This window comes from Lactuca serriola, chromosome 2 (genome assembly GCF_051521515.1).
Source record: "Lactuca serriola cultivar US96UC23 chromosome 2, Lser_US96UC23_V15, whole genome shotgun sequence".
Classification (NCBI taxonomy): domain Eukaryota; kingdom Viridiplantae; phylum Streptophyta; class Magnoliopsida; order Asterales; family Asteraceae; genus Lactuca; species Lactuca serriola.
Genome location: NC_136409.1, coordinates 221,790,321 through 221,862,409, shown reverse-complemented (window position 1 = coordinate 221,862,409; position 72,089 = coordinate 221,790,321). Strand labels below are relative to the sequence as shown.

Below are 72,089 nucleotides of genomic sequence, written 5' to 3'. Positions count from 1 at the left end.
GCAACCCAGTATAACCCAAGGATCCACCATACAGTTGAAAACATTGTATTTGTAATTTCATACAAAAAAATAACTTCAATGCTGGAACTAAGCCCTAAATCCAAAAGACAAAGGTTCAAAAAGAAACCAAAAAGAAACAAAATTTTAGATAGAAATCGAGATTCGTCATAAAAAATGAGAAATCCAAATTCAGCCACATTCATCATAATGAAATCAAGACATCAAGAAGGAAATGAGATATACATTACCAGATGAATCCCAATTGATCAAATCAACAACATCCTAAATTATCAAAAAGATGTAGGATAATTATCAAGAAATATATTACCTGAAGCAATTTTTGATAAAAAAAAAGGTCGTAACCCTAAAAAACGCACATGTAGGGGTTGTTTCAATACCAAAATCGGACCATTAATATTCATAGGAGGTGATTGCACAGGTTCGACGAATGATCTGATCATTATGATCATTAGGGATGGAGTAGCAGAGGCAGGGGGCGATCGACACACACCATTGATATTCAAGGGGTGATTTTTCCTTCTGGTTTCTTTCTTCCTAGGATCAAGGTGAATATGGCGAATGAGTGATTTAAGGGATAAAAATAATTGATCCCCTACTTAAGGCAAATATCCATAGTTTTGGATTTTATTTTGGGTTTCTAAAATAAATTTATGTAAAATTCCAAAATTACCCTTGAATGTTGATTGGTCAGGAATTAGTCACACATTCACATAATAATTAGAGTTTATATATGAACCTAACTCTCTCTCTCTCTCTCTCTCTCTATATATATATATATATATATATATATATATATATATATATATAGTATTAAATGTGGTGAGTTATAAGTGGAGCGAATCAATAATGATCCAAACCAAACCCACTTAATAAAAGGGTAAACGGGTAAACAAATCAAATTAAAATCAAAACCCATAAAATTCATATGGGTTTGGAGTGAATCAGGCTCAAAACCAGCCCCATTGATAGGTCTATTGTAACAACCCGTTATTTCAGGTCAATGTAATGACTAAAAGTTGAGTCTTGTAACCTCTTTGTAAAGTAATAAGAATTTCATCGAAAATGAAATGTTCAAACAGCTCTGTTTGGGTACACTATGTGGTGGATATCGTGATAAGGTTTCCAAAAATATAAAGAACGCTAAAATCCAAGTTATAACGAAGGAGTTATGACCAATCAAAGATTCGTAACACTACCGGTAAAGCGCTGTTAAGCATAAATCGAGAAATCTCAATAAAATACCTTTTAGCCTTAGGCATCTAAATGAAAGTTTAAAATATCTTTAAACCGCGAGAATACATAAAAAGAACGCCCCAATCTGACTTCGTATGAGGAAGTTATGATTTTTCGAAGTTTCTGACCTAGCAGTAGACATCTAAAAACTCGAAATAGAGATCGAGCAGTCTTTAGCTGACACAACCTAAACAAAAGTTGAAGACCCCGACAATAGGAGTACAACAGTCAAAAGTCTGACGAAAATGGACATCATATGAAGGAGTTATGGGATTTAAACGGACTTTTCCAGGTCCGGCCTGTTAAAAAAAATATAATAAAAATAAAGTCAAATTTAGCCGATGAAGTCTAAACGAGAGTCGTAGAGACTTTTCACACCTACGCGTGCATATAAAGAACGTTGAAATCGGAGCTCGTACGCAAAAGTTTCGGATTTTACAAGTTCGGGACACAAAATCCGATGCTAACTCAGCCTCACGACGTGAGCTCGTGATTGATGGGTTCCAGAGTGTCAGCCATATCAAATCATCGAAGAGGATCATGCTAACTAGGCCTCACGACATGAGGATCCAAAACTTACGACGTGAGACCCCAAATCAGCCCCTATAAATAGAAGCTTAAGGGTGCCGGGTTTGGTGCTCATTTCTTTACTTCTAAGTGATGTTACTCTGCGTGTTTACCTCGATAAGCCTTCCCGAAGCCACGGTTTTTCATACTCGAGTCCCGAAGGAAGTTCTACACTCCCGAGATCCCTGAGAATCCCGAGATTTCAACTCTCTCTAGTCGAAGTTCTGCTCGATTCTTCTCTCGACTACTTCAAAACAACCACTTCAATCAAGTGAGTTCATACCCCTACAAACACTATTTAAATACGTTTTTAACTGCTTTTAAACACTTTTAAGGGGGGAATACAAGTAAACACACGGCTAAAATCGTGTGAAACATCGATCTTTTGCTATACTTTTCATACTATTGTTTTAACTATCATATGAAGTTGTTATCATGCAAAACACCTCACAACACAACTTTACCCTCTTGGGATACAATATGTTTTATAAATAGAAATATGTTTTATTTATACGTTTGCATACTACATCATATCAAGGGTAACCATTTTCAACTATAACATGATGCTTTTACTAGAAAACTCAACTCATCATCACGCCTTTGTAACACGGTAGAAAAGGAAATCATTTCATACAAACGATTTTTCATCATATTACTCATGAACTTGTTGTTAGCCATCCTTGTTAAAACATTTTATGCATTCAAAGAACTTATGATTTATGCTTAGTCAAACATTGTTAAAGAGAATAAACATTGTATACAAAACTATCACCTTAATACAGACTTAGTTGAGAATCCGTGAGACATTTACATCTTCAACGCTACCTTTTTGCGAAAAGGTACAATTTAAAGTCCTGTCTATTATAACCAGAGTCTCCCGTTTGGAGAGCGTGTCAAATGTGTATAGATCTATACGGGAAGTCATGATCCCGCGCCCTGACTGTTAGCTACAGTCCTTTGGGTGACAGTTTGTCATAAACGTTTCGACGCCTGAAGACCGTCGCAACAGGCATATTATGTTTAGTATGGTTATAAAACTCACCGGATAGACAATTATTATGGTATTATGCTTTTATGAAAGGGTAGCTATTAAAACTATCCTTCATCTAACAAGTGCGATCTTCTTATAGCTTTATTATATAAAACTATGCCTCAACCTTTAAGCATGTTAGTTGCTTGCGATTTTCAGTCTTGGACATTAGAGACTGCCTTTTACTTTAGGAAAATAAGGGATTTTCCTGTATCTATAACAATCAACTAATAGGAAAATAAGGGATTTTCCTGGTACAACTACTTACAATTCACAAAATGAACATTTATATGCATTTCATACTTTTATAAGAAAATAAGGGATTTTCTTGGAAAACGCATGAACTTTGGAATGGCATACCTTTTCTCAAAAGCGCTTATGAACTCACCAACTTAAATGTTGACACTTTTTCTTTGAAATAACTTGTATTCTCAGGGAACCGCTAAGCAGGTTTGGAAACCAACTTTTGGGGATTAACGCTCCGACGTTAATTACTTCTTTTGAAAGATGTTTATGTAATTACCTTTTGAATATGTAACAAATACATTTATGTAAACATTTTGAAACCTTTATATTGAACATGATGTCCTCCGCCCCCAAACGTTTCCGTCGTTCTGGTTTGGGGGTGTGACATCTATCAGGAAGTCATCTGTTGATCATGACATCAGCATCAGGAAGTCATCCGCTTATCAACTTCAGCTTCAACTCAAACAGTTTCAGCTTCATCAGATAATATATAACCATCAGCGTATCACGTCATCATCATATCATATCATCAATGGTTCATCAGTGTAAGAACTTCAGTACGTGGACACTCTAATCAATCATTAATACCAACGAATCAGGTCTTACGTGGACACACTAATTAGTCATCAATGTGTCATCAGTGCCTTTCGTGTTGATAATGCCTTCAGTTGGTTCACATGCTGATAACCCCATCAAGGCCAAATATGTCATCAGGGGATATCTTCAGCACCACCAGAAACAAGATAACTTTAGAGATTAGTTCCAGATCTGATCAGCTAAGGCGGCTCAGAGTCTTCAACATCAGAACTTCAGTGTTTGGTATATCAATAACTGATATTGTCATATTTATACATATTTTTAGGCATCATTTTAATACGTTTAAAATATATATTTGGTTAAAAGCAAAGATATTTGGTACTTTTTGAGTTAAATTATATTTTGCAGCCAAAAAGGACATTCTTGAAAAAAAAGGACCAAACTTGAAGAAAGCTGGAAACTTGGAGGCCAAAGCTAGCAGCAACATAGACGAAGAGAAGAAGTTGTGCCATAAATTACATGCCATGACGTGGAAATCTAAAGGCCACGATGTGGTCACTTGTCCTAACATAGAAGCTCCCGGTGACTTGGGGCATACACATTTTAAGTGTTGACCACGACGTGGCAACCATAATTTTGGTATCTATATAAACCGAACATTAGGTCTAATTCTAGAGGTTGGGTTGAGGATTAAGCTAAGTATTACGACTAAAAACCCTTAGAAACCCTCAGAAATGAAGATTTCATTTTGCACTAGAGCTTTAAAGATAATTGAAAGAAGATCATCATTAAATCTTTTGGTTTGCTAGATTTTATCATGTCTTTTCTAGTGATAACTTATTTTATTTCCTTATTTTTATTAGTTTATTTTAGTTTTTTAGCTCTTTTTATTAGTATTGCATTGTATATTCTTTATTTTCTTTATCATGGATCGTATCGGCGACTTGTTATGTTGCATGAGGAATTTTGCAGGGTTTTGGAGCTTTTTGTGATTGTGGATTAGAGTGAAGACGGCTTAGTGGGCTCCCAAGGCATTGTTGGGCTTGGCAGAATCAAAGAAGAAGAATTAGGCTTTTAAAGTTGATGGCTTGGATTATTTGGGCTTGTGAAGATGGATCATAAATTTCTAATTTTGGGTTTGGATCATCCATTTTGTAGCTAAATGATGATTGGTGGATTCAAATTACATGGACAAGGGGGGACCAAAGGAATATTTGGTAGTGGAAGGGTGGAGTAGTGGAATGGTGCACCAATGGCAACACAGCAGCGTTTGCGCGGGTGGAATTTCAGCTGCGCGGGTACCCGCACAACTGCCCAGTTTTGGGCATTTTGGTCATTTGGCTCACCATAACTCTTGGGGGATCAGATCTAGAGGCACATTGACGATTTTTCACCATTGGAGACCTGCAAGAGGCGATTTTGGGAGATAGAAACCATTTCCTTTCATCTTTCCAAATCTTAGGTAGTTTCTTTATGCAATTAGATTATTGTTCTTGTTACTTTGTTGCCATGAGTGGCTAATACTCTTATTTGGTTGACTTTGGCTGAAAACCAATGAATGTTTGTGGGTTTTGAAGGATTTATGTTGATTATCAATTTATTCCATGTTTATGATTCTAGTTTGCAATTCTTATGCTTATTTGATGCTTTGATCATGAGCTTAGTAATTGAATGAGCAATTGTTGATTTGTTTCTTTGATTTTGCATTGGATCATTGAATTTATCTAGAACAAAAGCTTTATGATGGTAGAAATCATCTCTAGCTTATGAATCATAACTCCTTTATGGATGTGTAAGCATTTGACATCCTCTAGGAATTGGGGATTCCTTCATTCTTAAGGCTAATTGATTTCTTGGGATCAATTGCTTCAATTGACCCTTGATCTTAATTAAGAAGGTGTGTTGTGGGCTTCCCCAACCTCCATACTACCTATGAGGAATCTTGGCATCTCATGCTTCATGATTGCTATAGCCAATTTGGGATGAAGGATAAGCTTTGTATTAGATCCTAATGATAAGCACATAAATGTTCATTGTGTTGAATTGCCATAGTTAACCAATTATTCTCAACCTTTGAGCATCTCATCAACTTGCTTAATTGCAAGATTTTTAATTATTCAAGTTTTTTTAGTTTTCAAGGAATCAACCCCCCCCCCACCTTTTTAGTCTAATTATAGTTAATTAGTTTAATTACACTAGTTCTTTTGGATTGCATTGGTGATTGAATACAACCATTTCCCCGAGGATCGATACCCCTTTTTACCATTATATTACGTTTTATTAGCAAACTAAAGGGTGTAATTTGCTTGGTGGGCTTGACATCCCACCAAGTTTTGGCGCCGTTGCCGGGGAAATTGGTTATTGTTATTTGATTGTTTATGCCTAGGTCTACAAGAACCGGTGAACTAATCTACAATCCGGAAATTGTAAAAGAAGCAAAAAGGTTGAAAAAGTTAGCCAAACAAGCAAAGCAACAACAACTAGTTCAAGCTTCTTCCTCTTCTCCACTAATCAACATAGAAGATCAAGTTCATACTTCAAGTGATACCGACACCGAGCCGAGTTCTCCAATTGTTGGTCAATCCTTTGAAGACATTCCATTTGAAAACTACATAGCCATGAATCACACTCCACCTCATAATCCCAACCCAAACCCAAATAATCAAGATGCTAATACCCCACCCCCATCAACCAAGACAACAACAAGAACCTCTCATTGATATGCCACCTTGGAATCAAGCCCCTCCTCAAAACCAACCCAATTATCAACCACCACAACAACTAAAAAAACAACACTTCCACCAAAACAACCAACCTCAAAACAATGCTTTTCAAGTTCAACAAGTACATTACCCAAATCAACCCAATTACCAACACCCTCTAATGTACCAAAACCCAATGTACCCACAACAATAACCTCTCTACAACCAATATCACCAATCTACAATCCCCAACAATACCCATACCCACCTTACCAACAACCACCCAATTACTTGCAACATTATCCCAATCACCCCAACCCACCCAATCCCCCTCAAGAGTTGACAGTTAGACAAATGATGGAGACGGATGCTACTCACACACCTCTTGCTATTGTTTACCCCGCAAACCGCCGGGGAATTGAATTGAAGTCAAGTTTCATACATCAACTTACCAAGTTCCTTGGTTTGGATAGAGAAGACCCTCAAAAGCATTTGAAGTCATTTCATATGATATGTGTTAGCATGTTGCCCGAAAATGTGACATTGGATGATTTCAAGCTAACCGTCTTCCCACTCACCTTGGAAGATAAAGCTAGAGAATGGTTATTCAACTTGCCACCGAGATCTATTCACACATGGGAAGAGTTACTCAAGGCCTTCAATAGCAAGTTCTATCCCACCTCCCGGATATCAAGTCAAAGAAGCGACATTTTGGGGATTCGTCAAGGGGAGAACGAGACATTTTATGATTTTTGGGAGTGATTCAACAATTTGTGTACAAGTTGCCCTCAACACAACATTCCCGAACAACTACTTCTTCAAAAAAAATTATGAGGGAATGAATGACAAAGATAGGAGGATGATTGATGCTTCAAGTGGTGGTGACATCTTCAACAAGACACCCCAAGAGATAAGATCCCTTTTTGGAACCATTTCTCAAAATCAACGGAACTTTGGAGCCCAAAATGAAATGAAGAGAAATTCTCCACAAGTGGTTGGTGAAGTTAGCAACACTCAACACTTGGAATCAAAGCTCTTGGATTTGACTAATATTCTAAGTCAAATGGTGGTGGGAAGTCGTCAAAAATTGATGGTGTGTGGCATTTGTGCAATGACGGGGCATTATACTGATAAGTGTCCCTCACTTGGTAGTGAACCGGAGGATGTTAATGCAATGGGAGGATATCAAGGTCAACCAAGACCCATGGGCTTTCAAAATAACTACAACCCAAATTAGAGGAATAACACAAACAACCCATACCCACCAAAGCAAAATCCACCAAACATTTTGATGAGACCCCAACATCCGCAATATCCTTCCCAAAAACCTCCATATCCACAAACTTCTTTTCACCCTCCAAATCACCAACAACCTCCACAACAAGGCCAATCAAGTGGTAACCATGAAATGAGCCTTCAAGAACTCGTCACTTCTCTTGCTCAAAGCCAAACCCAGTTTCAAAAAGAGACCCATAACACTTTCTCCAACATTCAAGCACAAATTGGAGACTTGGCCAGCGCTCTCAACAAGATAGAAAAAAGGGGTAGACTTCCATCTCAAACTGAGAAGAACCCCAATGTGAGTGCAATAACTTTAAGAAGTGGGAAAACACTTGGAGAAAGCAACCCTAAAAGAGTTTCAAGAGAAGAAAAAGATGAAGTCATCATTGTTGAACCTTCAAAAGTTGTAGCTCCCCTAAAGGAACCGGTTGTGCCAAACGTTGATCAACCCGACTCTTCCAACAAACCCGTCAAACCATTGGTCATACCACCACTTTTTCCTTCCCGGATAGCCTTTTCCAAGAAGATAGAAGAAGAAAATGAATTATTTGAAACTTTCCGCAAGGTCCAAATCAACATTCCACTATCGAATGCTATTAAGCAAATTCCAAGTTGTGCAAATTTTCTCAAGGATTTGTGCACCAAGAAGAGGAAATTCAAGGCAAATGAAAAGATTCAAGTCAATGCAAACGTGTCTACAGTTATCCAAAAGAAGTTACCTCCCAAATGCAAGGATCCATGAATATTTGCTATCCCTTTGTGCACATTAAGTTTTTGGCGCCGTTGCTGAGCAGTGGCTTATTTGATTTCTTAATTACTTTTAGTTATTCGGTCCTTTTTGTGGGGTAGAAACCGTAAAAAGTTATTTTCTGCATTAATTTGATTTTTCTGTTTGTTCAGCAGCCACGTTGTGGGCGCCTTTGGCCACGTCGTGGTCACTAAACAGACAGTTTTTTAGTTTATTTATTTTTATTCATTTTACGCGTTTTCATTTTTGTTTTGTTTTCCGTTTTAGTGATTTATGACTTGAGGATCGAAAACTCCAATAGTGCCACCACTTAAAGATCCAGAATCGGCTTTTAACAAGAAGGAAGACAAGAAGGTCGACGAGTCAAGCAATACTTTTCAATCCAACAAATTCAAGCATTTTGAGAAGACTCCAAGAAAGAAAGAAGTATGATATATACCAATCATACAACTAGGCTTAACCATGGGGGTATAATCCAACCCAATAATATACACATATGGGCCCTGCCCTAGGGCCTCGCCCTGGGGTCTATTTCAACTCGAACAACACATATTGGCCTGACCATGGGGTATATTTCAACCCGAACATACCATAGTGGGCTCCGACCTAGGGTATATTTTAACCCATCATACAATCGCATATAAACCATATAGTAAGTATCATTCCAAGTAACACAATAATGGGCCAACATTAGTGCCTTCGACCCGTGGATATAGTGAGAAAACTCACCTCACAGACAGATGAGTAAACTGAATAGCATGTCGTTCCGAGATCAACTCTACCAATCACCTTAATAAATTTAGTGAGACTAACTCAACATAGAGATCAAAATACCTAAAGTATCCCTAGTTTGAACCCTAATCAAATCTAGGTCAAAGTCAACCTAGTTGACTCGGTGATTACGTTGAGCGTACTCTATTTGTACGTGGTGTGTACCACATGGTTGACCAAAAATCAGGGAGCAGACCTCGTACGCGCAACGTACCCCTTGGTATGCCCAACGTACGTAGCTGCTCACCACTTTAACCATTAAGTGCGTAATCCTTAAGCACTTACATCTAAAATCCAGATCTAGACCCCAAAAGATGTCCTTAACCATAAAGTTTCCAACATCATGGTTTAGCATGGCTATTACCTTAGCTCCAAAAACCATAACTTCTTTACCCGTTAAGACACTCTAGCTGTATGGAGCGAAACTAATGACCAAGAACACATTTTTATGACTTAACACACCCTAAAACTTCTGAAAGGACAACCCAAACATCTTGGAGTATCTCCTACTCACAAAGATCAAGTTTAGGACAAAAAGGTGACAACTTTGAGCTAAAACTAGATCCATAAGAAATATACATCAAGGTTGAAGTTTTTTTTCCTCCAAAAGATGCAAAATGAAGAGAAAATGTCGGATCCAAAGTCTTGAGAGCAAAGCCACTTCCTTGATGATCTTCCTTCATAACTAAGAAAGCCCACAATTCACTCCAAAAGCTCAAAATAGATTAGGGTTTGCAAAGAGGGTCGATTTTTGGATGAAGGCTGATAAGAGGAAGGGTTTTGAGACTATAGTGGTTCTTATATAATGCACAAACCCCTAACATTAGGGTTTGGTCCAAATTGTGTACACCATGCATATTAGTGTACGCTCAGCGTACAATGACGGGGCTAGGTACGCCCATCGTACCCATGTTGCGCCCACAAATACAAAAATGCCATTGGGAACCAATCTTGCAAACAAATCTTAACTCAAGGGTCAAAAGCAAATACTGAAAAATTAGATGTTACATGATAACTGTTATATTTGTCACTTTTTGGTCCCTTAAGCTTGTGTTTTGTGGATTGAGGCAACTCTAACACCTTTTAAGCTATATGGAACATTCTTGGGACTTGTTGGACTTGGAAATTTGTGCTTTGGTGCTTGTTCTTTAAGCCATGGATGTGGTGTTAGCATTTTTGGTCATTTTAGTGCATAAAGTTTAGATCTTGCTTGATGGGAGTGTCTTAATGGGTAAAGTTTGAAACTTTATCCATTAAGACATTGTTAAGGTCCATGTTGAAAGTTTGAGGGACTACCTTTATGTATTAAGAGCTTAATGAAAATTTTGGCAATCATGCTGCTACGCAGGGCGTAAATCCCCATACGTTAAGTGTAGCTTAGTTTTGGCTCGTCTCCATCTATAGCTCTACGCCATGTGTAGAACAGCTTGTACGCAGGGCATAGGAAGGTTGATTGTTGACTTTTGACCTTTGACCTTTGACTTTCGGCATGGGTTGAATTTTGGTCAATTTAAGGGTTTTGGAGTGTATGCTGAGAGGGTACTCTTTATTGTTGTTAGGTGCCATGTAGGATCAGTCTTTAGTGGATGAGAGATGTGGTGTTTAGCTGCTACTTGCGAGGTAAGTCTTCTCACTATACTTGCATGTGTAGTAGTATATACTTGTTGACCATATGGGTCTTATTTTGTTGATTGTTGTTATATGTGACTCAAGTTGTTGATAACTTCTAGACAGTTGTGAGTCTATGGGACTGTTGATAGTTCACAGGGTTGCTGATAACCCGTGAGGTGTGCTGTTAATCCCCAAGACTTGTTGTTAGTCCATTGGGACCGCTGATAGTCCCAGGGTTGCCGGTAACCTGCAGTTGATTGTTATGTTATGTTGTATGCGATATTTGAGGAACTTACTGAACTTTGTGCTTACAGTTGTGGGCTAAATATTTTTGTAGGTACTTATCGAATTGCGAAGGCGGGACTGTACACACACATCAACAGATTTATGATTGAGATTCCGTATTGTTTTCTTATTAACTTTGATTTCAGAATAATGGTTTATGAACAAATGGTTTATCATGAATGTAACTTTACTAAAAATTGATGTTATATTATTTTAAAAATGAAAAATCTAGCGTGAGAATTTGGGATGTTATAATCCGATTCAAAAGTATGAGTTATGCAATTTCTAAAAGTTTCACATATTACACATTAAAGCTGAAAAACTGAAAAACTTTCAACTTTGATATCCCAACTCCGGAGGACTGTAACTCATTTAATGAATATTACACATTAAAACTGAAAAACTGAAAAACTTTCAACTTTGATATCCCAACTCCGGAGGACTGTAACTCATTTAATGAATATGCAAAAGTCCTAAAACTTGTATCAACTTACAAGATTTTCTATAACATATTCTAAGATATGGAGTGGGGATTTTCCGCCACTCTCATATTTAGAAAGTTTGTTATTTGCAAGGTTACATTATCATTAATCTCAAACCCATATAAGAGTAGTATATTACAATATATCCTGTAGGATTTTTGAATATTGTCGAGAAACAAAGTTTTTGTTGCTCAAAAGCAATCTTCCATAAAAGGGAGCTAATATTCTTATATGTTATTGTCAAAACGAAGTTTGAAAAAAAAATATTGATTAGTTTATTCGAAATCTAAAAATGATAAAGTTGATAAATTGTCTTTCTAGCGATCGACTAGAAATGACGAAACGTATTTATATACTTAAAATTTCCAAAATAATACATGATTATTGACTTATTTTTCATTTTATACACTTTTATCATTTATAATATTTATCACAGAAACTTGTATAATAATATTTAAAAAATATCATTTATAACCCAGTAACCCACATGATTCAATCTATTATTTTCTTGTAAACATGATATCTTTTACAATCTGATTTTTAATTACATAAGATAAAACATTAAAATGGAATAAAAGGCCGGTCCGGAAGACGAACTTCTGTTTATCATCCCGATTCGGAGAACTCAGTATTTCAGTATCAAGTCTTTAGCTTTCGTCTCGCTAAAGCTTTACATTCTTTGGGAACCACCCGGTGGAAGTACGAAAGAAGTATAATAAAATACATAATGTGAAAAGTGAATTGGCGTACTTAAAAAGTCATGATGAAGAAAACAAACAAGGCTAATAGTGTAGATATCCTTTCAGACTTAGTGTTCAGATAAAGCTAAATTGGTAAAGACATGGGCTGCCAGCCTGCCATTCATCAGTCTTGGGTCTTGGCCCGAGTTTGGCTAGTTTGTTGAACTTACTCAAGCATTTAAGCAAAAAGACGTCAACATATGTAAATATAAATTCGACCACATGCAAATTTGGATATACACCAATAACTCACTTTATCGAAAAAAAAAAAATTAAAAATATCTAAATTCATATATTAACATTGTGAATGTAAAAAATATTTTTCGGATTCACCATGTGAATTAGGATTCACGTTGTGAATTTTCAAAAATTCACATTGTGAATTTGACGTAAAAAAAAATCGAATTTGATATCATTGGAAAAAGGATAAAAAGTTATGAATTTCTATATTTTTAGTTTTTTTTTTTATAAAAAATAAATTTTAAAAGTTGAAAAAAAGATTGGTACCTTGGTTAATTGTTGTTCTCTATTGAACCTCACCATAAATATATATATATATATATATATATATATATATATATATATATATATATATATATATATTGGTTCAGGTTAATTTGAAACCATGCTAATTTTGTAAAACCGTGAGACCAAATCTAAAAATCATTTTAAAATGCAAAATAAAAGGAAAAATCCAAAAATTCTTTTTTTAATTATTATTTTCGAAACTTTATTTAACTAAAAAAAATAAAAAATAAAAATAATTACCGTTTTTTTTTTTTTTGAAAAATACGTGAAATATTCTAATAGAATATTTGTAACAACGTAATTTTCAAAACAAATTTTTCATTTTTCATTAACCAAGTTCACATAAAAATATTCTCAAAATATCCAACAGTAGTTATTGAAACATAACATATCCCAAAATCATAACATCAAATTCTCTCTCTAGTGTGTACGAGTCACGTCGGCACCTTCCCACGGTCCACGCTGGTACCTGAAACACATAACACAACAACTGTAAGCATAAATGCTTAGTGAGTTCCCCAAAATACCGCATACAACACATACGCCACTCGAGGCTATAATACGACCATCCGGTCGATGTGTCTCAGCGGGACCCTCCAGTCCCGTAGCTCGTTGGACCCTCTGGTCCGGTCATAGCTCGTTGGGCCCTCCGGCCTGGTCTGTATCGTTGGACCATTCAGTCCAGTCTTTAACATCATACAACATACATATAACACATAGCACATAATCCCATACATAACACATAAGACCCTCTGGTCAACATATAATACCACTCTAGGTACGTATAGTGAGAAGACTCACCTCAGATGTCTCGGTAAATCTCTGACTCGGTAGAAATATGATCTAGCCTCCGCCTAATCACATAGTAAATACTCTCATAAATATAACTATACTCAAACCTTTCTTAACACCCTCATAAGGGTAAAAGACAATTTTACCCCTCTCTTGGCTTAAATGCCTCATTGTTGACCAAACCCTAAAAGTCAACAAAAGTCAACGGTCAAACTTTGACCGACTCATCGAGTGCACTAGGGCGACTCGGCGAGTCTACACATGTCCGCTAACTCTTTTGTCCCGCTTGGCACGTCGAGTTCCTCCCCTTGCTCGACGAGTCACACCTAGCATGAATCGCGGGGCCACCCCGACTCAACTCGCCGAGTCTCAAGAACAACTCGGCGAGTTCCGCCTTGAACTCCAGACCTCTAATCCCCCTCGGACTCACTGAGTTGTTTCCCCAACTCGGCAAGTCTACTCACTGAGTGATTTACGGGAAACCTTAACCTTACTCGCCGAGTCTGATCTTTGGACTCGGCGAGTTCATGCCATGCACAAACTCCATAGACCTCCTGAGGTCAGATCTATTCCTTTAATCCATAGATCTGACCTTCCCAAGCATGATAATCACGTCAAGTTCAGACCTTGACACTCAAATAGCATCTAGATGGCCTTACTTGGTGATTTAGACTCAAAATAACATCCTAAGTTCATGGCTCCCAAAATAACTCCAAAAAGCTCCACGGGTTAAGGTCTCTGGACCTCTTTGAGTCCAGATCCAAAGCATGAACTCGAGAAGGGACCAATTGCTCCACAAATCCATCCTCCAAAGGGGGTTAGAAAACCCTAACTCGAGGAATCAACACCAAATCTGAAGAAGGTCCGAAAAATACCTTAAGATGAAGTCTATGAGCTCTGAAATCACCAGAATCACACCTCCTTCAGTCTCCTCTTGCCTTGGTCACCTCCTTCTTGCAAATACACCAACAAAATGATCAAAAATGGCCTCTCCTTCCTCACAAATGCTCTAGATCTCTTAGGGTTTCTCTTTGGGGTTTGGTAGCCGCAAATGACGGCCCTAAGGGCCTTTAAATAGGTCCCAAACCCACCCAGGAAATTAGGGTTTCATTAAACAGCGTGGACTCGCCGAGTCGACTCATGAACTTGCCGAGTCCAGCTGTGAACTCGGATAAGAATCCGCGACCATACTCGGCGAGTTTAAACACCAACTCGCCGAGTCCCCTCTCAACTTCCAAAAATAAAGGAATAAAATATTATACATGGGAATCCGGATGTTACAATTCTCCCCCACTAGAATTAGACTTCGTCCTCGAAGTCTTACTCCGCAAACAGCTCTAGATGCTGCTCCCGCAGCTCACGCTCCGGCTCCCAAGTCAACTCTAACCCTTTCCGATGCTGCTACTGGACCTGCACCAGAGGCACCTCCTTGTTCCTCAAAACCTTGATCTTCTGATCCCTAATCGCCACCGGTCTCTCAATATAGTTCAGGCTCGCATCCACCTGAATATCTTCTAATGGCACCACTGCCGACTCGTCGACTATACACTTTCGCAGTTGCGACACGTGGAAAGTGTCATGAATCTGACCCAACTCTGCATGTAACTCCAAACGGTAGGCTACCCTGCCTATCCTCGCGATCACGCTGAAAGGACCAATATATCGGGGCCCCAACTTGCCCCTCTTCCTGAATCAAATCACTCCCTTCCAAGGAGAGACCTTCAGAAGCACGAAGTCACCGACCTGAAACTCGAGCTCGGACCGGCGTCTATCCGCATAACTCTTCTGACGACTCTGAGCGGTCAACAACCTTTGTCTGACCTGATGAATCTACTCTGTCGTCTGAAGCACGATCTCGGTACTACCCATCACACGTTGCCCTACCTCTCCCCAACAAATGGGGGTCCGACACCTCCTCCCATACAACAGCTCAAAGGGTGGCATACCAATGCTCGAATGATGGCTTTTGTTGTAGGAAAACTTTTCCAAGGCCAAGTACGTGTCCCAACTCCCTCCGAAATCCAACACACATGCTCGGAGCATGTCCTCGAGCGTCTGAATCGTCCGCTCACTCTGCCCGTCAGTCTGTGGGTGGTATGCGATACTAAAATGCAGCCTCGTACCCAATTCTTCATGAAACTTCTTCCAGAATCTGGAAGTGAATCGTACATCTCGATCTGAGACAATCGAGATCGGCACTCCATGCCACGATACCACCTCTCTCACGAACATCTATGCCAACCTCTCCGCGGAAGAGCTCTCACTGATAGCAAGGAAATGAGCGCTCTTCGTCAACCTGTCCACAATCACCCAAATTGCATCGACACCTCTCGCAGTACTTGGCAATTTGGTGATGAAATCCATAGTAATCTGCTCCCATTTCCACTCAGGAATCTCTAACGGTTGCAGCTTACCATGTGGATGCTGGTGCTCGGCCTTAACCCTGCGACAGGTCAAGCATCTCTCTACAAACCATGCGACATCCCACTTCATACAGGGCCACCAATACTCCCTTTTCAGGTCCAAATACATCTTAGTGGCCCCGAGATGGATCGAGAACTTCGATCGATGAGCCTCTTCCATCAAAATGGTACGCGTCCCGCCCGCAGACGACAATCTTGGAGAACGAATTCTGATACCAGCCCAACAACTCGCTCTTTCTTATGGCTTTCTGGCCTCACGGCCTCATCCTGGGCCCCATGAATGGTGTCCAACACCGGAGTCATCACTTTCATCCTCAAACAAACGTCTCGAATCGGGGCGCTCTCCGCCCTACGGCTCAAAGCGTCAGCTACAACATTAGTCTTGCTCGGATGGTACAGGATCTCACAATCATAATCCTTGACCACATCCAACCACCTCCTCTGGTGCATATTCAGGTTGGGTTGATCCATCATATACTTCAAGCTCTTGTGGTCTGTGTATATCGTACACCGAACCCTATACAAATAGTGTCGCCAGATCTTGAGAGTGAACACTACCGCTCCTAATTCCAGATCATGAGTGGGATACCTCGACTCATGAAGATTAAGCTGCCTCGATGCATATGCTATCACATGCCCCCTCTGCATAAGCACCGCTCCCAATCCGAATATCGATGCATCACAATATACCATGAAATCCTCCATCCCTTCTGGAAGGGCTAACACTGGGGCTTCGCATGATTTCTGGCGAAGTGTCTCGAACGAGGTCTGCTGCTCCGGACCCCAAGAAAATACAGCACCCTTCCGGGTTAACTTGGTGAGTGGCACGGCGATCTTGGAGAAATCCTTAATAAATCTCCGATAATAGCCGGCCAAACCCAGAAAGCTCCTGATCTCGGTGGGTGATCTCGGCACCTCCCACCTCATGACCGCCTCAATCTTGGCCGGATCGACCAATATCCCATTCTGGTTGACTAGATGTCCCAAAAACTGAACCTCTCGTAACCAGAACTCACATTTGGAGAACTTGGCATAAAGCCTCTCCGGTCTCAGAACTCCAAGGATCTCCCTCAAATGCTCCTCGTGTTGTTCCCTAGACCTTGAATACACCAAAATATCATCAATGAATATAATCACCGACCAATCCAGCATCGGCCTGCACACCTTGTTCATGAGATCCATGAACGTAGCTGGTGCATTGGTGAGCCCAAAAGGCATCACCACGAACTCGTAATGCCCATAACGAGTTCTGAACACTGTCTTCTGGATATTTTCATCCTGAACTCTCATCTGATGATAACCCGACCTCAAGTCTATCTTGGAGAACCAAGACGTCCCCTGCAACTGATCGAACAAATCATCGATCCTTGGCAACGGATAACGGTTCTTGACCGTCAACTTGTTCAATTCCCGGTAATCAATACACATCCGGTGTGAACCATCCTTCTTCTTGACAAAAAGGGTCGGCGCTCCCCAAGGTGAGCTACTTGGTCGAATAAGCCCCTTCCCCAACAGCTCCTGAAGCTGCGAGGATAACTCCTGCATCTCTGGCGGCGCGAGGCGATAAGGCGCCTTGGCGATAGGAGCTGCTCCCGGAACCAAATCGATACAGAACTCCACTTGCCTCTCGGGAGGCACACCCGATAGTTCCTCGGGAAAAACATCCGGAAACTCGCGCACTATCGGAACCTCATCAATCGAACTTGGCCTCCCAACGGCCACTCGTGTGTCTGTCACATAGGCTATGAATCCACTGCAACCTTGCTGCAAACTCTGCCTCGCCCTGGTGGCCGAACAAAACGCTGACCCACATCGGGTTCCCTCACCGAACACTATAAGTACTCCCCCACTAGGGTCTCGTATCGTCACCAACTGACGCTCGCAGTCTATCACAGCTCCATATCGGCTCAACCAATCCATGCCCACTATAACACACACATCCTCCATCGCAATCAGAACCAGATTTATCGGAAACTCCACACCGAAGATCTCAAGGACACATCCTCGAATCACATCCATAGCATACACTGCTTGCTCATCAACTATGAAAACTCAGAGAGGTCGACCCAACGCCTCTCGACGGATACTAATGTGCTGACTAAATGCTACGGAAACAAACGACCGACTCACACCCGAGTCAAATAATACCAAAGCAGGCACAGAACTCACAAGAAAAGTACCTACGCATATCATCATATAAGCACAATAACTCAACTCAAATAAAAGATGAATATAAAATACATACCAGCCACAACATCGAGCGTCGTGCTGACCTCCTCCGCAGTCAGCTGGAAATCTCTCCCACGAGCCTTCGGTGCCTCGACCTTCACTGGACGAACCTCGGTATCCCTAACGGCAGGCACAGATCCCTGCGCTGATCCCTGAAGTAGCTGAGGGCACTTGGCCTTCTGATGGCCGGTCCGGTTGCAATGAAAGCAAACCGAAAATCCCTTGGGGCAATCCCTCGCGATATGACCCTCCTTCCCGCACTTGTAGCATACTCCAGCCCTGCACGACCCCTCGTGACTCTTGCCTCACTTCCCACAAGTGCGGCCCTTTGCGCCCCCAGATCTCGAATCAGCGGTTCTAGCCCGCTTGGCTGCCGGCTGAGACTGAGCCGGTCGCCGATCCACCCTTTGTGACTCGGCCTCCTCCCTGGCCTGAGTCTCCAACTCGATCTCCCTCTTTAGGGCATTTTCCTGGAGCTCAGCAAATGTCCGGTAAGTCATGTTTGCCACGAACCCCCGAATATCTCTCCTCAGAACACTCAGATAACGACTCATACGAGCCTGCTTAGAAGATACCTGCTCAGGGCAAAACATCGCCCTCTCATGAAACTTCGTGGTGATCACTACAACAGAATCAGTACCCTGCTTGAGGGTCAAGAACTCCTGAATCAACCGTTCCCTCTCCACCATGGGAACATACTCGTCTCTGAACATAGTGGTGAACCTCTCCCACGTCACCTCAGAAATCTCAGCCAATGTGAAGCTCGCCGTCACGAACTTCCACCAATCCTTCGCTCCCAAGCGGAGCTGGTTTAGATCGAATTGTACCCTCAAGTGCTCTGGACAAGAACACGTATAGAAACATCCCTCGATGTCAGAGATCCATCTCATCGCAGCAATCGGGTCCTGCGTCCCATCGAACTCGGGTGGCTTCGTGTTGTTGAACTCCCGAAACAACAACGAGTCACCTCCCTGAGGTCTGGCAGCAGCAACAGCAGCCGTAGCTGCAGCTGCCGCAGTCTCAGTTAGTGTTGCATACCGCTCATCAAAGGTCTCAATCAATGTGGTTTTGATGTCCCCAAACATCTCTGGAATCTCATCCCGGATGGCAGCAGCCACCTCCTCATGAATCAATCAACGGATCTCCTCGTCGCTGACACCACTGCTCTCAGGTGTCTGTCGAGTCCCAACCATGATGCCTCTGAAATACAACAATAAATATCAGAGACTCGATCGATCATACTCATACTCGATGACGCAACCCTACCTATCCTCCGTTGTCCAAAGGATTCTTACTTGGACTGCCCACTGATCCGGTGTCTTCAGTAGTACAGGCCCTATAATACTGACCACACCGTATCAGCATTCACCCCAAGTCCTCCTCCTTGGATCCCGGATCACAAGTACTCTACTCTCATTATGTGTTGGCTACCCTCTGATAGACCTCTCATGAGCTCCTAACTGCTATCTACTTGCTCTCAAAGCAACTCAACAGCAGAAATCTCCTAGGCTAAGGCATCACAAATCAGGCCACTCTAGTCCTAATATGAATACCTAGCCTACTCTAGCATGCATAATATAACATAGCATATCTCATAACACATAATGTAAGGGTACTTTGGGGATTCACCGTTCGGGAGCTGGCTGATCGTACACACGGCTCTGCTCTGTTTGTCTCAACACTCTTTTTACTCTTTTCAAAAATTTTACTTTATTATCAAAATTTTCCTCAAATCCTCAGTTTGAGTTCAGATACGCCCGAAGATGCATCCGAATCCCTCAAACCAAGGCTCTGATACCAACTTGTAACAACGTAATTTTCAAAACAACTTTTTCATTTTTCATTAACCAAGTTCACATAAAAATATTCTCAAAATATCCAATAGTAGTTATTAAAACATAACATATCCCAAGATCATAACATCAAATTCTCTCTCCAGTGTGTACGAGTCACACCGGCACCTTCCCACGGTCCTCGCTAGTACCTGAAGCACATAACACAACAACTGTAAGCATAAATGCTTAGTGAGTTCCCCAAAATACCGCATACAACACATACGCCACTCAAGGCTATAATACGACCCTCCGGTCGATGTGTCTCAGCGGGACCCTCCAATCCCGTAGCTCGTTGGACCCTCTGTTCCGGTCATAGATTGTTGGGCCCTCCGGCCCGGTCTGTATCGTTGGACCCTTCGGTCCGGTCTTTAACATCATACAACATACATATAACACATAGCACATAATCTCATACATAACACATAAGACCCTCTGGTCAACATATAATACCATTATAGGTACGTATAGTGAGAAGACTCACCTCAGATGTCTCGGTAAATCTCTGACTCGGTAGAAATATGATCTAGCCTCCGTCTAATCACATAGTAAATACTCTCATAAATATAACTATACTCAAACCTTTCTTAACACCCTCAGAAGGGTGAAAGACCATTTTACCCCTCTCTTGGCTTAAAGGCCTCATTGTTGACCAAACCCTAAAAGTCAACAAAAGTCAACGGTCAAACTTTGACCCGACTTGTCGAGTGCACTAGGGCGACTCGACGAGTCTACACGTGTCCTCTAACTCTTTAGTCCCGCTTGGCACGTCGAGTTCCTTCCCTTGCTCGATGAGTCACACCTGGCATGAATCGCGGGGCCACCCCGACTCAACTCGCCGAGTCTCAAGAACAACTCGGCGAGTTATGCCTTGAACTCTAGACCTCTAATCCCCCTCGGACTCACTGAGTTATTTCCCCAACTCGGCAAGTCTACTCACTGAGTGATTTACGGGAAACCCTAACCTCACTCGCCGAGTCTGATCTTTGGACTCGGCGAGTTCATTCCATGCACAAACTCCATAGACCTCCTGAGGTCAGATCTGTTCCCTTAATCCATAGATCTGACCTCCCCAAGCATGATAATCACTTCAAGTTCAGACCTTGACACTCAAATAGCATCTAGATGTCCTTACTTGGTGATTTAGACCCAAAATAACATCCTAAGTACATGGCTCCCAAAATAACTCCAAAAAGCTCCAAGGGTTAAGGTCTCTGGACCTCTTTGAGTCCAGATCCAAAGCATGAACTTGAGAAGGGACCAATTGCTCCACAAATCCATCCTCTAAAGGGGGTTAGAAAACCCTAACTCTAGGAATCAACACCAAATCTGAAGAAGGTCCGAAAAATACCTCAAGATGAAGTCTATGAGCTCTGACGACCACCTCCTTCCCCCTCTGCCCTCCAACGACAACCCCTACCTCTATTCGCAAACCAACAACTACATGAACCATCTACAAACATCCACATAACATTGAATGAGATCTCTCATTCCTTTCTCCTGTAGACGAATTGATGCAGAATCCGAAAATCGCTTGCGTATCTGGATCAACAATCAATCCAAATTTCATAGTTTATATCACCATTTTCTTCAATCATCAATGATCCAGGATTCATTGTCTTCATATCCAAATCGATTGTGTTTTTCTTACGGATCTATTTTATTACCCTAGTTTCTCCAGCGACTACAATGAAGATCTTTCATTATCGACATAATTATATGTATCTAGGAATCGTTGGTCCATGAGTCATAACAACGGTACTTTCATCTTCAACAATTAGATGATATTTGTATGCTTAATGTTTAGGTTACCTATATGTATTTGGAATTGATATAATGTATTTAGGCATGTTCTGGACGTTTTGAATCATGATAACATAATTCTCAACTTCCTCATCAGTTATGTTGAAATAGTATCAAATTAGAGTTGTTCAGCATCAATTGTTTTTGGCTTGTTGCTGTGAAAATAGTTTCTCATATAGTTCATGAAGTGAATGATAATTAGCATATTAAACATTTAGAATTTGGATACATAGGATTTTTTTATGAAATTTCTGTATACTGATAGTTAAAATGTATGATCAAGGATCGTACTTATTATCATATTGCTAACCTAGGTTTCACGATATGATTGAAAACATAATTTGGTGGTTGACTAGTCCATTCCCATTTTGACAGGAATTTTAATTTTCTGAATACATAATCCATTTCACTTAGCTATGGGGATCGAATTGTTCTGGTATTATATATTTTATTTTGTGTGTGTGTCTTCTTCAGTTACAAAAAAGAAACACAGATTCCCATTTAATCCATTTGTCAAGAAATATAAACTTGGCTATTAGAGATGCCAGTTGGTATGCAAATGATAAGCAAGGAAGCAAGTCAAGGCCTGACTCATTTCAACCAGACAAAAAAAGAAGCCGAAATATTAATTCAAAAAGTAAACGACTTTTAATTGAGAGTCAAGATGCTCTTGAGTTGCAATATACATGGGAGGGGGAGTATATTTACTGCCCGCTCTTCTAGGTAGCAATCAATTAAACATTTTTTTCTCGTTCTGTATGTAATTATAACAAAATTTTACTTAACCTGACAATATTATATTATTATGTTTCAAGGAGCAAGAATAAGAACATTGGGCTCAATGTGATAATTGTTCAAAATTATTTTGTCCAACTATCAAGCACTTGTTAATAATATAAAAAATATATGTGTAATGGGTTAATTGTGAAAAAGATTGACAAGAAGTTGGAAGGAAATCTCCTCCATTCATATCGAAAGGTACCAACCTACATTTTTATGGTTGATTAAAAAAGGAACCATTACTTATATTAAGTAAAGCTCACTTATTTGACTTTAATGTTAATAATCTTTTGAGGATTTGTCAAGTCTAGTTTCTGGTAATTCATATATACATGTAATTCATATATAAATTACATGTAATTCGCATGGAACTCACATATGAATTACATGTGATTCACATCTGAATTATATGTGATTCACATATAAATCACATATGCATTATATGAATTACATGTAATTCACATATGACTTACATGTGATTCACATGTAAATCACATATGTAATTTTATGAGTGTTTTTGCATCAATCATTTTTTTTAATTTTCTTGTAGATTTGGAAGAAGTTGTGGTGAATATTGAAGAGGTGAAGAATGATAAATTGAAGAAAATAAAGAAAAATTGACACGAAGACATGAAAACGTTTTGAAATTTGTAGCATTTTTATTTTTTATGTTTTATTTTGTATCAAATAAAATACTTGTACTATTATGTTTATAGATTAATTAATAAAAATGAGATTTTTTTGTGATTTACTTACGAATATTATAGTATAGGAAATATACATATATGCATTTGAACAAATATGCATATATGCACCTAAAAATTTACTTTTAAAAAAGTGCATTTTTTGTAAATACAGTTTTTTTGAAAAAAATGTAACTTTATTTAAAAAACTTGTAGTTTTTTTAAAAAAAATTGCAGCTTTATTATTTAAAAATGTTGTTTTAAAAAAAATAGAAGCTTTCTTTAGAAAAATGACAGTTTTTTTGAAAAAAAATGCATTTTTTTAAAGATGCATTTTTTTAAAAAAAAATGCAGTTTTTTGATAAAATTGCAGTTTTTTAAAAAAATATATGTTTTCAATTTTTTTTTCATAAAATCATGATTTCTATAAAAATCAAAAAATATGCATTAAAAAAAACTAAAAATACTGTATTTAAAAAAAATATGAAAATTTGATTTATGATGTAAATTTTTAGACATTTATATTAATATATTAAATAACACAAAAAAAATTAAACATTAAATGAGATTGGTAAGATGATGACCATGTCCTTAATAAATTACTTTTGATCCAACGCTCCACTTTTAGATCTCAGGTCCGATCATCCATAGGATGGAACATCACCACATACATAACTCATGACTACAACCATACTTGGATCCCAAGGATCTACCCTTGCATCACTTCTGAACTCCTCTGATTCGATATCAATGTTAATCATTTCACAACCTCAACGGACACCCAACCCGGATGTGCATCCATACAACTGGTACAATCTCAATGCTCGCTATCAATAACTGAAATACTTTCGATCAACCATTCACACTACTGCTTTCCCTTCAAATGACCAACACTCCTTCCCGGAGCCACATACCTTTCCCTTCCATTCTTCAAGGAAGTCTACTCAACGACCTTTACCACATCAACAAGTGCCATGGTGCTAAAACTCCACTTTACACCACCCATGTAGAGCAACTGCTACTCCCTAACTCCCATATACTCCAAATCCGATCACACAGCTAACGAAGCCCATACACGAACTTTTTCTAACTCCATCATCATGATCAATACTTGGGGCCAGACCTTATCGATTGCTATTTCATAGCGACATACTCACTCATTCTCCGCATACAGGTCTACTAACACATACAGAGTCTTCAGCATGACTGGACCGCCTTACCAGGCCTTCAGCCTATCTGGACCACTCTCAAAACCTTCAGCATGTGTGGACCATCCTTCTGGGCCTTTAGCCTGTCTAGACCGTTCTTCGAGCCTTCAGCCTGACTGGTACCCCCACTGGCCTTCAGTCTATCCTGACCGCTCAAAAACTGTTGTACATCACCCTGAACCATTCTTTACGAGAATCTCTCCCATGCAGTCTGTTCTAGCCCTCTAGGGGTTCCAAACTCCAGATCCGTTCTATGAATTTTTACCCCGGCCTAATCCTAGGCCTCATGTCGATCAACTACCTTACCTGAAACCATGGTCTGTTCCCTGCTCCATGTGTATATTACCTGCTCTAGCCATACCACACTCTCGGCTAATGACACTGCTGAATCCAAGCAGCTAACCAACCTTGGATGCTTGTTGTTCATCTGATAATTTTCCAATTCTCCCCACTTAGTGCACCAACTACTAACTACCGATGACAAAACTGGCATGGATCGATCGATCCTACTTGATATAGTCCCCCTTCTCCATGAATTGTTTCCCTCCGGAGTGAGCAACCTCCATAGAACAACTCTTCCGTCATCGCACATACTTTAAGGAAGTTCGAATCTCAACTAAACACTTCTCACATTGCAGTTGCTATTCCTACCAGTGAGATCATATATTTTATCTTTCGACCATGAATCATCCTGGACACTAACCAACTACAACTCCCAACTACGAAGATCCTCAATCATACTACGAATCATGTGGGAAAAGACAGACAAGTTTACAATACCACACAAATAACAAGTGTAACGCCCCGATCCTCATATATTAATTAATTAAGAATTTATGGATGAAGCTCTACTCGACGAGTTGGTCGACCTACTTGTCGAGTAGCAGCGGGGTGAGAACACGTGTTTAGTGACCTACTCGGCGAGTCCACTTTAGGACTCGGCGAGTAGGAGCTGGCAGATGAAACCCTAAATCCCGGGGTTTGCACCCCTATTTAAAGGAGCCTCAGCCTCCTTTGGGCCTCCTTACAGTCTTTGAGATCCCTTAAAACCCTAATTCGTGTGTGTGTGCCTTGGTGTGGGTTTGAAGCTTGGAAAAGAGGATCTAGGAGGAAAGAAGCTAAGAGTGCAAACAAAATTGAAGCAAGAAAGGAGTGGGAAGTGGGTTTTGCCTCAGCTAGCATCTTTTGAAGGTATCAAAGTGCCATACTTACTTCCTTTTCTTCCCTTTTGTTGAGTTCTAGGGCTTTTTATGGATATTCTGATGGGTTTTGGTCATAAGAACATCCTATGTGCTCATACAAACCCTAATGCTTGGATCTAGGTTTCTCTATTGTACATGCAAGTTATCCAAGACTATAAACCCTAATTCTAGCATTCAACTAATCATATTAACATGAGAATAGGTTTAAGATATTACCTTGATTGTTATGTAGCAATAACAATCCCAATTCCTCCTTGTATTGACTTTAGAAAGCTTAGAGTCACAAATGTCACTCCTCTAATGGTTCACAAACACCAAGAGCAAGAGGATGAGGAGGAGAGAGGATGGAGGCTGCCCAAAACGTGTTCTAACCCTAGAAGAGAAGTTCCCCACGTTTTTGAGCCTTAAGGGTTCTATATATAGTGAGGCTATTAGGGTTATCTAACAAGGAAACCCTAATTTGGATGCTTAATCCCTAAGCAACCCATGGAGCCCTTTCCTTAAGGCCTTGGACGATTTCATATGGGCTTCCCCCATAGAATTCGTCCACCTTATAATAAAAGGCAATCCATGGCCCAAATTGCAATTATCCCATAATTACAATTCCAATCCCTTAAGTTTAATTAATCTCTTTTAGTCACAAAACTAATTACCAATTAATTATTGACTAATAATAATTAAACAATATGATTTCTCCTTTAATATATTATTCTCATAATATATTAATAAATCATATTTAATCCTTTCTCTCCATAATTCATCCTATCAAGTTGCTTTGGTGAAGGCAACCCAAAAGGACCATGCACCATCAGGTCAAGTACATACCAGAATAGTTGTGGACTTAGACACTAATCCAACAGTCTCCCACTTGGATAAGTCTAATAACTATTATGCGTATGACTTCAGATCTTGATCTGCAATCGTAACTTTCCAAAGCCGTTGTCAACTCTGATCCTATCAGATACGCGTGTCCTTTAGATAAGGGATCATATATTCCTCCATTCTAGATATCATATGAGATATGCTTTCAAATCATTCTCTTTGTACTATATCTCGATTCCCGATTTATGACAACTGACTAATTGAACAAATCAAATTAGCCCTAGCCCGGCCGAGCATTTACGTTTGTCATCACTAAATCATCGAGGGCCCAAAGATATCGCTTTTATCCTACTTTGGATAAAAGGAACGGATAAACTTTGATTCAATGCTCGCTTGCACTCACCTACCGAATCACACACAACAATATGTTTTATGACACCAAGTTACTAGTGTGTTTACATATTATCAATGTGCAACCGATTTGCAAGATACAACTCACACATCTCGGTTTCAAGAATATAAGATGTTATCGTCTCACCAATCACTCGTGATACAATTCATGGAGTGATCCAAGTGAGCGTGGGTTTAATCCAATGCTCAAATCATATTCATAAGCACTCATGAACGTTGCAGAAAACATTTGCTTATGTCTAATACTCTTTTAGACAATCCACACACCAATTCACGACAGTCTTCATTCATATCTACTTCCAACATATGAACGACTGTGGCCTGTTCGAATAATTCGATTATTCTTAAAAAATTCAATTATTCTGGAAGTCAAAACATGCAAATGTGAAACACAAGAATAATACTAATCCCATATGGTCTCAAACCTTTGAGTATAAATAAAACTCCTTTTATTTATCACCATATCGATTACTCATTATTTGTCGTTACGGGTAATCAACTTCTTACTTGAATTATTACACTTGTCTCATGCTCTTAGCATGCACACAATGTTTACCTATGGTTCTTACTTTTGTGAAATAGATCAAATTGAACACATTTCCAATCATTCTCATTTCACAACTCCAAATCCTTTTTCATAAGTGTAAGAATATCAAATTCTTGTTACTTATAAAATATGCTAGATTCTAACATTCAATGCAATGATCCTTCTGTAATGTCAGTGCACCAAAGTCACAAAGACTATTGCCAATGATATTACAAAGTCCTCTATTGGACTTTGTTACAAGACAATTCCTCAAAGTACATTCCTTTGAACATCCTTTTGCATAAAAGTTTCTAATCTAGACATAGATTTTCAATATCCAATTCTCAATATGGACACGTTTCCATATTTTCCATATGACAAATCATTCTTAATAGAATCTTATCTATTCCTAATGATGTCGATATGGTCCATAAAATATGGAAACATTTCCATAATTTCCATATGACAACTCATTCTTAATAGAAACTTTTCTATTCATAATAAGGTCGATGTGGTCCATCCAATACCATGCTTCCAACTACTCACAAGCGACCAATCCTCGTCAAACTTTGGATTGTCCTTTGATAGTTGTTTAATTATTTTAGTCAAAACCAATTCTAGTCCCTTTTCCCTCTAAATGCGCTCGACATTTGGAAAATTTTAGAATGGTCAAACATTAAAGCATTTGCAATCGATCCTATACCCGAAGCGTATGGGACACGACGCATAATGTTTTATTTGCTATGTTCTCAAAATTCGAATTGTGAAGAGGAATGCCGTAATCATAATCGAAATTTTAAGAACACACTATGTACCCTTGACTAAATTTATTAACATTTCTCAACCTAATCCTTTAGATTTTAAATGAAGCATAATATTCTCTCCCTTAATTATAGCAAAACAACTTTACAACCCTTACGACTTTGCAAGATATAACTCTTGTTTTCTATAATTAATATTGCCAACTTGCAATACATGCCTTAATAATCATACAATCATAACATTTATGCTCCCACTATCATGATGATTATTATAAAACATAACACTTATTCTCCCACTAGCTTTGACATGTGTTCAGAAACAACTTAACTTTCAGAAAAACAATGCTTATTGAATTTCTTAAGTTCATGTTTCTAATACTTAGTGCTTTGATAATCTTTTATCAAGGCTTCTTGAACTTATACACCTTTGCCTTAGATAGTTCATATGTGTGTAAACAATTGCCAAACCTCACAATTCAAATTATGGAAAGGGATACCGTAACCATAATTGAATTCGAGAATGCAATTTTACAATCACTATCTTCTTAAAATCTTTCTTAGTGAAAGAATTTCCTCACAATCATTTTCATGAAGGAGGAAATCTTATGACACTTAGATTTAAACGATGTATTTGTTCCTACCCATGTGAATTTGTCAAAACCAAAGTTTACGACAAATTCAAACTCATATGGATTGAACTTTCTTGATCTCGATTTCTTGCCTTTATGGCAGCACAGCTGCCCACCATGTCTTCGAAGTAGTTAAGCAGCTCACCTTTTCTTATCAATGTACTTTCCATTGATCAAGGTCCTTGCCTTTTATGCATTCAAATGAGAACTCATAGGACTCACATGCATAATTAACTCGATTGGATTGGCACAAAAACAAAATAATGTCAACACGATAGGTTGTAAACCTCAACTCGTGTGCTAGTGATGGTCGATAAGGTCTATTTTGATTTGTTCTTGAAACCTTTAAGACTCCCACTGACTCCTTGACATATACCATTCTCTTGTTAATAACCATTTCTTAACAAACAAATATTCAAGAGTTAGTGTAGCTCTTATCAAAAACACTTCATACATTGGTTCTGGTTGGTCTTTGTCTTATTCAAGACATCACAACTTTCCACATTTGATGAATGTTATAAACCTTCTTAATACTTTTCCACTCAATGTCACAATCTTAACTCTAAGACTTGTTTTGGAACGAAGCATGATTGACTTCTTGATTTAACCATTTCTTCAATTCTTGATTCCTCTTCTTAGACATACAATTGTACTAAGACTCACTTAGAGGATAAATTGAGATATGGTTCTTAATCATTAAGACCTATCATATAGCATAAAAGCTACTTTCCCTTCTTCTTAGAATAGAGAAACTTTTATCTTTCTGCCTACTTGATTCTTCTTATTCGTTTTGCTATTTATTTAAACCTTTTCAATCAATTCATAATTACACTTAATCTTGTAAGTATAATCATATTTACTAAACCTTTAGTAAATCATGACGAATATCATTGTTACTTTTATGGTGGACTTGATCAACACGCAACTTTATGTGCTCAATCTCCTAGTCCTTCACTTGACACTTTGTCAATGAATTAGTCTAATTTCCAAATATAAAATTTCTCATTCATCGTGCAACCAAGTTGCATGATTCCAAGTTTTTGTCCAATTGAAACTTGGGCGATGAGAAACTCTCCCTATTTGGTAAACTCTCGACTTTCCATAAATAACATAATAAGAACCAAATCCATTATTGCTAATAATAGAAACATTCAAACATCAAATTTTTTTCATATACGCCATTGCAAGGATAAATAAATAATATAAAATCAAAATTTATTTTATTGCGGAAAATTTTTTGTCCTTACAATGCAATTTATTGAAAAACTATGCTAATACATCTTTCTTAGCAATCTAATTTTAACTCTAAGTAGTAGCTCAAGAATCTAATCTTCGAGAAATGCGATCGAAATCCATTCCTTCACGGTTAGATTATGCTCACTTCTTCCCTTAAGCTTCCTTTCTTTTCTTCGATCCTACAAAACATCAATTGTAATCTTATCACATTATGTATTAAGAATCTAGAATAGAAGCTTAAAAGAGTTAGTTAATGGATTTTACCTATATTAGAGCCATACGTTTCGACTCTCCCATCTCTTAGATCTCTTAGGTAAATGGGGCAGTTTCGTCTCCAATGCCCTTTCACTTGGCAATAAAAGCAAATTGACTCTTTTGGAACATGACATGGAACTACTTCATACATTGCCTTTCTCTTATGATCAAACTTTTCGATCATAGCATGTCTTTCGTTGCCATTGTCTATATCCATAGAGGTCTTGAAGGCAAATTCACCAATCAACTTTGCTTTTCCATTGCGCCAAAACATTTCTGATTCAGTTGCAATAAGCATATAGGTGAGATCTATAAGGGTCACGTCGCGGTTCATCATATAGTACTCTCTTACGAACTCACTATATGAGTTAGGAAGTGACTGAAGAACCCAATCAACAACCATTTCCTCACAGACAACGGATAACCAACATTCTTAACCTATCAATGTGTGACTTCATCCTTAGGACGTGTGCACACACCGACTTTCCTTCTTTATGTTTACTTGCTAAAAGGGCTTGAGTGATCTTGAACTTTTCAAGCCTTTGAACTTGTGGGTTAGGGAGAACAATTGGAGGAGGATGTGGAATGCTTGTTCCATGGGATTTGGGAAGACCATAGTTGTCGAACTTTGACATCTACAAAACGGGAGAAAACGAATTCAAGGTAGTTGATTGATTGAGTCCTTAGTAAATCACCCAAATGAGATACTAAGGCTAGGACCCAACACAATATTCTACAACTCGAGAGAGGGATGTCGTAACCCAAATTGCAGAACATTTGAAGGTAAGTGAATGACGATTCACTAATTTCCACCATGAAAAACGAAAAAGAAATTTAGGTTTTAAATCTATGAAAACTCCTAGATCCTTTGAGATTCATTGAACGCTTCAACGGCATGTTTAATCTCGATATGCCCCTCTAGTTTGTGACTGGGATGCCGAGGATCACAAAGTGGGTGTGAATAACCATGCAAACTTACATGGTGCCCTCACATGTTACCGTCATCTATTCGATGTGTCGGTAAACCACACACGCTCCACCGAACTATGACAAACATTGAGTCACCCTTTGCTACCTTTGCTTAGAACCATTTAGTGTGCCGGTAAACCATTCACGCTCCACTAACGTCTTTGCAAGGGCACAAAGTGTAATTTCATGGAATTGCATCAATTCACTTTTGCCTAAGTAACTAAGATTGGGAATTTTATGAAAACATTTAGTTACTTTAATAATTCATTATACTTATAATGGAAGGTTTCGTCCTATCCTACCCGTTCGGCTAACGACCCTCCACTAGTCAAGAGTGCGGTGGGTAAGAGTGGATACCCATTCAATCGCCATTTTATAGGCAATTTCCTTAAACACCCCTTATAGACCAGCTTCGTGAATGAAGCCTACTAACGGTAAGACTAACTTTTACTCATACATATATAATGTTAGACTTTTAATGTTATATATATAGTATAGGGTGTATTTTTACACTTTTAAAATATTAGGTGGTTTAATTTAACAATTATACTTTTAATTCAATTAAATTGTTAACCTAAACTTTTATGGATTTATTAAACCTCTTTTAATTATACACCTTAATTAATTAATAAAACCATAAGGGAGTGATTTGAACTTTTCAAAACATTACTAGGGTTTTAAAATTTAATATTCCTAATTAAACTTTTAATCAACTTTTAAATTCCAAAACTTGAGGGCAAGTTTTGAAACATTTTAAAACATTAGGGTTTAGAATTTAAATATACATCAAAATTAAACTATTAATCAAAATTTAAATTCCAAAACTTGAGGGCAAGTTTTGAAACCTTTTCAAAACATTAGGGTTTCAATTATTTAAATTTCAAAACAACAAAACTTTTTGGGTTCAAATTTAAACTATAAAACCTAAAAGGGAAAATATGAAACTTTTCAAAGCACAAAGATCAAATAACAAATTATCTAAATTAACATTTAATCACATAATTATCCATATTTGATTTATTTAATGATTTCTTGCAAAACAATTTACCAATTTAATCAAAATAATTAATCAATTATCACATAAGGAAACAAATATTTTATTAATTGATAAATATCTTCAATTAGATCAAGAATATAGTCAAATATATCATAAAATCGGATTTATATTGATCTAATATGATAAGACAACTATCCTTAAGCAAAAACAGCAAGAAATCCCGAAGTTTACTCCATCTGACGAGTTGACTCGTCGAGTCAAGCATGGACTCGTCGAGTCAGCATGGACTCGGCGAGTTCAGCTATGGACTCGGCGAGTCCAGCCTCCAGAACACCAAAAATCGAATTTTTCAAACATATAATGCATCAATACAATAGAAACCAGTCTAGGCTCTAATACCACTGATAGGTTTTGGTCATAAGAACATCCTATATGCTCATACAAACCCTAATGCTTGGATCTAGGTTTCTCTATTGTACATGCAAGTTATCCAAGACTATAAACCCTAATTCTAGCATTCAAGTAATCATATTAACATGAGAATAGGTTTAAGATATTACCTTGATTGTTATGTAGCAATAACAATCCCAATTCCTCATTGTATTGACTTTAGAAAGCTTAGAGTCACAAATGTCACACCTCTAATGGTTCACAAACACCAAGAGCAAGAGGATGAGGAGGAGAGAGGATGGAGGCTGCCCAAAACGTGTTCTAACCCTAGAAGAGAAGTTCCCCACGTTTTTGAGCCTTAAGGGTTCTATATATAGTGAGGCTATTAGGGTTATCTAACAAGGAAACCCTAATTTGGATGCTTAATCCCTAAGCAACCCATGTAGCCCTTTCCTTAAGGCCTTGGACGATTTCATATGGGCTTCCCCCATAGAATTCGTCCACCTTATAATAAAAGGCAATCCATGGCCCAAATTGCAATTATCCCATAATTACAATTCCAGTCCCTTAAGTTTAATTAATCTCTTTTAGTCACAAAAATAATTACCAATTAATTATTGACTAATAATAATTAAACAATATGATTTCTCCTTTAATATATTATTCTCATAATATATTAATAAATCGTATTTAATCCTTTCTCTCCATAATTCATCCTATCAAGTTGCTTTGGTGAAGGCAACCCAAAAGGACCATGCACCATCGGGTCAAGTACATACCAAAATAGTTGTGGACTTAGACACTAATCCAACATATTCAAGTTGGGATGATGAGCTATGGGATATATCTGAAGTTGTAACTTCAGATATGGACCCTCCTTGGATACTAGAGTCATAAAGTTGTTGTATTGGTTGTGGTTGAAGTCCCTCTTGGACTTGAAGCTCCATTAAGAACTTAAAATAGACATTTGGAGCCTTTATAACCATACATGCACGTAAAGTTTGCAACTTTACTTGGTAAGTATGCCCTAGAAGCTTGGATCTGTGATTTGGAGCCGTTGCATGGCTTAAAACAAGTCTGTATGGAAAGAGGACTAGATGGACTCGGCGAGTCTCAAGGATGACTCAGCGAGTCACATGAAGATGGTCATGAACTTGGCGAGTTGGATGAACAACTCGGCGAGTCCGATGAAGATCGCCATAAAACTCGACGAGTTAAAGAACAACTTGGCGAGCCGGATGGCTTTTCCCTAGGATATGCATGCATGTGTGCCCATCGAGTTGCAAGGAGGAAACTTGACAGATGGCCTTAAGGATTGATCGGGATTCGAAGGAACTCGGCGAGTTGGAATGTGCTCCATGGACTCGGCGAGTGGTCAAGCGTACTCAGCGAGTTGAGGTCAACAGTCAACATGGACTGTTGACCTTGACTAAGGATTTTGACCTTGATCAGGAATTACTAAGAGGTTATGGGGTGTCTCATAAGATTAAGAACTTGTGAGTATATTGTGCTATGGTTATAGGTGGTGGAGCCGGTGTCAAGTGATCCGATAGTTGGAGTTTGCATTTCGAATCGACATCTGCGAGGTGAGTTATCCTCACTATATCGATAGGGTCTACGGCACCAAGGCCGACCCTTTATGATTTACATCCTGGTTTAGGAAGGTTGCTTTGTTATTGCCATGTTAGATTTCATCCTGGTTTAGGATGGGTGTTATGTTATTGCTATGTTAGAATTCATCCTGTTTAGGATGGTTGTTATGCTAGAGATTGGTTGTCATGGTATGCTACATATGATCCTGATCTGTTAGATCAAAATCAGAATAGATAGTATGTTATGCTTTTATGATCCGTAAGGATTGGTATGTTAGTGACCTGTTAGGTCGATGCTTTAGTTAGGAGTGAAACTCTATGATTGATGGTAAATGAGATATATATGTTTGCTATGTGTATGTGCCAGCATATGATAGTATGCGTACATGGTTAGTTGCTTGTTGGTTGGGTTGAGGCGTCCATGCTTTGTGTTGAAGGCCAACACACCCTCTGAGCGGTCCGGGGAGACTGTAGGCCCACGCGGCGGACCATTCATGCCGAAGGCTCGGGATAGATTCAGATAGACTATAGGCCCAGTAGGGCAGACCAGTCCGACCGATGGCCCAGTATGTATGTTGTTTGATTGATCGTTATGGCTATGGTTTCTGCCAGCGTGGTATTGGTATTTTGGGGGTAGCTCACTAAGCCCTCGGGCTTACAGTTTTCAGTTTATTGTTTCAGTTACTTTAGGAGAGCGAGGGAAGGAGAAGGTGTGACCGTACCGCTCCTCATCCTCATGGTCTATTTTGGGACACTCTGATGATAATTGAATTGGAAATGTTTTGTAAAAACAATTACTATTTGACTCTTTTGTTAGTATTAGAAGTTTAAATTTGGCGTAAATTTTATGGGTGTTACAACAAGATAACAAGATGGAAACATACCCGCAGCTGCATCTGGCTCTGCCCTGACCTCCACTGCTATAAGCTGGAAAACGCGTCCCTGAGCCCTCGGAGGCTCCGCTCCACCCTGACCCCCGCCCGTAATCCTCAAATTGGCCGATGTTGGAGCCTGCACCGGTCTTGCAACAAGATGTGGAGAGTTGGCCCTCAAATTCCCAACCTGATGGCAATGATAACAAATCCTCATATCCTAAACCGGGGCAGACTGACGGCAATCCCTCGCATAATGCCCCTCTCTCCTGCACTTGCGACACGCACCCCCGAATCTACAAACTCCGACATGACCCTTCCCACACTTCTCACAAATGTGGTTGCTTTGACCCCCAATCCTAGAGTCAACAGTTTTGGACCGTTTCGGCGCCGGCTGCGACAGCGTCGGGGCCTGCCTCTGCTCTCACAACTGCAACTCAATCTCCAACTTACGCCGCCTGGCGACCTCCTGCAACTCTAACAAGTTATCATATCTTTACGTGGACACAAATTGCCGGATATCCCTCTTGAGCATACTCAGATATCGGGACATCTGAGCCTGCTCCGAAGCAAACTCCGGGCAAAACATTGCCCTCTCAGTGAACATCCTGGTGATCTCCATCACCGAATTTGAATCCTGATTTAGCTCCAAGAACTCCTAAGCCAACCTCTCTCTCTCAACCCGCGGAACATAACGAGTATTGAACATTTCCCGGAACTGATCCTACATAACCGCAGCCCGTTGCACATTAGAGTAAGATCCCGTAGTCAACCTCCACCAATCCTTCGCTCCGAGCCTCAAAAGGTTCAGAGCACACCTCACCCTCTGATCTGGAGGGCATGAAAACGCGAAGAAACAACCCTCCACGTATGATAACCATCCCATAGCAATAATAGGATCATGGACTCCATAAAAGGTAGGGGGCTTCGTATTATCGAAGTCCCGATACTGAAAACCTCGAACGGTTCCTCCTCCTGCCGCTGCTATAGCCGTTGTAGCTACCGCAGCAGCCGTCTCCGCAAGAGTTGCATAGCACTCATCAAAGTAATCAACCATGGCGGTCTTGATCGACCCAAACATCTCCGACAACTCAGCCCGGAACATGACAACAACCTCATCATGCAGGATCTCACGAATCCTGGCATCCAACTCATTCGTACTCATCTGACCAATGACCTCGGGTGGTACTGGTCCATCCTGACCACCCTCTCCAGATCCTGATTCCGAACCGGATCCTGCCCCGAAACGTCTCATAATCGCCATACTGCAATACACTAACAAGACCCTTAGACACATCACATACCCGCCCGGGGAACTATCTCATAACCGATACCCTAGAGAGTTGTGACTTCCTTGATACGCATATGGGTCCTGTGCTTTCAGTAGTACGGGCCCATACTACCTTCCACACCTACCCATATTTGTCTCAAGTATCACCACAACACCCTAACCATATACACACACACGACGAGCGCTCTATCCTCACTCCTAGAGGAAAGATGAATATCTCATATAAGGAAAACCCTAGGCTAGTAGGCATCACATAATCATGCAATTCTATCAGGCAATTCTATCATGCAATTCCTGAAGATCCCTAGCCTAGTACTAGCATGTTGTTCTAACATATCACATAATTAAATAACTTGTATGGTATTTTGGGGTCTACTTACTGGCTCTGGCTAATCGTACCCTCTGCATCCTCCTTTAATTATTTAGAAACCTTTTGAAAACCATTTTGAAAATCCCTCCTTGATTTGAGACTGGATTCACACGAATATTCCTCCAATTCACTCAAACCAAGGCTCTGATACCAACTTGTAACACTCATAAAAATTGCACCAATTTAAAACATTTTAATTCATTCAAAAGCCATTAAGTTATTACAACTTCTTTTCAAAAGAGTTTAAACATCAGAGTATCCCCATAACCAAATCACAAAATCATGAAGTATGGGGAGCGGTACGATCACACCTTCGCCTTGCCACGATCTCCTGAAGCACCTGAAACAAAACACTGAAACTGTAAGCCCGAAAGCTTAGTGAGTTACCCCCAAAATACCAACCACATATAACCATACTCATATCATATCACAATACAGAACAACCATGCATATCGAGTCTACAACATGACTGGTCCGCCCGCACTAGGCCTTCAGTCCATCTGGTCCACTCTCCGAGTCTAGCCATGTATATCGAGTCTACAGTGTGATTGGTCCGCCCGCCCCAGGCCTTCAATCCACCTGGTCCACTCTCTGAGCCTACAAAATGACTGGTCCGCCCGCACCAGGACTTCAACCGGCCTGGTCCACTCTCCGAGCCTCGGCACGTCTGGATCGCCCTCTTGGGGCCTTCAGCCTATCCGGACTGCTTGCTGGGCCTTCGGTCTCTCCGGTCCGCCCTGGGTATGTTGGCCTATAGCACAAAGCAGGACCCACCTCAACCCAACCCCAGTCAAACAACCATGTGCACATAAAACAGTTAATCATATAATAATCCTCAGCGAAACAAACGAATCTATCAGATCATGCAGCATAACAACATTCTAACCAGGATACCGACCTAACCGGTTACTAACATAACATTACCCTATATACGAGGGTACCGACCTTAACCAGGTCACTAACATAACATTACCCTATATACCAGGATACCGACCTTAACCATGTCACTAACATAACATTACCCTATATACCAAGATACAGATCTAGCAATTCAATAACATATCAAACAAATATCCGGATTCCCATCCTATAAAGGGCCGACCTTGGTGCCGTAGACCCTGTTGATATAGTGAGGATAACTCACCTTGCAACTGCCGAACTGAATCACGAAAGCACAAATCCGAAGCACTGCCTCTAACTCCAACACCTACAATCGTTAATGATCCAATGACATAAATATCCAAAATTACCATAATACCCCTGAAGGTCAAATCGGTCAAAGTCAAAGTCCTCAGTCAAAGTCAACCTTCCTGGTTGACTCTACTCGCCAAGTTAACCCACTAACTCCCTGAGTTCTAAAACTCAGAAACTCTCACATCACGACTCGACTCGCCGAGTCACCCCATGACTCGTCGAGTTCAACAATCTCCGAGTCCTATCATGACCAACTCACTGAATCACCACTCTACTCACTGCTCTGATTCTAACCAGAAGAGGTTGGGGGTTTTGCATCGTGAATCGCCAAGTCCAAGAACCGACTCGCCGAGTCCACGACAATCTTCATCAGACTCTCCGAGTTGTTCTTCCACTCGTCGAGTCCAAGCTCATCATCATATGACTCGCCGAGTTCACCCATGCGACTCGCCGAGTCACTATGCGACTCATAGCCTGAAGCCCTATCCCAACTCGCCGAGTCATCTCCCAGACTCGCCGACTTGATACAGGTATTCCCATAATCAAAAGATACAAAGCTACTCATTTGCTCCAAACAATAGATCTGGGTCCCTAGAGTGCATTAGCAACATAAAGTTGCTAACTTTACGTGCTTCATGTCCCATAATTCCAAAAACCAAGCTAGAAAGGAACTTAACTCATGGGGAATGGCTTTTGCATAGCAATCAAAAGGGCTTTCTGCATAATTGATCCAAATAGAACTCAGATATGGAGTTTCAGCTCTAGATCTAACTCATGCACCAAGATCTCATCATATTAACTCCAAACAAACCCTAAAACTCCAAGAAAGATGGATCTAGAAAGGAGAAGGCCAAGGATAACGATTCATTACCTCCAAAACGACCTCCCACTGAAGAATAAGCCGAATCTCCACAAATCTCCTTGATCCAAGCTCCTTGATCTTTAAGATCTCTTCACAAAATCACTTATCTAAGCTCCAAATTGCTTCCAAGGACTCTCACTCACGATTTTAGGGTTTCTGGATCTCAAAGGGTAGTAAGGGGGATGAGGGGAGGACATTAAGTCCTTTAAATAGGGTGCAAACCCTAAGATTAGGGTTTTCCTCTTCCAGCACTGACTCGTCGAGTCCAGTCGCTGACTCAGCGAGTCAGGCCACTTATCACGTGCTCTTCACACGCTCCGACTCGACGAGTCATAGATCCAACTCGCTGAGTCCATCCTTCTAATAACACTTTGCACGCTTGAACTCTTGCTTCTGAACTTGGGGTGTTACATATGGATCAACCTAACCTGAATATGCGCTAGAGGAGATGGTTGGATGTGGTAAAGGATTATGATTATGAGATCCTGTACCACCCGGGCAAGGCTAACGGTGTAGTCGATGCCCTGAGCCATAGGGCGGAGAGTGCCCCGATACGAGATGTTTGTATGAGGTTAACGGTGATGACTCCAGTGTTGGACACCATTCGGGAGGCCCAGGCAGAGGACGTGAGACCGGAGAACCGCAAGAGAGAGCAGGTGATTGGGCAGTATCTGATTTTGTTACCGATGACCGAGGGCTTATGACCTTTCAGGGTCGGATTTGGGTGTCGTTTGCAGGTTGGGCATGTACCATTCTGATGGAGGAGGCGCATAGGTCGAGGTTCTCGATCCATCTAGGGGCCATTAAGATGTACTTGGACCTGAAGAGAGACTATTGGTGGCCCTGTATGAAGAGGGATGTTGCGTGGTTCGTTGAGAGGTGCTTGACTTGTCTCAGGTTCAAGGCCGAGCACCAGCGTCCGCATGGCAAGTTGCAGCCACTTGAGGTTCCCAGTGGAAGTGGGAACATATTTCTATGGATTTTATCACCAAATTTCCGAGGACCGCGAGGGGTGTCGACGCAATTTGGGTGATTGTCGACCGGCTGATGAAGAGCGCTCACTTCCTTGCTATCAGTGAGAGCTCTTCTGCAGAGAGACTAGCAGATTTGTATGTGAGGGAGGTGGTATCGCGACATGGAGTACCGATCTCGATTGTGTCAGATCGAGATGTACGTTTCACTTCCAAGTTCTAGAAGAAGTTTCATGAGGAGTTGGGCACGAGACTGCATTTCAGTACCGCTTACCACCCACAGAAGGACGGACATAGTGAGCGGACGATTCAGACGCTCGAGGACATGCTTCGAGCATGTGTGTTGGACTTCGGAGGAAGTTGGGACACGTATTTGCCGTTGGCTGAGTTTTCCTATAACAACAACCACCATTCGAGCATTGGTATGCCTCCCTTCGAGTTGTTGTATGGGATGAGGTGTCAGACTCCCATCTGTTGGGGAGAGGTAGGGCAGCGAGTGATGGGCAGCACTGAGATAGTGCTTCAGACGACATAGCAGATACAACAGGTCAGACAGAGGTTGTTAACAGCTCAGAGTCGCCAGAAGAGTTATGCGGATAGGCGACAATCCAAGCTCGAGTTCCAGGTGGGAGACTTCGTACTCCTGAAGGTATCTCCTTGGAAAGGAGTGATCCGATTCCGGAAGAGGGGCAAGCTGGGACCCCGGTACATTGGTCCTTTTCAGGGTGACCGCTAGGGTGGGCAAGGTAGCGTACCGTTTGGAGCTACCTGTAGAGTTAAGCCAGATACATGATACCTTCCACGTGTCTCAGTTGAGGAAGTGTATTGCCGACAAGACGACAGTTGTACCGCTAGAGGACATTCAGGTGGATGTGAGTCTGAATTATGTTGAGAGGCCAATCGCGATTGTGGATCGAAAGATCAAGGTTCTAAGGAACAAGGAGGTGCCCCTGGTTCTGGTCTGGTGGCAACATCGGAGAGGGTCCGAGCTAACCTGGGAGTCGGAGTCGGAAATGCGGGAGCAACATCCAAAGTTATTTCCAGCCGAAGACTTCGAAGGCGAAGTCTAATGCTAGTGGGGGAGAATTGTAACATCCGAAATTGCGGGTACGCTATTTTAATCATTTAATTATTTAATTTTTGGATTTATTGGAGGGACTCGACGAGTTGGTGCCTCAACTCGTCGAGTAGGGTCGTGATTTTTGACGCGTTTTAGCGATTGGACTCGACGAGTCGGGTATCTGACTCGACGAGTCAGTGCTGACGAGGAAAACCTTAATTTATCGGGTTTGGGACCTATTTAAAGGTCCTTATGGCCTTCATTTGCGGCCACTTACACCCCTGAGAAACCCTAGAGAGCGAAGAGAGCTTAGAGAGCAAGGGAAAGGCTAATTCATCATCCTTTTGGTGTATTCTTGCAATAAGGAGTGGGAAAGTCCAAGCTAGTTCGATTGTGGAGCTTGGATCTGTGTTATTCAGCCTGAGATTCGCTTCTAGAGGTACAAATCCTTTCCCATTTCGTGTATTTGATAGATTGCTTGAATCTAGGGTTTCTTTGCATCATTTTGGGTTGGATTATGAAGCATGTGATGTCCCAAGGTGGTGTAGATGTTAGATCTAGACCATGAGAGGTCCAAGGAGTCCCAACCTTCCAGCTTTATGCTGTTTCATGAGAGTTTTGAGAGTAGGTTACCATTTTGAGGGTTATTCCTCCATTTATAGCCATATATGTGTTGCATGAACGTAAAGTTTGAACCTTTACATGACTTTTGAGTGCTAGAAGGTTAGATCTATTAGTTAGAGAAGCAGATCTGATCTCAGAAGGTCGAATGAGCATAACCGTGGAGGAAACTCACCGAGTCGGATCGGGTTGCCCTGCGATTTGACACCAGTGGTGACCCGACGAGTTTGAGGGTCGACTCAACGAGTCGAGTGAGGCCTTAGGAGGAGTCTGTGAACACGCAAGGACTCGTCGAGTCGTTGTATGTACTCGACGAGTCTAGTCTGATTTGGACAGTTGACTTTCGTTGACTTTTAGGGTTTGGTCAACACTTGGACTTTTGGACCATTAGAAGGGTAAAATGGTCTTTTAGCCTTCTGATTGGAAGGGACTAGTCTAGCCTGGAGAGTCGTTATTGATTTGAGATGATTGCTTATGTGTTTAGGCGGGGCTAGGTCATTGTCACGAGGTTCAGGGAATACCGAGCACGTGAGTAACTAGACATCATACGAGGTGAGTATTCTCACTATACGTTACCTAGAGTGGTAATTATGTGTGACTGGAAGGTCTTATGTGCTATGAAGAGTATGTGATATATGTTGATAGATGATATGTGATATGTATGTGTTATGTTATGTTATGAGCAGTATGTTATGGACCGAAAGGTCATCACGTTATGGACCGGAAGGTCAACAGTGTGTGGACCGGAAGGTCAAAAGGGTATGGACCGGAAGGTCATTACGTGTAGGACTGAAAGGTCTACCAGGGTTGGGGCGGAAGTCCCCTGAGACACATGGGTCGGAAGGTCCCATAGAGCTATGGCCTTGAGTGGCGTATGTGTTGTATGTGGTATTTTGGGGAACTCACTAAGCTTTTATGCTTACAATGTTATGTGTTATGTGTTTTAGGTACTAGCAAGGATCGTGGGAAGGCACCGACATGATCCGTACACATTGGCAGATGATTTTATTCTATGATCTTGGGATATGTTTTTATCGAGATGATGTTGATACATGGATTTTGATATTACATATGAATTTTATTATATTTTGAAATGGAAAAATTGTTTTGAAAATTTATGTTGTTACAACCAGTGTTGCTCCTGCATCAACCTTCTTAACTTCTTCAACCAGCGAGTTTTGGCATGATCGTCTCGGCCACCTCGGTCTCCCCGTTATGGATTTTCTTGTTTCAAAGTCTTTGATTTCATGTAATAAACGTAGTCGCACCTTAGTTTGCAACTCTTGTCAGTTTTCTAAGCATACACGATTGCCTTTTTATAATTCTTAATCTATATAACCATTTGATATTATCCATTGTGATCTGTGGACATCTCCGGTATTGAGTAAAACCGGGTACAAATATTATATGGTTTTGATTGATGATTACTCCCAATACACATGGGTCTACCCCTTGAAATACAAATCTGAAACATTTTCCAAGTTCTCTCAATTACACGCATTCATCAAAACCTAATTTCAAACTTCTATTAAATATTCCAATGTGACATGGGTGGCGAATTTGCCAACCACCATTTTAAAAATTTTGCATTCACTCATGGACTTCAATTTCGATTCTCATGTCCACACACCTCACAACAAAACGGGAAAGCCGAACGCATGATCCGCAGACTAAATGAAATCATGCTTTCTCTTCTTACTCATGCCACCCTTCCGCCCTCATTCTGGGTTGAAGCCCTCCGCACTGCCACATACCTCCATAACATCCTTCCCACCAAACTTCTTAACTTCCGTACTCCTACCAGCGCCCTTTACCTTTGCAATCCATCTTATGATCACTTACGTGTTTTTGGTTGCGCATGTTACCCAAATACCTCCGCCACATATACCCACAAGCTGAATCAACGATCCTCTTTATGTATTTTCCTTGGTTATCTGCCTAACTATTAACGGAATATATTTATTGTAAATATATTCCGTTAATATATTCTTCATTACATGACACACGATAACACACACCCACCATCATGTTTAAAAATCGCAATTGTCATCTTCATTCAGGGATGAATGTTTCTAAACATTACTTCATTTTCACTAAGCATGGGGCATTGAGGTGAGCAAAGTGGATAGGTGCACTAGATCTAATTTTTTTTATTATATTTATTTATTTAAAAATAAAAACTTATAATGATGATAAAAGTCTTTTTTTTTGCTCGTCCCAAGCCTTTGAGGATATTTAATTCCTTAAGACCCGCCTGTCACTAAGGACATGGTTAAAGTAAGATTATAAAACCACAAATTTCGTTTTGAAATAATCTAAAATGCCATAACGTAGTCGCGAGTATATTTTTTGAACCTTTGTTGATACAATAAAGTACTGGAGACGAAAGAATTGCCAAATTGTCGTTGGATCGATGATTCGGACACACAAAGTTGTGATGATCCATGGAGACAACTATAAAATACTGACAAAATAACCTTTTGTACATGGGGACCTTTTGGTCTATCATTCAAGAGTCACGGTATGGTATTTGCTGTTATGGTGATCATACTGTTAAATGAAAAGAAATATTGAATACACGGGCCTAAGAAGAAGATGTGATTATTAAGTGGATAGCTCTTCTATGTTTTCGGTCTTTTTGTCTACTTTACAAGATATATTATTTTTATTAAAAAATTCTAAAATCAATATTCGATATGCAAAGCTACAAACACAGTCACGACAAAGCACTATCAGAACCTGGAGCATCTATACAGGTATACCACGAGCCAGCCACGCGCCTACCTCATCTATTAAATCCTAACCCTCCACGTGTCATCCGATCCTGCGGCTGTTCGTACACGCCGATTTGGTATATATTGCCTCTCCTCTTCTTCCTTATCACTTATCAGTGACACACACACACGCACACAAACCTGCTCTCCATTTGACCCTTAATCACTCTCTTAAGCACTCTCTGCGTCTCTTTATCTCTTTTAGAAATCATGCTTCTAAGAGCTCCAGCGACTATCTTCTTGCGGAACGGTGCCACCGTAGGCTCCGGGGATAATTTCAGTGGTTCTAAGCTATCATCTTCCTCTGTTTCACCTCCATCGGTTATCGTTTGTGCGGCGGCGAAAGGCGGATCTTCGAATAATAGGCCGATTACAGGCGTTGTGTTTGAGCCGTTTGAGGAGGTAAAAAAGGAGCTCAATCTCGTCCCTACTGTTCCTCAACAGTCTCTTGCTCGTCAAAAGTACGCTGATGATTCCGAGGCCGTCATTAACGAGCAGATCAAGTACGTTTTTTACTTTAAATTTTCTTTTCGTATTTCAACTTTTTTCTGTCGGTTTCTCATTTTATATGCTATTATTGTTGTTTACTAGAAATTTTGTGATTAGTAATCATGTTTGCACATCCAAAACCGCATGGTATGTGTTTGATAAAACTAACAGGAGAACATACGGTGTAGTTATAAGTGTATTTTATTAGGTCTTTGTGAATATTTCGCATGGTATGTGTGTAGAAAAAAGTTCCAGAACATAAGGTCTAGTTTATATGTGTATTCTATTAGGTCTGTGTGAATATATATCATATTATCTTCACAGGTTTCGGTTTTGATAGATCTAGGTGACTCTGTGCATGATATTTAGTACATTATCTTCTAATTTAGTACATTATTTTCTATTTACTTATCATTTTGTTTTCGTTTTGATTGAGATTAAACATTTCATTAATCGGCATAAACAGCATCTGGTGTCTTTGTTAACAGATTCCGTTGATGGTGAGTTTGTCCATGTTTCTAATGCTTAATCTTCTTTTTATTGTTGTTTTCAGTGTGGAGTACAATGTTTCATATGTGTACCATGCTATGTATGCCTACTTTGATAGGGACAATGTTGCTCTCAAGGGTTTAGCCAAGTAAGTTACTATCATCATCATCATCATCATCATTGTCATTTGTATTAACAATCACATCTGATCTGACTTTGGTATATGAATCCTTTTAGGTTCTTTAAGGAATCCAGTGAGGAAGAAAGGGAACATGCTGAGAAGTTTATGGAGTACCAGGTGCTTGATAATTTTCTGTAGCAGTCTTGTTAGTTCATATGTATACTTGAGAAGTATGGTTATTGATCAAAGTTATATGGTTTTTCTACAATTTTCTGGTTTCAGAATAAACGTGGTGGGAAGGTGAAGCTGCAATCCATTTTAATGCCATTGTCTGATTTTGATCATGCAGAGAAAGGAGATGCACTTTATGGTAAGTTGTTAGCTATGATATACTATGATTGTTTGTCCAAAATTTGGATAGTTTTGTTTTACCTATGTTTTGTTGACTTGATTGTAGCCATGGAGCTTGCATTATCACTGGAGAAGTTGACAAATGAGAAGCTCCTTCATGTCCATGCGGTATGATCATTACTAACCAATCCAGATTAACGATTGCTTATTAACCTGATTAAAAAGTGGGAATTGAGTTTTTTGGGATTGTGAACAGGTAGCCAACAAGAACAATGACGTACAATTAGCTGATTTTGTTGAAAGCGAGTTCTTGGGCGAACAGGTAGATATATACAGACATCTTATTTTTTTATTTTATAACTGCTAATGAGGGACGGGGATATGATGATTTTGATAAAAGGTTGAGGCGATTAAGAAGATATCTGAATATGTTGCTCAGCTAAGAAGAGTTGGGAAAGGACATGGTAAAAATACAAATTTAACTTGTTGGTTAATAATATATAGTATTAAGATTTTGGTAAAATGAAGTGTATAATTTTTTTTTTTTTTTGAAATATCATCAGGAGTTTGGCATTTTGATCAGATGCTGCTGAACGAAGGTGCTGCTGTCTAAGTGTAACCCCGATTAAAGTGATGGTGGTTGTACCTCTCTATGAGCTATGAATATATATATAAGAATATAAGATGAGAGAGATATTACTAGTTAGTAGCCATCCATCCATCTCATCTATGATCTATGTTTTTGTTGGTGCAATAGCAATATAGAGAGATAGAGACTAGTTGTCTATTCCCTTCCCCCTATTAAGCTTTTTGTTACAAATGCTTTTCACATATTTATCTTATTTTGGTTCTCAAGTGTAAGGGTTTATATATTTGGTATTTGAATAATTACAACCATGGAAATTGGAGTTTTGTCATTTCTTCAAATTGCTGTTTGTTGTAAGTTTATGACACGATTATAAAACTAATCCTGCCCACCATAAATCTTAAAACCGAAAAACAGAAAGAAAAAAAAAACTGTGGTTTTAATTTGATGTATGTGTTAATGATTTGTTTTTTTTTTTTAAAATTTTTTTTGTTCATATTGAAATGTGCACAAGACGATGATGGGAACAAAGAGTAGAAGAGGGTATGGATGACACGTTATCAGTCATGAGTCATCCAAAGTGTTCCTTGCGGGTGACAGGTGGAGGGAGGGAGGTACCGTACAATTATTGGATCAAATCGTCGACGATTTATTCCAGCCGTTGAAAATAAAATGAATATATTGTTATCATGGATGGGTCACATCATTTATCAATAAAGAAAAAGTATTATTTGGTGAGGATGAATGATGGTAAGACTTCTCAATCGGCCAAACACTTATGACTTAACTACAATACAACTGGTTACACAAAACAAAACTGTTAATATTTATGGGATTTTATAATATATATGATAAATGTTAACTTAAATATTAATTATAAGAAATATTATTATAATTAAATATAATAAATACTAATTGTAATATTATCATAATTAAATATAAAATATACTACATTAACCATAAAAAATATTATTTATAATTAATATTTATCAAATTTAATTATAATAATATTTCTTATAATTAATACTTCAATTAATATTTCTTATATGTGTTCTTAGGACAGATATTAAAAAATCTCTATATTTATTTATTTACAGCTAACTAATATCTATCTAGATTCATTTGACTGTATAAATACAACAAACAAGTTTTCAGATGAAAGTTTGCGTAAGGTAACTCTGTCCAATTGTGAACAAATTACAAATGAAATGATCACAAAACACTACTATTTACTATTTACAATAATATCTTCAATCTTCATAGCTGCACGCTCGCAAGTTTTAGTTGAGCATTTGCCTAACTGTGTCCAATTATGAACGTCAATAAATTACAAATGACCATTAATTATGTTGAAAATCAGAAGGATAAATAATTAATGGCACCAACTAAGCAAAACTGTGGATGGTAAAAATTAATGATAAAACCCAAGTCCATACTCAAGATACCGGGAATCAGTGGGGACTCGCATCGGAAAGTGAGAATGAAATTGCCAAATTGGAACCTGATATCATTCAAACAATGATCGAAAGATCAACAGCTGATAACGTACTAATGTTAAATATAAAGATTTTGTAAGGTTAAACAAATCCGTTGTAGTCTAGTTGGTTAGGATACTCGGCTCTCACCCGAGAGACCCGGGTTCAAGTCCCGGCAACGGAATTTTTTTTCCTAACTTCAAACATAGGTGACAATTTTTATATGTAGCCCATCACTTATATAAAACACCGAATCCCAACTTGAAAAAAATTACCACACAATTGAAAAACAAATGAACAGATTCATCACTAAATCATAAAGCAATACATAGGTGACGATTTTATGTAGCCCATCACTTATAAAAAACCAACGTGTGAGCAAGTGATTATATATTGTAATATTTCTAATAACTTACTGTCCATTTGTCTTTTTATTTGTTGTACGATAATAACTAATATGTATTAATCATACGTATTTTTGTTAAAAAAAAGTATGATGTGTATTAAAAAAATGACTAATTAAATGATGAGGGTTTATAGAACATTTTAGATAGATATGGAAAAATTTGTCATGATTAAAAAAAGTTGTTCGAAGAGGTTAGCCATTCAAAAAATCATTTAAATAGTCCGAAACATATTGTTCTAAATATTTCAGACAAGTTCTTTGTATTCCGAACTTATTCTGAAGTGATGTGTGTTTCAGATTAAATAAAACAATCTGGAATAACATAATGCACATTATAATAGTTATCACAACATTTCAGACCCGTTGTTCATGTTTCAGACTAGTTCGTTGTTTTCTAGACATTAACTTTTTACAGTTTTATTTACAAAATTAAACTACAAGTAAATGAGTGAAAAACCTACGCTTAAAATTTCCAACTCATCAGAATCAAATGTCATTTCTTCTTTGTTTACTGAGTTTGAAATATGAAAATATTCTCATATGCATTCAAGAATGTTTTATGTATTGCCATTTATCTCAAGCCTGTAAGAATGGACCAGACCGATAACTTCACTCGTTCATTCCGAAGAAAATGGTTATTTAAAGAAAAAAATGACTTTTATATCCAAAATGTCTTACAAATTTAATTAAATTACCCAATTTCCTATTCAAAATTTATTCTAATGATAAAAACCGTGTTGTGCCCTTTGTGTTGTAGACACGGTACTGGGCTAAATTGTTTCTAAGCCATTCATTTCATTCATGACCCATTGAGTCTTTCTCACCCAATGTCCTTTTCGGCCTTTTCTTTCTTTCTTTTCTTGCTTATCTTCTTTTGGTCATATTTTATTATGGAACATGAAAACCTGCAAAAAATTTATATAAAGCACTAAAACGTTCACATACCATACATCATTCAATGCTTATAATGAAAGCAAATGCAAACTATACTTAAATGAGAAGCTAAATGTTATTAATAACACATAATGAAATAAAAGTTTATTTTCGTTATAGATAAATAAATAGGGAACACACTTTCATGTCATCATGTAACATATTTAGTTTTTTCGTTAATTTCAAACAACGGGTTTGCATTATTTTTACTTTAAGTTATACATTTTAGTGAATTTGCAAAATATACATTGCATAAAGTACAGGTTTTATTCCACTGTCTATTTATTACTTTATAAACTGATAAACTCCTCATTAACCTTATTATTGTTTATGTATAAAAAAAGTATGCAAATTGTTGTATAAGATCTCTTCTTATTGCATTACTTGAGTTTTTAAAAGAGTAATAAGTCTGATGATGATTTAAAGTTATCATGTGTCTATATCCTTTCTATAATCATCTTTAGAAAATTAATTACTGATCCAAAAGTTTAGTAAATAACATAAGTGATGTGCGTGAGTGAGTAGGTGATACATTCCCCAAATGTGTTCATTCAAGTATTAATAAGAACAGATCGGGGGATTGTGTAAAAAAATTAAACGCCCACCGTGGGGCTCGAACCCACGACCACAAGGTTAAGAGCCTTGCGCTCTACCAACTGAGCTAGACGGGCTATTGATAAAGAGTCATATGCAAACATTATCAACAAAACGTATGAATCTTTAAAAGACTATTGTTAATAATTTTCCTGAACTCATATCTTTTTTTTGAAGTAATTGGAAACAGTTTATCATCGAACATGCAGAAACTAGATCTTAGAAAGAAAAAAGTTGAAATTTATTTATATTGTTTTAAATTCATTAATGACAAAACTGAAACAGCAACAGCCCGTCTAGCTCAGTTGGTAGAGCGCAAGGCTCTTAACCTTGTGGTCGTGGGTTCGAGCCCCACGGTGGGCGTCTTACTTTTAATAAAACGGTTTTTTTAGCTTTATTACCATTTACCAAAACCTTTTTTTTAGCTTTATGCTGTTTGATCCCAATCGTTAAAGTATCTACACGTGGCAAAATCTTAGATGGAGAAAATTTGTTGTCTGTCCCCAGTTTTTCTCGATCAGAATTCGGACGTCACGTTTACTTTAACTGCATTTTAAAACCTGAAGACCATTTACCGCGATCTTACTTTCGAAACCCCAAAACAAAACAAAACAAATTCAAGGCATTCACACTCTCTGTGCCTGTGCCACTCTCTTTTTTTTCTTTCCGATCATCGGATTCCTCCGTTTCTGTAGATCTGAAACAGTATCTGAGTCACCGACAATGGCTGTTTCCGTGCAAAACCTCTTAAAAGAACGCAGGTATCCTTTCGTTGTATCTCTCCTCCTCCTACTCCTCTTCGTCGCTTTCTTCGTCCTAACCACCAACACCTCCCAACCACCACATCTCTACCATCTCCCTCAATCTTCTACTCATCCTTCAATCTCTCAAAACATCCCTAGCAAGGCGCGGACGCCGCCTCTACGAGAAATAGATGGTAAGATTAGCAATAGTTCGGTAGATCCTGATTCGGATGATAGTGATAGTGGTGAGGACTTGGTAATAGACTGGAAGGCATGCCCAGGTCCACTGGCGGTGGATTACATACCGTGTTTGGATAACTGGAAGGCGATAAAATCTTTGAAATCGAGAAGGCATATGGAGCATCGAGAACGACATTGCCCAAAACCTAACCCTCGGTGTTTGATTCCGCTGCCTCATGGATACAAGCTGCCAGTTCCTTGGCCTAAAAGTAGGGACATGGTGAGATTGCTACTTTGGTAAGGTTTATTTCTATATGTTACTTAAAAACCTTTATTTAAATGTTGCCTAAAGAAGTTGTCCGGTGAATGCTATTCAACTAGGGTTATCTGTGATCGGAAATGGTATGCAGATCCGTTAAGGTTATTAATGCAGTATATAAATATTCCTGCAAGCACTCAATTTTATGCAGATTCGCCACTGGACTTGATTTTATATTACCACACAAATAAGTTTCCTGCAGACCTGCATGAGTAGGTTAGCATATTTTAATCCCCAACTAAAGTTTCCACCGAGGGAGGTAGATACTTTTTTCAATATGTTTGAATATAATTTTTTTTTACATTGGAAAAAGTAATCTAGTGTTTTTTTTAACATATGTATGCATTGAAAGAGTTGAGACATTGGTATTGTTCACGTAGAGTAAAAATTGGCCTGCTATTTGCACATTTTCCCAAATGAACTTGTTTACTAGGCATGGACATAGAATTCTTCATGCTTGAGTTTTGATTTTTAGAGCGTGAATCATATTGAAGCTGGTAAACATTTTCTTTATTCCCATTGTAATACAAAAACAACCAAAGAACATAAGTACATTTAGACATTCAGTCCCAAATATTCAATGTTTCTCAACAAAGCTATAAGTGTATTGAAAATGGAATATCCCAAATAATCCTCAGATATATAATGATTTGATGGTAATGTGGCATTGACATCTTTACACATAGGAGTATCAATATTTAACAATGCTACAGCACATGTAAGAAAAAAGTTAAAAGTGAGCAACAAACACCAAGATTTACATGAAAATATGGAAAAAAAAACTATGTTATGCTGTTTTGAAGGCAGCCTTAACAAAAACTAAAAATTACTGACCTTTTTTTACAGATATGGTTTGACAACGTCCCACACCTTAAGCTTGTTGAATACAAGAAAGAACAAAACTGGGTGAAAACATCTGGTGAATATCTTCTTTTTCCTGGTGGAGGCACTCAATTCAAGGAAGGAGTTACTCATTACATCCAATACATAGAAAAAGTAACATTCCACAGATTCCCCAGCATCAAATTACCTACTTTATTTCATTTGATGTTTATCTTTTTTGTTTTCTTGTAGAATCTGCCAAAAATTGGTTGGGGAAAACGCACAAGGGTGATTCTTGATGTTGGTTGTGGTGTTGCTAGCTTTGGTGGATATTTACTAGACAAAGATGTGATAACAATGTCATTTGCTCCAAAAGATGAACATGAAGCTCAAATACAATTTGCTTTGGAAAGAGGAATTCCAGCCACTCTTTCAGTAATCGGAACACAAAGACTCACATTTCCAGATAACGCCTTTGATTTGATCCACTGTGCACGATGCAGGGTGCACTGGGATGGAGATGGTACTTCTTTCTTTCTACCTTTTCTTTTAAAAAAAATATAAGTTTTACAGCATTAAAAATAAATCTTGATGGCTAATAAATTTACAGGTGGAAAACCATTGTTGGAGTTAAACAGGATTCTAAGGCCTGGGGGTGTTTTTATCTGGTCTGCTACACCAGTCTATCGTGATGATGAAAGAGATAAAAAAGTTTGGGAATGTGTGTATACAAATTGCCCTAAACTTGTTTTTTTTTTTTCTTTTAAATTTCATTAAATTATTATCCTAAGTTTTTTGTTTTGAATTTCCTGCAGCCATGGTAGCTCTGACTGAATCTATTTGCTGGAAAGTAGTGGCAAAAAGCTTTGATTCCTCTGGAATAGGGTTGGTTATATATGAGAAGCCTGTTTCTTCTTCCTGCTATGAATCACGTAAAGTAAACAATCCACCTGTATGTGATGAGGATGCACATGCAAAAACTTCATGGTAGATGACATCATTTTTCAACTATCATCATCATCATCATGATCATGATAATCATCATCATCATCTTCATTTTTGTGTAGGTATACACCCCTTGATGGCTGTATTTCCAGAATCCCAACAACCACCACATGGCCTACACCATGGCCCCAAAGGCTCAAAACCAAACCAGATGGTTATGGTTTACAGGGCTTTGATGAGGATACCAGAAAATGGTCTGAAATTGTTACAAATGTGTACCTTGAAAACCTGGGGGTAAACTGGTCAAATGTGAGGAATGTGATGGATATGAATGCTGGTTATGGAGGGTTAGTTAATTTCTACTTTATTTTAATTGATGGGTTAAATCTGAGAGTTTTGGTGTCTAAAATGTTTTAAATCCCGGTCAGGTTTGCTGCTGCTTTGACGGATGTACCCCTATGGGTGATGAATGTTGTCCCTGTTAACATGCCAGATACTTTGCCTGTGATATTTGATAGAGGGTTGATTGGTATTTACCATGATTGGTGTGAATCACTTAATACGTATCCTAGAAGTTATGATCTTCTTCATTCTAGTTTCCTGTTTGGCAACCTAACACAGAGGTATAAATAATATAATCAGTTTGTTTCTGTTATTAAGGTTGTTAAATAAAGTTGTGGGTGGGTTTGTATATAATTTAATTTTGCAGGTGTGAGATGTTGGATAGTGCAGTGGAAATGGATCGCATATTAAGACCAGGTGGAGTTGTGATAGTTGAAGATAGTAAAGAAATGTTAAAAAAATTGAGACAGATTCTACGTTCCCTTCATTGGTCAACTAGCTTACATCAGCAACGATTTCTGGTTGCTAGGAAAGGTTTCTGGCGTCCAAATTGATATTTTCAAAATTAAAAGGGTTAACCAAAATCCAATTTTAATTTCCATGTATTAAGTAAGTTTATAGAGAGGTATTGGAGTGTTAAAACCATATTTGATGGGGACAGGTTTTTGTTTATTTATTACTATATGAAATAGCAGTTGAATTTTACTTGTGAATAAGGGGTGTGGGGATAAGTAAGAAAAGACAACAAGGAATCTGGAAGGTGTAGAATTAATGTTTTTGAATTGGGGGTATTTTTTCATTCCGTAGAAAAGATATTATGTACACAAAACCATGTGCTCATCATCCGAATAAGGAAAATATTACAAAATTTTACTCTCTTGGGTTTTTTAATTATTAGCATCAGGGTTTGGTTTGGCCATTGGTATTCAGTCACTGATTTTGAATTTTTAAAAAACAAACTCTTTTACAAAAAAAAAAAAAAAAATAGTCAATTAGACATTTAGACTTGCCTAAACTTGAAGTTATCATTCCGATTGGATCATCCTCGAGTATATTTTCATGATGGCATCTCACACGATCAACTCTGGTATCCATGACTGATTGTCAATATACCCCTCTTGTGGTCGTAATAAAATAACATATGTTAAAAGTGATCATCCCATACACATCATCAATTCATCATAAGTTGTCATCATATCTTAAAACATGTTTACAACCGTGTTTCTTGTCAAGGGTTATATACTCGTCTTTTGAAGCTTGGGATTCTAGGACAAAATCTGTGGTTTCTTTCTTTGTGCTAACTAACCAACTACTTTCTCATTGTATTGATACTTTTTACCAAATGAATCTAAACATGATTCTTTTTTCTAATTCATTATATGATTTAGTTACAATATCAAATATCAAATTTTCAATCCTTTTCACAAATTCATAGATTCTATTCATTCCAGTGGATATAGAAAGATCAAAATGGTGTTATTACATCATCTAAACATTTATCTATACCATATGCATATGAGCCATTAGCTTTAGCATTCCCTAACAACTTCAAACACATCAGAATAAAAAATAAGAGATTAACCCGCTCGCTGCCCCCTTCATAAACAAAGAATGAACAAAAAGGAGTTGAAATGGTCTATCAATGAAGCCGTAAAACAATACCCATTTTCAGTGGGCTACAGCGGCACTAAACTTTTTCTTGGGGCTTCACGGGCCTTGAAAAAGCCCATCAGCTAAAGAATAGGCTTATGTTTGGCACTTGAGCTAAGAGTGTAGGAATTTTGTCATGCAAGTAGTAGTCTATATTTGCCATTTTTCAACAACTTTTCATACCTTTATCCTACCCTTATTATTTCCAAATGTCCAATACATTTATAGCCTCGTATGTTATATATCATGAACAAAACGAAATTACAAGGATATAATGCCTACACCAAACAACATAAAGTGGTGCATCTTGACCAAGTGTATATACTCCATAAGACGTACAATTCTAGCTTATCTTCTCATGACCTGAGTACTACATCAATGCTTATATTACATAAGTTTACTATCTTACTGAGCATACGTGATACAACTAAAACAATACCAAAAAATGGTCATACCTGCTATTGTGTTATTGGGATGGAGATACAATGATTAAAGTTCGATGAGATTTTTATGGGGGAAGTTATGGCTAAGAACGTACAAATGACGAACAAATTTTCTTTTCATGTTCATTCATTTAATAAATTATTTTATTCATGTTCGTTCATTAATGTGCTAAATGAACATAAAAGAATGAATATAAACAAATGTAAAAAAACCATACATATATACATGTATTATAGCAAATCATACGATAACTACAAACATAAAGGAACGAACAACACCAATGTTCATGTTCGTTTAACCAAACCAAAAAATAATTTTATTCATGTTCATTCATTTATTAAATAAACAAACTCCCAGCCAAATGATTCATTGAACATTCATTCAGTGTTCATTCAGTTCCGGTTTACGGTCCAAGCAAAATATTTAGTTATTTTGTCATAAATTGTGAAAAATGGTTAATTGTGTTTTTTGAGTTTCTTTTAATGAGGGAATGAAATAAAAGAAAGCATCTTCTTCCTTACACCCTGCTCCTGAGTTCAACTTAAAGAGAGAAAAGAAAGGAAATGGAAGGAAATAAGAGGAAAACAAGAGAGAATGGTGCTCCCGAGTTTCACTAAAGGAAGGAAGTGAAAGGCACTAAAGGAAGGAAGTGAAAGGAAATGGACAGAAAACTTTCCCTCCTAACTTTTCTCCAGATTTGGGAGGAGATTTGAAAAGAAAGAATAAAATGTTTAAATTTCATTTTAAACGTTGTGGGAATGATTTTAAACGTTGAACAGATTTTGAGGTTGGGCAAAGAGTTAAAAGCCAAATGATGAAATATCAACAAGTAGCTTGATGGAGAAGGAGACACTGTGTTAGACTTTCATTCCCCATTGCTTCAGCAACTTGTAATGGCGTTACATCTCTATTACACTTGGCATTCACGTTTGCTCCTCTGATTACCAGCACCTCCACCGTATCTTTGTCGCCGCCAACCACCGCCATATGCAGCGGCGTCCGCCCTTCCGCATCCGTGCATTCCAGATCAGAACCAAACTCAACCAGCAACATCACCACATCTTTGTAGCCTTTAATGGCTGCCATGTGAATCGCAGTCAAACCATACTGATCTCGAAAATCCACACTCGCATCTGTCTCCAACAGAAATTCTAGGCGCCCCAGATCTCCCCGGCGTGCGGCGTTTAACACCTCTTCCCCTCGTTCTAGGGTTTCGACCACTTCTTTCTGCATCATCGTCACAAATGACAAATTATAGCTAAAAATAACGACTTCTTTTCACCTTTTTAATTTACGAATGTTTTGATTTTACTTACATGTCCCTCATCTCGTGCTACATCAATGGCGGAACGATTCCGATTATCGGCGACGATCGAAGGATCTGCACCAAGTTCGACCAACACTTTTACCATCCGACGGTCACCTTTCGCTGCTGCTCTGTACAACGCCGTCCAACCATCAATACGTCTAGCGTCCACGGTAGCACCTGCACCCGCCAACAGTTTAACACACCTCTCATACCCTTTGCTCGCCGCTAAATACAACGGTGTCTTTCCTTCTTTATCTTTGCAATCCAACCCCCTACGGTTTCCCATTTTAATCAATCTCGAAACCTCATCTGTCCGATCAAACGCCGCCGCCACGTGTAATTCCGACCACCCTTTCTCCGTCCATCTAGATTCTTCCACGTCTTCTAAAATCCGAGTTGTTGAATCAATTTTCAACCCGACCTCCAGCAGCAAACTCACCATCTCAACAGAATTATCCAACCTGACAGCCACACGGTGGAGCGATTCAGCCTCACGAGTCGATAACTCGGTTAAAAGCGTCCTCTGAAACTTTAACATACTCCTCACAGCGTCGCAGTCACCGATATTCACCGCATGCCGGAGCAGGAACGGACCGACGAAGGCAACTTTCAGTTTAATGTCATGCGTCCAGGAGGTGATGGTGTCCGGGTTGGTCGACGCGGAGGATCCGACTAGGGAGGTGCGGATGAGGAAGCGGTCGGAGGCGGAGCGAGGGAAAGTAGAAGGAATTTTCGGTTGCGGTCTGAGGATTATTTGGAAGGTGGATTGAGAGAGAGGAGAGATGAGTCCACTCGGTGGATTGACCAGGAACTTGTGAGGAGATGAGGTTTGGATTTTGAAGGCGATTGAGGTGGTAGCGCTGAGAGATCTGAGGCGGACGGTGGCTCTGCATTTGGTTCCGAGCACGAAGTCGATGCATACCACCTGGTCCGACACTTCCACCAACTTCTCCATCTTGGAAGCATCACACTCTGCTGGATCGAAGAAGATAACATATCTGAAAAATGTAGTCCAGATTCACGTAATTGTTGGGACCATTTTCGATTTGTGGCCCCATGATTGAATAATATTGGAGCTTCCGTAGAACTTGTATGATGAAAAAATAATTCAATTGATTGATTGATAAAGTGTTGTCAAATACAGAAACAGAAGGGACAAGGTTCGTGATACAAGAAAGTAACATTGATGGAGGACTTGAATAATGAATCAAGCGATGGAACGTGTGGTTCTGATAAAACCTTCTTTTCACGTTTATAAACATGGGTATGGCCTATGGGAATTTAAGAAACTAAATTATTTGGTATTTGTTTTTTCTAATTAATCTCTTTTGTATTATTGATTTATATTTATAATAGGTGTGACATCCATGTATTACATGAGTTTATTTAAAAAAAAATATGAAATTTTAATAATTTAAAAAGTTTGAATTTATAAAAAAAATAAGAAAATTTTTGAATTATTAAAATTAATGAGACTTTAATGTATTGAATACATTACGTATATAAACCATTTCTAATAAATACATTACATATATATTACCTTATATATTAAATGTGGAATTTGAATTTAATAAAATGAAAAATACAATAAAATGACAAGTGGAAAATAGAAAATTTAGAAATTCTAGAAAATGTCATGTGTCATAAAGGAGAAGATGACATGTGTCAAAAAAACCTTCATTTATTATAGTAGATTATGGGTTATTGTTACTATAACCCAACAAAGTTACATATAATGGTTTAAATGGTCCCTTGTGACTATTTTTTACATTTTAAGTGTATAAACTTGTGTTTTACCGATTGGAAAGTCATCTTACCCATTTTAGCAGGTTAACCTGCCTCGTCACTTGCCATGTATACATGTGAGTTAACCCATTGAGTCAATACCAAGTTGACTTGATGACATAGAAGCTGACACATGCAAAGAGTAATGACCGTCTTTAATTTCCACCAACACCCCAACAACCTTACACTGTCGATTCGATTGAGTCCCAGATACACGTCTCGAATTATAAGGGGACACACCTATGTGGGTTTTGAAGTAAAACAACTCTCAAACTTGTTTACCATATTCGAGCAAACAATCATCTAGAAGAACCCTTAAAAAGCAACAATGTCACCTCCCAACCTTCACCCGATTCTTTAAATTCTGGTGAAGACATCAACTACAATTTGCTCCAGCACCTTCAGAAGATTACAGAAAACCAAACTGAAATGAAACGGTTGAAGGAGCAGCTTGGACATGAGTATATCGTTTGCAGGATCGACCACATCAGTCTCCAGCACAAGCAATGACATGATCAGAAGTTTAAAGTCGTTGGTGTTGCCATGGGTGACATGATGGTGGGGATGCTCTTGTTGATGGTGGTTGTGCTCCATTTCATTCTTAAGCTTGGGTGATGGGTGGATTTGAAGCAATGGTGGCTCGTGTTTAAGAAGCTTATTAGTATGTAGATTTTCTGTTTTTTTTTTTTTTCTTTTTTTTTTTTTTTGTATTTGTGTTTTTTTGGCGAAATATGTAAAAGACCTCTATAAAGGATATGTATTTTGTAAGTGAAATCCAATGATTAATGAAAGACATGTCTAAATGATAGACATTTTGTAAGCTTGGGTGATGTTCTTTGTTCATTGCTTATGATCTTATTTACTTGTTAATTTTCATTAAAAAAATACATTGAAAGTGCAATAGTAATGGGAAGAAGGAAAAAGTGGGGATGTTAGTGACCCCACGTGCCTTGCACAGTGGGGGTAATATAGTCTTTTACACGTACTACCCTTTCTTATATACCAACTTGTTTCATTCTAGCACATTGTTTTCTTCTTCAAATTCTCTCCACGGTGAAGATACATAATGAAGAACATGGAATGTGGATGTGGAGCTGAGGCTATAATAAGAACATCACGTACTACCAATAACTCAGGAAGGCCCTTTTATGCACGTCTCAAAAAGGTAATTTACCATTTATTCAATTTCTGATGTTAACCCTAGTTTTTTTAAGATATATTAATTCAAGCAAATAGTTGAAATCAGGATGCTCGTTTAGGTTTTATAGCTTGGGTTGATGAAATGCAGTGCAACAAAGAAGGTGTGATCATAATTGGGTTGTTTAGGTTGAACAAAAAGCTTCAATATGAGGTCTTTAAGTTGAAGGTTTAACTAATATGTAGTTGGGAATTTTTTTTTTGTTTAATCATGTACAAGTTGTAATGAAGGTCATTTGGGTTTAACTTATAATGTACTTTGTTTTGGTTTGTATGTTTAACTTGTAATGTACTTTGATGTGTTTTGTATGAACAAATCACGAACAAGCAAATTATTGGACCACTTGTTATTTAACTTGTAATGTACTTTGTTTTGTTTTGTATGTTGATCCTGATTTTACTAGGACCACATGTTCCCTTGTAATCTAACCAAGTAAACATTCCTTCCTGGAACTATTGACCTAATGTTCCCTTGGTTAACATGCACCATGCACGATCAAGAAAAGAAGTACATATCTTTCTTAAACACACCAAATTTCTCAAACAACATAAGTAGTACAAATAAACACATATGTTTCTCAAACAACCAAATTTCTTAAACACATATGTTTCTCAAATAAACAAAGTCAGTTCAAATCCAAACTTAACAACCTACTACAACCCAATTCCAAACTTAATAATAAAGTCCAACCAAACACAACCAAGTTAAAACATAACAACTTAAACGAAATCATATCCTAATCATTAAGCTCCAATGGGTTTGCATTGGTATCTCCTTTCCCATCTTTGCCCTTCACCCTCTTAGCAAGTTTCATCGTGATGATTCTTTATGATTTTTTTTACATTTACCCACTTTTATTTGTCCATTTTGCCCTTCATACACTGATTTTGATCCACTGCTTCCTGCACCAACACCTTGTGCTCCTTCACCATTTTGCCCTTCATGCACTGATTTTGATCTACTGCTTCCTACACCAACACCTCCTGATCCTTCACCATTTTCATTGACACATGTTTTCCTTTTTTTCACATTTATTTTTGGCCTCCTACCAACTTCAGGTTTTTGCACTTGAGGTCTTTCAGCTTGAGGACATGTGACCTTGTTATAGCCCATATTTTTACACACACTGCATGATATTTGTTTCCCTACCTTAGACCCAGTGTACCTTGGGAGCTTTTCTGATGCATCTCTTCTTTTGTTAACCTTTGGTCTACCTGGCATTCTTCTCTTCAATGGTGGAAGAGGTGGTATGAAGTCACTAGGTGGCCACATATTGCTACCATTCATCCTCTGAATTAGATATTTATAAGTATTCTTGTAGACTGCTCCATAGAACATTGTATCCACATAACCACCAACATCTCTATTCAGAAATGATATAGTTGCAACTGAATGCACACATCCATACCCATTAAGTTGCCACACTCTACAAGTACAAGTCTTCTTGTCCAGGTCAACAACATAGGACTCAACCATGTTTCTTGTTTCAAATTGGTTTAGACTACTTGGTAAAACCTACCAATACCTATTGCAGACATAACATAAGTAATTACATACAATTATGAGTGTAAAGATTAGAAATTACCTTTGAGCTTTTTTTAATTGATTTAGTGGGAGTGTAATTGTTGGGCAAGGCTTGTAATCAGGCCATGAACTAACTTTAATCTTTAAATTGTATATTCTCTCCTTAACATACAATCTAATATCCTCTAACATGGTGATGATTGGCTTTTTCCTTGCATCCTTGATGACATTGTTGAAGCTATCAGATAATCTATTCTCCATTGCATCACACATCTTTCCCTCTTGAAAAAAATGCTCTACTCCAAGATTTAGGGTTTGTTTCCATAAGATAGCAAAGGCTACATGGTTAAGCACTTCAATCTCCTTCATGGTAGCATTGAATAAAGGCTCAGTGGATGCCTTGCTTGCCTTCCAAAACATGGTTTCATAATGCACACCATTGAATCTTTTCCTAAAGTTGGCAACAATATTCCTTGCACACTGTCTATGTTCAACGGTAGACAGTATTTCCTTGACAGCCTCTAACAGTCCCTGTATATTCAATGGTAAATTGTTCTATAAAATGAAACTACAATATTAAAAATTAGGAAGTAAACAACTCACCTTATGCTGATCTGACATTAATGTTATTCTAAAACCATTATCCAGTTGAAGGTTATCTCTATGGTTTTCCAAAAACCATTTCCAATTTTCTTTGTTCTCTACATAGACAATTACCCATGCAATTGGGAATATGTGATTATTGGCATCTCTTCCTACAACACATGTTAGCTCTCTAGTATATAACCCCTTTAAGAAACATCCATCTAAATTTATAACCCTTCTGCAACTCCCTCTCCACCCTTGTTTAAGCCCATCAAAACACAAGTAAAACTTGCTAAAATAATTCTTACCGTCTGACATAGAGTTGACATCCATTTTAACTGTTGATCCTGGATTTGATCTTCTAATCTCCTCACCATATGACCACAACTTTGCATAGTGTTCCACTAGTGTTCCTTCAGTCAGTTCAATTGCATACTTCTTTGCTCTTCTACATTGTCCCATACTCACATCTATACCAAATTTCACTTTTACCTCATCCCTAAGTAGCCTGACACTAACCTTTTGTTTCTGTAAGAATTGTGTTGTGTAATGGGTAACTATCCATGAATAATTCACAATTGAATCTAAATTGAAGTTTCTTGCATAGTTATGCTCATTTATGAGACTCTTAATCTGGAAAGCCTTTTCGTCACTCATCCAAGAAGCCCACATCCTAAACTTGCACTGCCCAGAACAACATTTCACTAATAGTCTCCTACTATCATTTTCTTTTGTAACATAACTGATAACCATTTGTTATAGCATAGTTACACATCATATGTTCAATTGTTTAAGACTCACAAATCTCATACCAAATACAGGTTTCTGCTTTTTCCAATGAACATTCTCATTTTAATAGCCTGGTTAGTAGATATTACCTCATCTTCTTGTGGTGCATCATATGTATCTTCACGAGGTGGACTGTGGGGGGTGACTTGCTCCTTTGGGCACAACTTGATAGGTTTTATCCATAAGAACATCCTATGTGCTCATACAAACCCTAATGCTTGGATCTAGGTTTCTCTATTGTACATGCAATTCATCCAAGACTTCAAACCCTAGATCTATCATATGATAATCAATATATATATGAATTAGGGTTTAGATCATACCTTGATTGTTATGTAGCAATAACAATCTCAAATCCTCCTTGTAATGACTTTAGAAAGCTTAGAGTCACAAATGTCACTCCTCTAATGGCTCACAAACACCAAGAGCAAAAGGATGAAGATCAAGAGAGAGGAGGCTGCCCAAAACGTGTACAAACCCTAGAAGGAGTCTTCACCACGTTTTTGGGGCTTAAGGGCACTTTATATACATGTAGGCTATTGGGGTTTTGAACTAGGAAACCCTAAACTGACTGCTTAAGCCCTAAGCAGCCCATGGACCCTTCTTTAATAAGCCTTGGACGATTTCTAATGGGTTTCCCCAAAGAATTCGTCCAACCTTATATTATAAGGTAATCCATAGCCCAATTGCAATTATCTTATAATTACAATTCCAGTCCCTTAAGTTTAATTAATCTCTTTTAGCCACAAAATTAATTACTAATTAATTCTTGACTAATATTAATTAAACAATATGATTTCTCCTTTAATATATTAATAAATAATAATTAATCCTCTCTCTCCATAATTCTGATGGGTTTTGGTCCTAAGAACATCCTATGTGCTCATACAAACCCTAATGTTTGGATCTAGGTTTCTCTATTGTACATGCAAGTTATCCAAGACTATAAACCCTAATTCTAGCATACAAGTAATAATATTAACATGAGAATAGGTTTAAGATGTTACCTTGATTGTTATGTAGCAATAACAATCCCAAATCTCCTTGTGTTGACTTTAGAAAGCATAGAGTCACAATTGTCACTCCTCTAATGGTTCACAAACACCATAAGCAAGAGGATGAAGAGGAGAGAGGATGGAGGCTGCCCAAAACCGTCTACAAACACTAGAGAAGTCTTAGCCACGTTTTTGGTCATAAGAGATCTTTTTATATAGGAGGCAATTAGGGTTATCTACCAAGGAAACCCTAATTGGATGCTTAAGCCCTAAGCAAACCATGGAGCCCTTTCCTTAAGGCCTTGGACGATTTCATATGGGCTTCCCCCATAGAATTCGTCCACCTTATAATAAAAGGCAATCCATGGCCCAAATTGCAATTATCTTATAATTACAATTCCAGTCCCTTAAGTTTAATTAATCTCTTTTAGTCACAAAACTAATTACTAATTAATTATTGACTAATATTAATTAAACAATATGATTTCTCCTTTAATATATTATTCCCATAATATATTAATAAATCATATTTAATCCTTTCTCTCCATAATTCATCCTATCAAGTTGCTTTGGCGAAGGCAAACCAAAAGGACCATGCACCATCGGGTCAAGTACATACCAAAATAGTTATGGACTTAGACACTAATCCAACAGTCTCCCACTTGGATAAGTCTAACAACTATTCTGCGTATGACTTCAGATCCTGATCTGCAATCGTAGCTTTCCAAAGCCGCTGTCAACTCTGATCGTATCAGATACGCGTGTCCTTAGATAAGGGATCATATATTCCTGCATTCTAGATATCGTATAAGACATGATTTCAAATCATTCTCTTTGTACTATATCTCGATTCTCGATTTATGACGACTGACTAATTGAACAAATCAAATTAGCCCTAGCCCGGCCGAGCATTTACGTTTGTCATCACTAAATCATCGAGGGGCCCAAAGATATCGCTTTTATCCTACTTTGGATAAAAGGAACGGATAAACTTTGATACAATGCTTGCTTGCACTCACTCACCGAATCACACATAACAATATGTTTTATAACACCAAGTTACTAGTGCGTTTACATATTATCAATGTGCAACCGATTTGCAAGATACAACTCACACATCTCGGTTTCAAGAATATAAGATGTTATCATCTCACTAATCACTCGTGATACAATTCATGGAGTGATCCAAGTGAGCGTGGGTTTAATCCAATGCTCAATTCATATTCATAAGCACTCATGAACGTTGCAGCAAACCTTTGCTATGTCTAATACGATCTAGACAATCTACAAACCAATTCATGACAGTCTTCATTCATACTTACTTCCAACGTATGACTAACTGTGGTCCGTTTGAATAATTCGATTATTCTTAATAAACTCAATTATTCTGGAAGTCAAAACATGCAAAGTGAAACACAAGAATAATACTAATCCCATATGGCCTCAAACCTTTGAGTATAAATAAAACTCCTTTTATTTATCACCATATCGATTACTCATGTTAACCTATGGTTCTTACTTTGTGAAATAGACCAAATTGAGCACATTTCCAATAATTCTCCTTTCACAACCCCAAATCCTTTTTGATAAGTGTAAGAATATCAAATACTTGCCACTTATAGAATATGCTAGATTCTAACACTTTATGCAATGATCCTTTTGTAAATTCACTGCACCAAAGTCACAAAGACTATTGCTAATGATATTACAAAGTCCTCTATCGGAGATTGTTACAAGACAATTCCTTAGATATGATGTCTCTCATTCAAATTACATTCCTTTGAACATCCTTTTGCATAAAAGTTTCTAATCTAGACATAGATTTTCAATATCCAATTCTCCATATGGACACGTTTCCATATTTTCCATATGACAACTCATTCTTAATAGAATCTTATGTATTCCTAATGATGTCGATATGGTCCATAAAATATGGAAACATTTACATAATTTCCATATGACAACTCATTCTTAATAGAATCTTTTCTATTCATAATAATGTCGATGTGGTCCATCCAATACCATGCTTCCAACTACTCACAAGCGACCAATCCTCGTCAAACTTTGGATTGTCCTTTGATAGTTGTTTAATTATTTTAGTCAAAACCAATTCTAGTCCCTTTTCCCTCTAAATGCGCTCGACATTTGGAAAATTTTAGAATGGTCAAACATTAAAGCATTTGCAATCGATCCTATACCCGAAGCGTATGGGACACGACGCATAATGTTTTATTTGCTATGTTCTCAAAATTCGAATTGTGAAGAGGAATGCCGTAATCATAATCGAAATTTTAAGAACACATTATGTACCATTGACTAAATTTATTAACATTTCTCAACCTAATCCTTTAGATTTGAAATGAAGCATAATATTCTCTCCCTTAATTATAGCAAAACAACTTTACAAGCTTTACGACTTTGCAAGGTATAACTCTTGTTTTCTATAATTAATATTGCCAACTTGCAATACGTGCCTTAATAATCATACAATCATAACATTTATGCTCCCACTATCATGATGATTATTATAAAACATAACACTTATGCTCCCACTAGCTTCGACATGTATTCATAAACATCTTAACTTTCAGAAAAACAATACCTATTGAATTTCTTAAGTCCATGTTTCTAATACTTAATGCTTTGATAATCTTTTATCAAGGCTTCTTATACACTTTTGCCTTAGATAGTTCATATGTGTGTTTAAACAATTAAGACTAATTGCCAAACCTCACAATTCAAATTATGGAAAGGGATACCGTAACCATAATTGAATTCGAGAATGCAATTTTACAATCACTGTCTTCTTAAAATCTTTCTTAGTGATAGCATTTCCTCACAATCACTTTCATGACGGAGGAAATCTTATGACACTTAGATTTAAACGGTGTATGTGTTCCTATCCATGTGAATTTGTTAAAACCAAAGTTTATGAAAAATTCAAACTCATATGGACCGAACTTTCTTAATCTTGATTTCTTGCCTTATGGTAGCACAGTTGCCCACCATGTCTTCCAAGTAGTTAAGCAGCTCACCCTTTCCTATCAATGTGCCTTTCATTGATTAAGGTGCCTTGCCTTTTATGCATTCAAAATGAGAACTCATAGAACTCACATGCATAATTAACTCAATTAGAACGGCACAGAAACAAAACAATGTCAACACGATAAGTTGTAAAACTCAACTCGTGTGCTAGTGATGATCGATAAGGTCTATTTGATTTGTTCTTGAAACCTTTCAAGACCATTAAGACTCCCACTAACTCCTTGACATATAAGATTCTCTTGTCAATAAACATTTCTTGACAACCAAATATTCGAGAGTTAGTGTACTTTTTATCAAAACACTTCATAAATTGGTCCTAGTTGGTCTTTGTCTTATCCAAGACATCACAACTTTCCACATTTGATGAATGTTATAAACCTTCTTAATACTTGTCACTCATTGTCACAATCTTAACTCTAAGACTTGTTTTGGAACGAAGTATGATTGACTTCTTGATTTAACCATTTCTTCAATTCTTGATTCCTCTTCTTAGACATACAATTGTACTAAGACTCACTTAGAGGATCAATTGAGATATGGTTCTTAATCATTAAGACCCATCATAAAGCATAAAAGGTACTCTCCCTTATTCTTAGAATGGAGAAACTTTTATCTTTCTGCCTACTTGATTCTTCTTATTCGTTCTACTATTGATTTAAACCTTTTTCAATTAATCTAGAATTACACTTAATCTTGTAAGTATAATCACATTTACTAAACCTTTAGTAAATCATGACGAATATCTTTGTTATTCTTATGGTAGACTTGATCAACACGCAACTTTGTGTGCTCGATCTCCTAGTCCTTCACTTGACACTTTGTTAATGAATTTGTCTAATTTCCAAATATGAAAATTCTCATTCATCGTGCAACCAAGTTGCGTGATTCCAAATTTTTGTCCAATTGAAACTTTGGGCGATGAGAAACTCTCCCTATTTGGTAAATTCTCGACTTTCCATAAATAACATGATAAGAACCAAATCCATTATTGCTAATATTCAAACATCAATTTTTCATATACGCCATTGCAAGGATAAATAAATATTATAAAATCAAAATTTATTTTATTGCGGAAAAATTTGTCCTTACAATGCAATTCATTGAAAAACTATGCTAATACATATTTCTTAGCAATCTAATTCTAACTCTAAGTAGTAGCTCAAGAATCTAATCTTCGAGAAATGCGATCGAAATCCATTCCTTCACGGTTAGATTCTGCTCACTTCTTCCCTTAAGCTTCCTTTCTTTTCTTCGATCCTACAAAACATCAATTGTAATCTTATCACATTATGTATTAAGAATCTAGAATAGAAGCATAAAAGAGTTAGTTAATGGATTTTACCTATATTAGAGCCATACGTTTCGACTCTCCCATCTCTTAGATCTCTTAGGTAAATGGGGCAGCTTCGTCTCTAATGCCCTTTCTCTTGGCAATAAAAGCAAATTGACTCTTTTGGAACATGACATGGAACTACTTCAGACATTGCCTTTCTCTTATGATCAAACTTTTCGATCATAGCATGTCTTTCGTTGCCATTGTCTATATCCATAGAGGTTTTGAAGGCAGATTCACCAATCAACTTTGCTTTTCTATTGCGCCAAACCATTGTTGATTCAGCAACAATAAGCATATAGGTGAGATCTATAAGGGTCACGTCGCGGTTCATCATATAGTACTCTCTTACGAACTCACTATATAAGTTAGGAATTGACTGAAGAACCCAATCAATAGCCATTTCCTCACAGACAACGGATCCCAACATTCTTAACCTATCAATGTGTGACTTCATCCCTAGGACGTGTGCACACACCGACTTTCCTTCTTTATGTTTACTTGCCAAAAGGGCTTGAGTGATCTTGAACTTTTCAAGCCTTTGAACTTGTGGGTTAGGGAGAACAATTGGAGGAGGAGGAGGAAGTGAAGCATGATTTCTTGTTCCTCGATCAAATCGTGGAATATCATCTTCATGTGGAATGCTTGTTCCACGGGATTTGGGAAGACCATAGTTGTCGAACTTTGACATCTACAAAACGGGAGAAAATGAATTCAAGTTAGTTGATTTATTGAGTCCTTAGTAAATCACCCAAATGAGATACTAAGGCTAGGACCCAACACAATATTCTACAACTCGGGAGAGGGATGCCGTAACCCAAATTGCAGAACATTTGAAGGTAAGTGAATGACAATTCACTAATTTCCACCATGAAAAACGAAAAAGAAATTTAAGTTTTAAATCTATGAAAACTCCTAGATCCTTTGAGATTCATTGAACTTTCAATGGCATATTTAAATCTCGATATGCCCCTCTTGTTTGTGACTGGGATGCCGAGGATCACAAAGCGGGTGTGAATTACCATGAAAACTACATGGTGCCCCCACATGTTACAGTCATCTATTCGATGTGCCGGTAAACCACACACGATCCACCGAACTATGACAAACATTGAGTCACCCTTTGCTACCTTTGCTTAGAACCATTTAGTGTGCCGGTAAACCACACACGCTCCACTAACGTCTTCGCAAGGGTACAAAGTGTAATTTCATGAAATTGCAACAATTCACTTTTTCCTAAGTAACTGAGATTGGGAATTTTATGAAAACATTTAGTTACTTTAATAATTCATTATACTTATAATGGAAGGTTTCGTCCTATCCTACCCGTTCGGCTAACGACCCTCCACTAGTCAAGAGTGCGGTGGGTAAGAGTGGATACCCATTAATTCGCCATTTTATAGGCAATTTCCTTAAACACCCCTTATAGATCAGCTTCGTGAATGAGGCCTACTAACGGTAAGACTGACTTTTACTCATACATGTATATAATGTTAGACTTTTAATGTTATATATATAGTATAGGGTGTATTTTACACTTTTAAAATACTATGTGGTCAAATTTAATAATTACACTTTTAATTCAATTAAATTGTTAACCTAAACTTTTATGGATTTATTAAACCTCTTTTAATTATACACCTTAATTAATTAATAAAACCATAAGGGTGTGATTTGAACCTTTTCAAACAATACTAGGGTTTTAGAATTTAACATTCCTAAATTAAACTTTTAATCAAATTTTAAATTCCAAAACTTGAGGGCAAGTTTTGAAACATTTCAAAACATTAGGGTTTAGAATTTAAATATACATCTAATTAAACAATTAATGAAAATTTAAATTCCAAAACTTGAGGGCAAGTTTTGAAACCTTTTTCAAAACATTAGGGTTTTAACTATTTAAATTTCAAAACAACAAAAACTTTTAGGTTCAAATTTAAACTATAAAACCTAAAGGGGAAAATATGAAACTTTTCATAACACAAGGATCAAATAACACATAATCTTAATTAACATTTAATCACATAATTATCCATATTTGATTTATTTAATGATTTCTTGCGAAACAATTTACCAATTTAATCAAAATAATTAATCAATTATCACATAAGGAAACAAATATTTTATTAATTGATAAATATCTTCAATTAGATCAAGAATATAGTCAAATATATCATAAAATCGGGTTTATATTGATCTAATATGATAAGGCAACTATCCTTAAGCAAAAACAGCAAGAAATCCCGGTTTTCCCTCACTCTGACCAGCCGACTCGTCAAGTTCAGCATGGACTCGTCGAGTTCAGCCCCCAGAAACACAAAAATGGAATTTTTTCAACATACAAAGCATCAATACAATAGAAACCAATCTAGGCTCTGATACCACTGATGGGTTTTTGTCCTAAGAACATCCTATGTGCTCATGCAAACCCTAATGCTTGGATCTAGGTTTCTCTATTGTACATGCAAGTTATCCAAGACTATAAACCCTAATTCTAGCATACAAGTAATCATATTAACATGAGAATAGGTTTAAGATGTTACCTTGATTGTTATGTAGCAATAACAATCCCAAATCTCCTTGTGTTGACTTTAGAAAGCATAGAGTCACAATTGTCACTCCTCTAATGGTTCACAAACACCATAAGCAAGAGGATGAAGAGGAGAGAGGATGGAGGCTGCCTAAAACCGTATACAAACCCTAGAGAAGTCTTAGCCACGTTTTTGGTCATAAGGGATCTCTTTATATAGGAGGCAATTAGGGTTATCTAACAAGGAAACCCTAATTTGGATGCTTAACCCCTAAGCAACCCATGGAGCCCTTTCCTTAAGGCTTTGGGCGATTTCATATGGGCTTCCCCCATAGAATTCGTCCACCTTATAATAAAAGGCAATCCATGGCCCAAATTGCAATTATCTTATAATTACAATTCCAGTCCCTTAAGTTTAATTAATCTCTTTTAGTCACAAAACTAATTACTAATTAATTATTGACTAATATTAATTAAACAATATGATTTCTCCTTTAATATATTATTCCCATAATATATTAATAAATCATATTTAATCCTTTCTCTCCATAATTCATCCTATCAAGTTGCTTTGGCGAAGGCAACCCAAAAGGACCATGCACCATCGCTTTTATCCTACTTTGGATAAAAGGAACGGATAAACTTTGACTCAATGCTCGCTTGCACTAACTTACCGAATCACACACAACAATATGTTTTATAACACCAAGTTACTGGTGCATTTACATATTATCAATGTGCAACCGACTCGCAAGATACAACTCACACATCTCATTTTCAAGAATATAAGATGTTATCGTCTCACCAATCACTCGTGACATAATTCATGAAGTTATCCAAGTGAATGTGGGTTTAATCCAATGCTCAAATCATATTCATAAGCACTCATGAACGTTGCAACAAACAATTGCTTATGTCTAATATACTTTAGACAATCCACACACCAATTCACGACAGTCTTCATTCATACCTACTTGCAACATATGAACGACTGTGGTCCGTTCGAATAATTTGATTGTTCTAAACCAATTAAATTATTCAGGAAGTCAAAACATGCAAAGTGAAACACAAGAATAATTCTAATCCCATATGGCCTCAAACCTTTGAGTATAAACAAAACACCCTTTATTTATCGCCATATCGATTACTCATTATTTGTTGTTTCGGGTAATCAACTTCTTACTTGAATTATTACTACATTTGTCCCATGCTCTTAGCATGCACACAATGTTTACCTATGGTCCTTACTTTGTGAAATAGATCAAATGAACACATTTCCAATCATACTCATTTCACAACTCCCAATCCTTATCATAAGTGTAAGAATATCAAATTCTTGCTACTTATAGAATATACTAGATTCTAACATTTTATGCAATGATCCTTTCATAATGTCACTGCACTAAGGTCACAATGACTATTGCCAATGAATTACAAAGCTCTCTATCGGAAATTGTTACAATACAATTCCATAGATGTGATGTCTCTCACTCAAAGTACATTCCTTTGAACATCCTTTTGCATAAAAGTTTCTAATCTAGACATAGATTCTCAATATCCAACTCCCAATATGGAAACCTTTCCATATTTACCATATGACAACTCATTCTCAATAGAATCTTATCTATTCATAATAATGTCGATATGGTCCATCCAAATATCATACTTCCAACTTCTCACAAGCGACCAATCCTCATCGAGCTTTGGATCGTCCTTTGGTAGTTGTTTAATTATCTTAGTCAAGACCGATTCTTGTCCTTTTTCCCTCTT

The 72,089-nt window shown here is 38.1% G+C and overlaps 4 protein-coding genes and 3 non-coding genes across 7 annotated transcripts; 4 read left to right on the top strand and 3 right to left on the bottom strand.

Annotated features, from left to right (window-relative positions):
• The first annotated feature begins 44,455 nt into the window (after positions 1 to 44,455).
• LOC145088645 (ferritin-4, chloroplastic-like) lies at positions 44,456 to 46,642 on the top strand. The gene is made up of 8 exons (XM_079027025.1): positions 44,456 to 44,840; positions 45,380 to 45,463; positions 45,553 to 45,613; positions 45,719 to 45,806; positions 45,894 to 45,955; positions 46,044 to 46,109; positions 46,188 to 46,251; positions 46,351 to 46,642. The coding sequence occupies exons 1-8, from the start codon at positions 44,548 to 44,550 to the stop codon at positions 46,398 to 46,400; spliced, it is 768 nt and encodes a 255-aa protein (XP_078883151.1). The 5' UTR covers positions 44,456 to 44,547; the 3' UTR covers positions 46,401 to 46,642.
• Positions 46,643 to 47,959: 1,317 nt separating this feature from the next.
• TRNAE-CUC (transfer RNA glutamic acid (anticodon CUC)) lies at positions 47,960 to 48,032 on the top strand. Its single transcript has one exon. It is a non-coding gene; the product is annotated as a tRNA-Glu (tRNA).
• Positions 48,033 to 49,785: 1,753 nt separating this feature from the next.
• Positions 49,786 to 49,858, bottom strand: TRNAK-CUU (transfer RNA lysine (anticodon CUU)). Its single transcript has one exon. It is a non-coding gene; the product is annotated as a tRNA-Lys (tRNA).
• A 213-nt stretch (positions 49,859 to 50,071) lies between these two features.
• On the top strand, positions 50,072 to 50,144 carry TRNAK-CUU (transfer RNA lysine (anticodon CUU)). Its single transcript has one exon. It is a non-coding gene; the product is annotated as a tRNA-Lys (tRNA).
• A 204-nt stretch (positions 50,145 to 50,348) lies between these two features.
• Positions 50,349 to 53,837, top strand: LOC145088643 (putative methyltransferase PMT23). Its single transcript, XM_079027023.1, has 8 exons — positions 50,349 to 50,984; positions 51,870 to 52,019; positions 52,098 to 52,368; positions 52,456 to 52,566; positions 52,661 to 52,832; positions 52,913 to 53,137; positions 53,219 to 53,413; positions 53,500 to 53,837. The coding sequence occupies exons 1-8, from the start codon at positions 50,505 to 50,507 to the stop codon at positions 53,684 to 53,686; spliced, it is 1,791 nt and encodes a 596-aa protein (XP_078883149.1). The 5' UTR covers positions 50,349 to 50,504; the 3' UTR covers positions 53,687 to 53,837.
• A 1,592-nt stretch (positions 53,838 to 55,429) lies between these two features.
• On the bottom strand, positions 55,430 to 57,715 carry LOC145088641 (protein VAPYRIN-LIKE-like). The gene is made up of 2 exons (XM_079027018.1): positions 56,543 to 57,715; positions 55,430 to 56,453 (listed from the first exon to the last, which is right to left on the bottom strand). Exons 1-2 carry the CDS (start codon positions 57,488 to 57,490, stop codon positions 56,049 to 56,051), a joined length of 1,353 nt encoding a protein of 450 aa, XP_078883144.1. The 5' UTR covers positions 57,491 to 57,715; the 3' UTR covers positions 55,430 to 56,048.
• A 3,318-nt stretch (positions 57,716 to 61,033) lies between these two features.
• On the bottom strand, positions 61,034 to 62,380 carry LOC145090105 (uncharacterized). Its single transcript, XM_079028448.1, has 3 exons — positions 61,646 to 62,380; positions 61,104 to 61,573; positions 61,034 to 61,043 (listed from the first exon to the last, which is right to left on the bottom strand). The coding sequence occupies exons 1-3, from the start codon at positions 62,378 to 62,380 to the stop codon at positions 61,034 to 61,036; spliced, it is 1,215 nt and encodes a 404-aa protein (XP_078884574.1).
• Between the last annotated feature and the right edge of the window lie 9,709 nt (positions 62,381 to 72,089).

What these genes read in the sequence shown, in the direction of transcription:
- LOC145088643 (XM_079027023.1), top strand. Translation starts at nt 50,505, where the DNA reads ATGGCTGTTTCCGTGCAAAACCTCTTAAAAGAACGCAGGTATCCTTTC. An exon ending in GGCCTAAAAGTAGGGACATG is followed by an intron (nt 50,985 to 51,869) that starts GTGAGATTGCTA and finishes CTTTTTTTACAG; the next exon opens with ATATGGTTTGACAACGTCCC. An exon ending in GGTGCACTGGGATGGAGATG is followed by an intron (nt 52,369 to 52,455) that starts GTACTTCTTTCT and finishes ATAAATTTACAG; the next exon opens with GTGGAAAACCATTGTTGGAG.
- LOC145088641 (XM_079027018.1), bottom strand. Translation starts at nt 57,490, where the DNA reads ATGGAGAAGTTGGTGGAAGTGTCGGACCAGGTGGTATGCATCGACTTC. An exon ending in TAGCACGAGATGAGGGACAT is followed by an intron (nt 56,454 to 56,542) that starts GTAAGTAAAATC and finishes ACGATGATGCAG; the next exon opens with AAAGAAGTGGTCGAAACCCT.
- LOC145090105 (XM_079028448.1), bottom strand. Translation starts at nt 62,380, where the DNA reads ATGGTTATCAGTTATGTTACAAAAGAAAATGATAGTAGGAGACTATTA. An exon ending in TAATGTCAGATCAGCATAAG is followed by an intron (nt 61,574 to 61,645) that starts GTGAGTTGTTTA and finishes TTGAATATACAG; the next exon opens with GGACTGTTAGAGGCTGTCAA.
- LOC145088645 (XM_079027025.1), top strand. Translation starts at nt 44,548, where the DNA reads ATGCTTCTAAGAGCTCCAGCGACTATCTTCTTGCGGAACGGTGCCACC. An exon ending in AGCTCCTTCATGTCCATGCG is followed by an intron (nt 45,956 to 46,043) that starts GTATGATCATTA and finishes GATTGTGAACAG; the next exon opens with GTAGCCAACAAGAACAATGA. An exon ending in GCGAGTTCTTGGGCGAACAG is followed by an intron (nt 46,110 to 46,187) that starts GTAGATATATAC and finishes TTTTGATAAAAG; the next exon opens with GTTGAGGCGATTAAGAAGAT.